A 60,948-nucleotide genomic window follows, 5' to 3' on the forward strand; every position below is an offset into this window, starting at 1 on the left:
GGGTGGGAGAAGGGCTGGGGAGGATCTACATCCCAAAAAACACCCAGGAACCCTCTGGTTTTCCAAGGATTCCCCCTCTCCGTGCTCTCCTCTCCCTCCCAAACACTCACAGCACCCCCACGGGGTCTGGCACCATTTCCCCAACCCTAAAATGGGAATTTTGTGGTCGGGAGGGATCAGTTTGGACAAAGCTGTGCTGGGAAACTGCAGCCTCCCCGCCCTGGGGCTCCCTCCTCTCCACCCGTGTCCTGCCAGGACTTGAACCAAAGCCTTTCTTGGGATGAACCTGGAGTTTGGGGACACGGGGATGTCCCTGAGGTCTCCTGAGGGAGCTGATGGTCCCTGACCCCTCAGCCCTCCCTGGCTGTCCTCAGTGTCCTTCTCTGGTGGCCCTGGAGAGCTCTGCCAGCCCAGGGGTTCCCCAAGCCCAATGGGAAAACAGAGCAATGGAAAGAGAGAAAAACCCCTTTGAATTCCCTGGGATGAATTCCAGGAATGAGCCAGGGGGGCTCCTTCCTCTCCACCCGTGTCCTGCCAGGACTTGAACCAAAGCCTTTCTTGGGATGAACCTGGAGTTTGGGGACACGGGGATGTCCCGGTCTCCTGAGGGAGCTGATGGTCCCCCAGCCCTCCTGGCTGTCCTCAGTGTCCTTCTCTGGTGGCCCTGGAGAGCTCTGCCAGCCCAGGGGTTCCCCAAGCCCAATGGGAAAACAGAGCAATGGAAAGAGAGAAAAACCCCTCTGAATTGCCAGCAATGACCCCTCTGCCTCTCTCTCTCCCAAAGACATCCCGGTGTCGCTGCCTGTCCAGTGCACGGAGGATGTGGGGACAGGGGACGGGCAAAGGTCACCTGAGAGCCGCCAAAGCCACCCAGGAGCTCCTACATCCTCCACGGCCCACATGGAGGGCTCTGCCTGTGCCATGGGACAGCTCCGGGCCACCAAGAGGCTCCCCCCGAGCCCTGGGCATGGCGCAGGAGCCGCAGGAGCCGCAGGTCCTGGCAGCACCGAGGGGGAGAAGGGGGAAGCGCCCGCCCGCAGGAGAACCTGGATCCTCCCGGTGCCCTGGGAAGGAGGGAGAGCTCCCTGCAGCCCTGGGGAGCTGGAGACACTAAACCCAGGGGCTGGGGGCCCCTTCCCAAACCTTCTGGATCTCTACAAAGCCCCTGAAGTGCTTGAGAGGGAAGAGGCTCCCGGGGATGTGGCTCTGGTGGAGATCCGAGGGCCTGTGAAGGTAACGGGGGGGAATTCAGGCCATGGCATCAGGGACCCTTCACCCTCCTCTCCACCAGCCCTGGACACATGGGAAGTGTGGCAGAGTGGGGTTATTTCCTTAAAAAGTCTCTGGGCACCCAACTTTCTGGTTCCCAGGGGATTTGGGCACGGGAAAGCCCCTGAGGTCCGTCTGTCCAGCCAGGACATCCCTCCCGTGACCCTCACGGAGGCTTTGGGGATCCCTTGGAGGAGTCAGCTGGGGGGAAAATTCTCCCAACCTCCTTTGAATCTTCCAGTTAAACAGCTCTAAAGCATTTCCTTCATTCTCTCTGATCTCCATACCCCAAAGCACATTTCCAAATAATTCCAAACAATTCCTGTCATTCTGAAAGGATTCATAAGGACCTCCCTGAGCTCTGGCCCCTCCTGGTGAACCTTCACCCCAGTCCTGGCCTTCCTACCCAGGGTCCCTGGGAGGCCAAACCCATTTTCTTTCATTCCTTTTCTTAAATGAAGCCCTTAAAAATTCTTTAATGGCTTCAGGGGCTGGATATTCCTGGGGATATCTCTGATTTTGGGCAGGATTTGGGAGGGAGTTTTTGAAGGAGAAGGGGGAAGTGGAGCTGTGTCTGTCTGGGGCCCATCAGATGACAATGGCATAGGGACAGGTGACAAATGTGCTCCAGTTTGCTGCTCAAAGCCAATTTTCCTGCTGGTTTGGCCCATGGGAAGCGCTGGGGGAGGCTTGGGAGCCACACAGACATGGGATTGTCCAGCGGGATGTACAGAGGATGGAGCGAGGGGCAGCTCGAGCTCCCCCAAACTCCAGCCCAGCCCTTTTGGGTGGGATCAGGCTCTGGGGGCTGGCCCAGGGCGCTCCTGGGGGTTTCTCTGTCCCAAAATCCCCCTTTTCCTCACAGACCTGCTGGACTCCGGGCTGGGTGCTGGAGGAGGGGACGCTCAGCCCCAGCGCTGAGGCTGCCCCGGGCTGTGAGCTGTGCCAGGAGCTTCTCCCCTCGGAGGCAGCGGGACACGCGGAATATCTGAGCCACCTTCTGCTCCACCTGGAGTAGGACTCGTCCTCCCAGTGGGAAATCCATGGATCTGCACCCTGAGCCCGGGACAGACTCTGGACATTTCCATGGAAAGACTCTGGACATTTCCCATTTCCATGGGACAGACTCTGGACATTTCCATGGAAAGACTCTGGACATTTCCATGGAAAGTCTCTGGACATTTCCCATTTCCATGGGACAGACTCTGGACATTTCCACGGGACAGACTCTGGACATTTCCACGGGACAGACTCTGGACATTTCCATGGAAAGACTCTGGACATTTCCACAGGACAGACTCTGGACATTTCCATGGAAAGACTCTGGACATTTCCCATTTCCATGGGACAGACTCTGGACATTTCCACGGGACAGACTCTGGACATTTCCCATTTCCATGGGACAGACTCTGGACATTTCCCATTTCCATGGAACAGTTCTGGACATTCTGGACATTTCCCATTTCCATGGAGCAGACTCAGGACATTTCCCATTTCCATGGAACAGGCTCTGGACATTTCCACAGGACAGACTCTGGACATTTCCATGGGACAAACTCTGGACATTTCCATGGAAAGACTCTGGACATTTCCATGGAACAGGCTTTGGACATTTCCACAGGACAGACTCTGGACATTCTGGACATTTCCCATTTCCATGGAACAGGCTCTGGACATTTCCCATCTCCATGGAACAGACTCTGGACATTTCCCATTTCCATGGAACAGGCTCTGGACATTTCCACAGGACAGACTCTGGACATTCTGGACATTTCCCATTTCCATGGAACAGGCTCTGGACATTTCCCATCTCCATGGAACAGACTCTGGACATTTCCCATTTCCACGGGACAGACTCTGGACATTTCCAGGTTGGACTCAATGGCCTCAGGGGCTCCTCCAGCCCTGGGGCTGATGATGATTCTGGGCTGCTGCTGCTGGTTTGGACTGGGAGCAGTTTCCACGTTCCCCATCCGTCTCCATTCTCCTGGGAATGTGGTCCCAGCTTTGGATCACCCTGGATGTGTTCTGTTATTGATCCCTGTGGATATTGAAGCTGATCCCATCCCGGGGTCTGGAGGTGTGAGGGGGAGGGAGCTGCAACTCCTGGGAAAAGGGAATTCCTCAAAATTTGCCTTTGAGTGGAAATGAATCTTCCATAAACACTTAGGGATGCTTGGGAAGGCACGTTGGCTTTTTCTGGGAGTTTGGAAGGTTGGGTGGGACAATCTCAAGGTTTTTGGGGTCACTAAGAATTATTTTAATTCATGAATAGGAATTTGAGTATTTTATAGCATTTCCATCAGTAATATCCAATTCCCAAAGGAATTCACTGCAACACTGAGGAAATTGAGGCACAAAGCATCAGTTCCCAATCCCTCTTTTCCTTTGGAAAAATCTCATCTTAGGCTTTTCTATTTTGCAAGTTTCTCCCAAAGTGGATTTGGCATCTCCAGTTTGAGGAAACTTGTGTTGAAATGAAGAGCCAGGTTCTCCTCTAATTCCAGGGATTGGGAAGAATTGGAATCTTCAGCTGAAACACCTCCTCTTTGGCAGCCAGAAAAGCCAGGAGTGAAGTTTCTTCCCCAAAACAGAGCCACGTTAATGGATTTATTAATGACAAACTTCTGTGCGTCCCCAGGGTCCCTGGAACCATTTTCCAAGAGAAATCCCACAACTTTTCTTTCAACAGCAGCTTTGACCTTGGATTCTCCATCCAGGTGGATCTTGGAGCTGCTTCCAGCCCTGCGTAGAACCAGGGCCTTTATTTCACTGAAAATGGGTTTTCTTGGGGTTTTCTCAGGGTTTTCTCGGGGTTTTCTCTGGGTTTTCTCGGGGTTTTCTCCACACCACAATGGACTTTCCCACCAACATCTCCTGCTCCAAGTTTCCTCCTGTGGCTCCTCAAATTAATTTGGATTATTTGATGATTATTTGAGGGTTTTATGCTCGTCTTAGGGGAGAAACCCTCATTTCCCAGGCGAATCCCTGGAAGCTGCAGCCCCAAAGTTGGAGCAAGGACCCCACCAATTTATTCCCATGGATTGGAGCTGGCCAGGAGGGGAGGGATCCATCCTCACCCAGGAAATGGAATTCCCAAAGCAGGAGCACAGATGGTTTTTATCAGACTCAAAGCTCCTGGTGTGGGGCTGGTGCAGCTCCAAAATGCCCAAAATGCTGTGGAAAATCCCCCTGGGAGCCTTTGGTCTGAGGGAATTTTGGGCCCAGGAGGGGCAGCAGTGAAAGCTCCACCAGCCCAGCCTCCCTCAAGGACATTTTTAGTGTGGGGGCAATTAATCCCCCCCTTCCAGATGTTCCCCAGGGATCTGGAACTTCCCTTTTGGATCTGCAGGGCAGGAAGGTGCCCTGGCTCCGAAATAACTTTAATTGCAGGGTGCTGGTGGGGCCGTGGGTGGGCTGTGGCTGCTGGGGCCAGCCTGGGCTCCAGGTGGGTGGGAGCTGTTTTGGAGCTGGGTCAGGGCAGGTTCCCGGCAGGAGAAGTTGGGAAATCAGGAGTGGGTGAAGCTGTGCCAGGAGAACTCAGGGGAAGGGAGCCCCACTCTTGTTCTCCAAGCAGGGATGGAGATGGTGATGGTGCTCCTGGGGAAACCACAGCAGCAAAAACGCAGCTGGAAATGGGATTTTGGGTGGAAAATGCTCCTTTTTGGAGGTTTCTAATTCAGGGTTTAGGCTGTGGGAGGGGGAAGGGGCTGCCCAGGTGCTGACATCGAGCCCTGGGCACGAATCTGTGCCCAAACAGCCCCAAATTCCAACGTCCAACTCCTTTGGGGCCACATTTTCAGAAGAAATGAGGCTGGGGCAGGCTGGGGTTTCATCCCTCTCATGGGAGAGTGAGGAAAAAGGGAAATTTCCTGCCCAGGAATAGAATTTCTCTAAGGAAAAACTCTCTGGCTGCTGTGGTTGCCCCAAATCTTCTGGGAGCTGCTGGAAATGAGGGATGAGGTGGGAGAACCATCTGCAGCAGGAGCCCATCTGTGCCACCAGCGAGGATGGGAAGTCATTAATGCCTCTGTTAATTAATAACTGCCCCTCGATTTCATCCCTCGCTAGGGGAAGGGAAATGTTCCGTGATCCTGCTGTGTTTGGACACGAGGAGGCAGAAACTGGAAATTGGATTAAAAAAAATGAATCTCCAAGGGAAGTCAGAGACTTCCAGGTGGTGTTTTGGGAGGAGTTGGAGGTGACAGCTCAACCCTCCCCAGTTTCTGAACCTTCCCTGCTGGGCCAAGGGGAATTTTGGGGAGCAAAAAAGGGCCAAGGGGATTTTTGGGGAGCAAAGGGCTGGGTTTGGCCTCAGCTGGGGGAAAAGGGGGGTGGGAGGGGGCCAGGAGGGGACATGGGGGTCTCAGGGGGAGGTTGTGGGGATGGGGAGATTCCTGAGGGGACGGGAGTGAGCTGGGGGGGGGCGTCAGGATGGGTCTGGGGGCGTCAGGATGGGTCTGGGGGCGTCAGGATGGATCTGGGGGGCTGAGGATGGTGCTGGGGGTACCAGGATGCTGCTGGGGGGGGTCGGGATGACCCTGGGCCGGGGGTTCTGGATGGTGCTGGGGGGATCAGGATGGTGCTGGGGGTTCAGGATGGTGCTGGGGGGGTCAGGATGGTGTTGGGGGGGGTCAGGATGACCCTGGGCCGGGGGTTCAGGATGGTGCTGGGGGGGTCAGGATGGTGTTGGGGGGGGTCAGGATGACCCTGGGCCGGGGGTTCTGGATGGTGCTGGGGGGGTCAGGATGGTGTTGAAGGTGATGCTGGGGAGGGGAACTGGGGGTGAAGCTGGGGAGGGTCTGGGGGGTCTGAGGGGATTTGGGGGTGACATTGGAGAGGATCTGAGGGGGAGGCTTGAGGGGATCAAGGAACGATGAGAAGCAGAGCCAGGATGGTGCTGGGGGGGTCAGGATGATCCTGGGGGGGGGGATCAGGATGGTGCTGGGGGTGTCAGGATGGTGCTGGGGGTGTCAGGATGATCCTGGGGGGGGGGGGTCAGGATGGCGCTGGGGGTACCAGGATGGTACCAGGAGGTACCAGGGTGGGCAGTGGCTCGGGAGGGGGCACTGAGATGCCGGAGGGGCCGGGGTGATGCTGGGGGGGTGGGGTGAGGGGGCAGTCGGGGTGATGAGAGCGGGGCCGATCAGGGCGATCCTGGGGCGCTGCTGCGGGCACCGGGGGGGGGGGGGGGCAATGCCGGGGGGGGGGCGCTGAGTGCTGAAGGGAATGGGGGCGATCGGGGGGGGCTGGGGGTCAGCCGAGGGCAGGCGCTGGAGGGGGAATGCGGCTGATGCTGGGGGGCACCAGGAGGGTCCTGGGCACGGTTCGGAAGGGTCAGAGCGGGGCTGGGGAGGGAATCGGGGCTGGGGGCCGCAGGAAACCCGCGGGCATCGCCCCTCCCGGCCCTGCCTTCTCCTCCTCCTCCTCCTCCTCCTCCTCCTCCTCCTCCTCCTCCTCCTCCTGCTGCTGCTGCTGCCGCCGGCCTGGGCGGGGTTTGGCCCCGGCACCGGCGATGCTGGAGCCGGTGTGAGCGGCACCGGCCCCCCCTGGCCCCCGCCCCGGGGGGGTGCCCGGGCCCAGCCATGCCCGCCGGCAGCAACGAGCCCGATGGCATCCTCAGCTACCAGGTGGGGCCGGCGGGCGGGGGGTGCCCGGTGCCCCCGGGCCGGCCGGAGGATGCTCCGTGCCCGCTTCACTGCGGCATTTCCGACCGAGGGGGGGGAGAGGGGAGGATTCTGCAATAGGAGCGCGGAGCGGGGTGAAGGGCACCGGCGGGGGGGGGGGGAGGTGTCCGTGAATTGGGGTGCCGGGGGTGGGGGGTCCGGCCTCGCAAAGGGGGGGGGGGGGGGGGGCTCGAGGTGGGTGCAGGAGGGGGGGGGAAGGGCACCTGCGTGGGGCTGCTGGGGGGTCCTCGCCGGGCCCCCCCCCCCCCCCCGGCTCCTCCTCTGCATCTGCCTGTGCCCCCCCTCCCTCCTGCCCCCCTCCCCCGAGCGGCTCTTGGGAGAGGAGACAAAGGCCACTGTCCCCGCGGAGCCCCGCCGAGCCCCGGCACTGTCCCCCCGTCACTGTCCCCCATCACTGCCCCCTATCACTGCCACCCTGCACTGTCCCCCCCCATCACTGTCCCCCCCGGTCACTGTCCCCCTGTCACTGTCCCCCCGTCACTGTCCCCTATCACTGCCACCCTGCACTGTCCCCCCCCATCACTGTCCCCCCCGGTCACTGTCCCCCATCACTGCCCCCTAACACTGCCACCCTGCACTGTCCCCCCCCATCACTGTCCCCCCCGGTCACTGTCCCCCATCACTGCCCCCTAACACTGCCACCCTGCACTGTCCCCCCCCATCACTGTCCCCCCCATCCCCCAGTCACTGTCCCCCCGTCACTGTCCCCTATCACTGCCACCCTGCACTGTCCCCCCCCATCACTGTCCCCCCCGGTCACTGTCCCCCTGTCATAGCCACCCGTCATTGTCCCCCTGTCATTGTCCCCCCAATACTGCCACCCTGCACTGTCCCCTGTCACTGGCCCCGTGTCCCCCCCTGTCACTGTCCCCCTGTCACTGTCCCCCTGTCACAGCCCCACAGTTTGGGGGGCTCAGGGGTTGTGTCTGTGCCTGGGCAGGAGGGGACAGGGGACACCAGGGCTGTGCCCCCCTTGGGCTGTGCCCCCTTGGGCTGTGCCCCCCTTGGGCTGTGCCCCCCTTTCAGCGTCTCCTTGTCCCTGTCCCCCCTGCCCCCCCCCCCCCTCCCCCCCAGGACTGTCCGGAGCTGCTCTGGGTGGGAATTAATTAATGAGAGGTTGGGAATTAACGAATCTGCCCGGAAATCACTGCATGAATGGAGTCTCTGTCCCCCCTGCCCTGTGACCATGGTGTCCTGGGGGTGTCCTGGCTGTGACCAGAGGGTCCCTTCCCAGCCCCGTTTTGGGGGTACAGGGACCCCTCCCCTCCCCCAGTCGCAGCCAGGGGGGTCCCTGGGGTGACACGGCCCAGGGGACCCCAGGGTTTTGTCCCGGGGGATGGAGAGGGGTCGGGAGGGGTCTCTCTGCCACCTCAGCAGCCTCCAGGTCCCCCCTGTTACCCTCATCCCATCAGAACAGTGGGTCAGTTATTAATTAATTATTAATTATTAATTGCACCTTGGGCCAGGCGAGTGACATCAATCCTGCCAGCGCTGCTGGTGGCTGCTCCTGGTGTGCCCTGGGCTGGGGGCCAGGGGGGCTCGGGGCTGGTCCTGAGCCTCTGTTTGGGGCTTTTCCTCATCCTCAATTACCCCAAAACATCCCCAGAGCAGGAGATTTTCATTCCTAACCTGAGGAGTTGCAGGGAGCCAGGGAAACTGAGGCAGGACCCCCAAAGATCCCTGTGGGGGACACAAAATCCCAACAAAATATGAATTTAGAGAGGGAGAGAGGACACACAGGAGGAGGCAGAGACTGGAAAATGGGATGAAAAAAGGGCATTTCCAAGGAAGCCAGAGACTTCCAAGGGGTGTTTTGGGAAGAGTTGGAGGTGACAGCTCAACCCTCCCCAATTTCTGAACTTTCCCTGCTGGGCCAAGGGGATTTTGGGGGAGCAAAAAAGGGCAAAGGGGATTTTTGGGGAGCAAAGGGCCGGGTTTGGCCTCATCTGGGAGCAAAGGGGGATGGGAGGTGGTGGAGGAGGCCAGGAGGGGACATGGGGTGGGAATTTGTGGGGTTTGGGAGATTTCCCAAAGGGATGTGACATGGAGGGGGATGGAAATGGCTTTTCCTGCCTCGCTCCAGCCATTCCTGATTTCATTCCTAGTAGCAACAATTCCTTTCAGTCCCCCCAGAAAACAACTTCCAGGCAGCCAAACTGAGGTTTTTTCCTTAGAAAACAGCAAATTGAAGCAACTCTGGCTGATCTGAGACTCCAGGGTGAGCGATGCCAAGCTCAGCACCCCCCTTGCAGCCCAGTTTGGATGATTTGGTGCTTGCCAGGCTGTTGGCAGTGGAGGAGGATGGAGAGGCAAGGCTGGTGCCCATCCAGGCATCCTGGGATAACCCCTGCTTTGGAGCCATCCCCCTTCCTGCTCCATCCCACCCCAAACCCACAGCTCCACAGCCATAAATCCTCATCCCCCTGAATGTCCTTGGGGGAACAGCCCCTCCCAGTCTGCCGCTCCAGGATATGAAATAAAACTGGAATCTCCAAGGTAAAAAAGAGGGAAGATTAATTTCTGACTCCAACATTTATAGATTTTCAAAAGTGACAGTGGATTGGAGGATGACAGTGCCACCTCTCCAATGACACTGGACAAACCAACAGCCCATCAAGTATCTCCTCCTCCATAAAAGAATCCAAAGCAATTAATTATTTACATAAAGTCCATAAGAAAGTCCATTGCAAAAAATATAAATATCAGAAGGCTTAAAAGAACTTAAAAAACCAGAACAACACTGAGTGGCCTGACTGGGACTGGGGCAGTTTGGAGGGGCAGCATTTCCCTCACTGTGATTTTGGGGATGTGTCCAGGGAAGGGCCGTGGGATGTCAGAGCATCCCACCGGTGCCACCTGCCCCTCCTAAAGCTCCTGGAGCCTCAATCCTGGTTAATAACCCTCAGTGGGGCTCCGAGCTTGGTCCCGGCGGGATTTTCCCAGCCCAGCCCTCGGTGTCACCTTCCCCGGCCGCGTCATTTGACACCCGGGTCACCTTTCCGGGCAGGTGACCTCTGCCGGGAGCTCATTGACGCAAACGACTCTGGAGGATGGAGATGCCGGATTCGCTCAGCTCGGGGAGCCAGGCAGAGCTGGAGAGGGAGGAGAGGAGAAATGGGGCTTGTCCGGAGCCTCTGCCCCGCGGCAGGACAGGCTCTGGCTGATGGGGATCCCCCAAGGGATGGGGCTTGTGCCAAAGCGAGACCTTTCTGGAATTCCCTGATTTTCTGCAGGAAATTTGGATGGAAACAGCCCTGCCCATGATGTTTCTTTTCCTGACAGTTTGTACCTCACTTTTTTTATCTTGACTTTTTTTTTTTCATCAAATAATTAAACCATATATCTCTACATTATCCAAATCACTTATCATCAATACTTTGAACTAATCTTCCTCTACATTTCCTATTATTGAAAAAAACCCATCAACCACCATCATCATTCCACAACCACCCCCAAAGACATAGAATTAACCCCAGAACTAACCTCCCCCCCCAAAAAAAAACCCCAAACATAAATACAAACCATGATGATAAATCATCAATCAATCACCCACCAAATTTTACGTCCTTGTAGCTTATAGAAAGCATGGCACTTATATCAGCTCTGGCTGATGAGGATCCCCCAAGGGATGGGGCTTGTGCCAAAGCGAGACCTTCCAGGAATTCCCTGATTTTCTGCAGGAAATTTCGATGGAAACCAGCCCTGCCCATGATGTTTCTTTTCCTGACAGTTTGTACCTCGCTTGTTCTTTGGGAGTTTGGGTTTAAAATCCACCCAAATGCTGATTGTCCTTCCCCTGGCAGGATATTTTCACCCCGTTCTGCAGAATTTTCCATAAACCAGAGCTGGATTCTTCCCTTCCACTGGGTTTTCTGAGTGTGCAGAGTTGTGGGGAGTGTAAATAATCCTGGGTTGGCACCCTGGATTCTGATCCCGTCCCTTTTTGTCTCTGGAGCTGAGGGACACAAGGTGCCACCTTGTCCTGAGGGAATCTGACCCCTGATCCATCTGGAGTCCCCCAAAACCGGGGACTGACATGGGGATGAAGGAATGGCCCGGATGGGAAGGGACCCACGAGGTCACAGCAGTGGCAACGTGACCCTCTCTGGGAGAATCCCAGGGGCTCTGCTGGGGCTGTGCTCCCCCTGATGGAGGGAAAACTCCTCCAAATCCTGCTGGAGCTTCCCTGGCGTGCAGGAGGGGAGGTTTGACAAAATGTCTTTTTGGGGAGAAAGAGGCTTGAATTGAGGGAGGATTGAATCTGCCCCTCCCAAATCCCTGTTCACTCCCGCTGCCACAGCTGTGCTCAAATTTGCCATTTTATTAAAATTCCCATTTTAAATTGTGATTTATCGAGCCCTTTCACCCTGTGCCTTTTCCAGGGTTGGGTTTAGTCCCTTTTGGTGGCTCTGGAGGGTGCTGGGAAGGGCAGGAGGGTGGTGATGGGTGTCACTGGAGCGAGGACAGAAGAGCCACTGGCACAGGAAAATCTGGCTGCTGGGCAACGTGGGGAGGGCAGGTCCAGAGGCAGGCAGAGGAAGTGTCATTCTGGTTTGATGTGTGGAGGAGTGGGTTAGCTGGTGTAAAGGTTTCACCTAAGAGGCTGGGGGAGAACAGGGCCAGGGAGACGAGTAGGGAGAGTATTAGTACGACACCTAGAATGTCTTTAGTGGTGCAGTATGGGTGGAAGGGGATTTTGTCGCAGTCTGAGGGTTATTTGAGCCTGTTTTGTGGAGGAAGGTGAGATGGACGAGTGTGAGGCCTACGATGATGAATGGGAGGAGGAAATGGAGGGCAAAGAATTGAGTTAGTGTGGGGTTATTGACAGAGAACCCACCTCAGGCTCATTTGACTAGTGTTTGTCCAATGTAGGGGATTGGACAAGGGAGTGACAGTGAACTCTGGAATTGGTGCTCAGGCACCAGCAATCATTCCCAGCAGGAATGTTTGCTCCTCTTCCTCATCGAACTCACCAGTGCCTGGGAGGGAGCCGAAGGTTTTCCATGCGTTGGTTAAAGCAGGAATTTGGGGGGAGCAGATTCCCTGAGAGTTGTTCCAGCTGAAATCATAATCCATTATTTATTCTCCATTTTCCAATCACCTCACGGCATCATTATCAATACAAGGGCAGCGTCTGCCTGGTGGAGTTGGAAACTTTCCCTACAGATTCCAGCTGTGGTTGCTCTGAGCTGGTTGCCCAGGCATGGGGGAGCTCTTGCTCCTGGAATTTCATCCAGCAGCCCCTCCAGTTCCCCCAGTTCCCTCAGGATTTTGCTCCTTTTCCACCTTCACTTTCAGGATCTGAAACCTGGGTGTGGTTTTTGTTGTTTGAATCATTTTCGGTCACCGCGATGGCATCAAGGCAAGGTTGGACCTCACCCACTCAATTATCCCAAATTTTCCCCTTGAGCCTTTAAATGAGGAATAATTGGGCAACTGATGGAAAATATGGGTTATAGGGCATTGCAGGGTGTTTGTTTGCACAGATTTTTATGGGATTTTGGTTTTCTTGGGGGCACAAGGAGAGGGGAGGTGAGCAATGGTGATTCCTTCCTTTAGTATTTGAAGCATAAAAGAATCATGGAATGGTTTGGGTTGGAAAACCATTGGACCATCCTGCTCCACCCCTCTGCCATGGACAGGGATACTTCCCATGAGCCCAGGTTGCTCAGAAATCTCAATTAAAAAATGGGAGATGCTGTCTTCCAAAGAGAACTTGCACCAAGGGGAGCCTGAGGCTCTGCAGGACCTTGAAGGATTTTGGAGGTCATTGGTGGCCACGTCCTGTGGCCAAGAGCCCCCCAGGGAGTCCTTCAGGAGCCACCCTGAGACCAAAAGTGGCTCTTTTCCCCCAGCTTGGAAATCCCTGTGTATTTTTTCCTTTTTTTAAGAAATCAAGCACAAAAACAAAGCAGGGGGTTGAGTACTTTTAGGTCCGAAATGCCCAAATTTGGGTCTGAAGTCCCTCTCCCCCTACGGTAACCCTTTCAGACTCCCATTGTGTACATAGATGGGTTTATTTGGGATTGGGAAAAGAACCTTCCACAAGTCCTTGTTTTTTGGGCTGTGCCTGGAGGAGAAGCCATGATCCTCGTGGAATGGTGGATGGACAGGGAGCTCCACAGACCCATCCCCACGTTTTCCCTTCTTGTCCTCTTTAGAGACATGATGAGGAGGCCGTGATTGACCAGGGCAGGACGAGCAATGTGGTCAACATCCACTATGAGAAGGAGGAGCTGGAAGGTGAGATCCTGCAGGGATCCTGCTGAGATCCTGGTGAGATCCTGCTGGGTTCCTGCTGAGATCCTGTGGGGATCCTGCTGAGAACTTGCTGGGATCCTGCTGGGATCCTGCTGGGATCCTGCTGAGATCCTGCTGGAATCCCACTGAGATCCCGCTGAGATCCCACTGAAATCCTGCTGAGATCCTGCTGGAATCCCACTGAGATCCCGCTGAGATCCTGTGGGGATCCTGCTGAGAACTTGCTGAGATCCTGCTGAGATCCTGCTGGGATCCTGCTGAGATCCTGCTGAGATCCTGCTGGAATCCCACTGAGATCCCGCTGAGATCCCACTGAAATCCTGCTGAGATCCTGCTGGGATCCTGCTGAGAACTTGCTGAGATCCTGCTGGGATTCTGCTGAGATCCTGCTGAGATCCTGCTGGGATTCTGCTGGAGGAGCCACCAGGCCCTGGGAAAAAGTCCCTGCAATGTCCCTTGCCTGGTGTCACATCAAGAGCAGCAAAACCTGTTGTGGTTCTTGATAAACAACAAATTATTGCTTTATTTTTTAACACAATGGCTTTTAAAGCCCTGCTGGAGGCCCGGTGTGAAATATCCATGGGGTTGGATAATTCCCATCTGCTTTTCCCACAGCAGCTGCTCTTGGCTTGGAGAGGGCAGGAGAATCATTTGATGTGGTGCAGATTCCCTGTTTTCCTCCTGGAGTTCATTGTCATGGGGCTCCTTTGAGCTTTCCTTGTCACCTTCTGCCATAAAAAGATTTCAAAACTATAATTATTGTATTATCTCTTGCTTAATGAGCAAATCTGAGGGGTGGTGGTGGTGGTGTTGTCCAGCCCAAGCTGGAATTCGAGAAGGGTTTTGGTGCTTTCAGGGCACATTTAGGTGACCCCAAACCATCCCTTGGTGGGAAGCTTGAGTAAAACAGGCTTGGAAAAAAGGGCAAGTCTGGCAAAGTCAGGGATCCGCTGAAATTTACATTAAGGGAAATCACTGTGGGATTTTTGGGGTGCCCTTTGTGGGGCCTTGCTGAACCTTGCGGGTCCCTGAGGAGCTGCCCTGACTCTGTGGCTTCCTCCTGGGGTGGCTGTGCTGGCTGAGCCACCAGTCATTGCCACCACCCTGTTCTGCCAGGCCACCGGACCCTGTACGTGGGCGTGCGGATGCCACTGGTGCGCCAGAGCCACCGGCACCACCGCGCCCACAGCCAGAAGCACCGGAAACGGGAGCGGGAGAAGGACGCGGTGCCCGCCGAGCAGGGATACCACTGTGAGTCCTCCTGGGGTGCCCACCATGCCACTGCCCAGCCAGGTCCCTGGGGACACTCTGTGGGGCTGTTTTACTGAGGAAAAGGGGCTTTTTTTAAAACAAGACTCCCCTTTTCCCAAAATTTTTTCTTGTTTTAGAGTTAAGTAAAATTAAAAAAAAAAAAAATCTATGATGGATTTAGGGATCCTGGTGTAAAACTGGAGGTGTGGGGAAGGAAAGCAGGCCATCCTTATGGAGCTTGGGATGGAGGCTCCACTTTGCCCTGTGAGAGCCCAGAGGGAGCTGTGGGAGAGGGGCCAGCCCAGCGTTTATGGCTGGACTGGTCCCAGTGTGATGCCGCTGGAATGTGAGCGTGCCAGGATGGATCCAGGCTCAGTAATGGGATGGGGAATCTCCTTCTGTCCCCAGACACCCCATCCCAGCGGGTCCAGTTCATCCTGGGCACGGAGGAGGACGAGCAGCACGTTCCTCATGACTTGTTCACGGAGCTGGATGAGATCTGCGTGAAGGAGGGGGAAGATGCCGAGTGGAAGGAGACGGCCAGGTAAATAAATCCCTGGGATTTGGGAATGGCAGGAAGCTGTGTCGGGAGGGGTTTAGGTTGGATACTGGGAAAAGGCTCTTCCCCTGCTGGAACAGCTCCCCAGGGAATGGTCACAGCCCCGAGGCTGCCAGAGCTCCAGGAGTGTTTGGACAAAGCTCTCTGGGACTGGGGGGGATTTTGGGGTGTCTGGGCAGGGCCAGGGATTGGACTTGATGATCTTTGAGGGTCTCTTCCCACTTAGGAGATTCCATGGTTCTAGAGGACAGGGAATGCTTGGTTTGGGGATTAGTGGGATTTTCGGGGTTCTCCTGGGCCAGAAGTTGGACTTGATGGTCTTCTTGGGTCCCTTCCAATTCCAGAGACTCCATGATCCTGTGATCCTCATAGGTCCCTTCCACCTCTGGAATTGATTCCATGTTTCCAGAGGCCAGGGACAGCTCTAAGTGGGATTGTTGGGGTGTCCTGCACAGGGGTTGCAGTTTATGATCCTCGTGGATCCCTTCCAGCTGAGGATATTCCAGCATTCTGTGATCCCTGCTGCCAGCTGCAGTGGCAGAGGAGTTCTCTCGGACATGGAACTTTCCCAGCTGCAGGAACATCCTCCAGCCACTCCACGCTTTTATCCGAGGGGCTGCAGGGCTGGAGCCCTTTTCTCTCTGACTGATCCCACCCCAAATCCACAGGTGGCTGAAATTCGAGGAGGACGTGGAGGATGGGGGCGAGCGCTGGAGCAAACCCTACGTGGCCACGCTGTCCCTGCACAGCCTCTTCGAGCTGCGCAGCTGCATCATCAACGGCACCGTGCTGCTGGACGTGCGCGCCACCAGCGTCGAGGACATCGCCGGTACCGGGGGGGGGGAAATCCTGCCCTGTGCTCGGGGCTCCCAGCTGGCCTGATGGGGCTCTGTCTTGGTTTGGAAAGACAGGTGCCTGCTAAGGAAGGCAGGAGCCTCCCCTGAAATGGAGAATGTAATATACTTTCCCTCCGAATTGCTATAAAATTTAAATTAAGGGGCTCTCAGGCAACAAATATGGGAGCAGGAAACAACAGTTCCTTAACAGAGAAGAAAATAAAAGGATAAAATAAACAATGCAGGAAACTAAAAGAACACTGACAGAGTCAGAACCCAACCTGACACCCTGTGGGTCAGGGTGTTGGTATCAGTCCAGTTGGAATTGTGGCTGCAGCCCTCCTGCAGTGTCAGGGGTGGTTCTGCTGGAGCAGGGATCCTGTAGGAAAGGGTGGAATCTTCCTCTGAGGATCCAGTGGAAGAGGCGGCTGCTGCTCTGGGAATCCAGTGGAGAAGCTGTGCTGGTGTCCCAGAATCTCCAGATTATATCTGGGTAGGAATGTTTGAAATCTCAGATTATATCCGAGTAGGAATGTTTGAAATCTCAGATTGTATCCAGGTAGGAATGCTTGGCTCCTCCCTCTGGGCTCACATCTCCCAATGGGATGCTGCAGTTCTTATCAGCCATGCAGGGACATTCCATAGCTGTTATCAGCAAATGTCCCCTCCCAAGGAAGGAGTGATTGTGCAAGAGATAAGGAAAACTGCCCACTTGACAAAAGACAACTGCCACGCAGATGGTGATAGAATACATCCTGCCTTGCAATCTAGAACTGGTTCCTAGGATGGGAGTGGGGTCCGGGTGTGCAGCTCTTGCTGGCAGTGTGGGGTCCTTTGGAAAGTGATTTTTGGGTTAGACAGAGACTGGAGCAAAGCTGTGCAGCAAAAAAGAGAATATTCTGCAGTAAAAAGGAGAATATTCTGCAGCAAAAAGAAGAATATTCTGCAGTAAAAGGGAGAATATCCTGTAGTAAAGGGAGAATATTCTGTAGTAAAAGGAGAATATTCCGTAGTAAAAAGGAGAATATTTTGTAGTAAAAGGGAGAATGTTCTGCAGGAAAAGGGAGAATATTCTGTATAAAAGGAGAATATTCTACAGTAAAAAGGAGAATATTCTCCCTTTTACTGCAATACTTTACTTTACTTTTTACTTTACTTTTCTCAGTAAAAAGGAGAATATTCTGCAGCAAAAAAGGAGAATGTCCTGCACATTTTTGAGTATTTCAGGACCTGGCTGTTTGGCTCTCCCTAAGAGCTGACCCTTGTTCAATAACGACTCACTCCAAGCCATTTCCTCGCATGACTGATTTAATTCTCCCTCCACACTCCGGGGTTCAGGGCTTTAGGGGCAGAGTAGCTGTGGCAGGGCAGGACCATGCTCTGACCTGGTGTCCCTGTCCTCCCAGACCTGATCCTGGCCCAGCAGGAGCCCTCGCCGGAGTTCGACGAGCGCACACGGGCCAAGGTCCGGGAGGTGCTGCTGAAGAAGCACCACCACCAGAACGAGAGGAAGAGGAACAACCTCCTGCCCATTGTGCGCTCCTTTGCTGATGTCAGCAAGAAACAGGACCTGCACCTGCTGGAGAAGCCAGGTGAGGTTCTGCGGGGTTTGGGGCTGGGTGAGGTTCTGTGGGGTTTGGAAACAGATGAGGTCCTGCAGGGCTTGGAGCAAGGTGAGGTTCTGCAGGGCTTGGGGCCATGGGAGGTTCTGTGGGGTTTGGGGCCATGGGAGGTTCTGTGGGGTTTGGGGCCATGGGAGGTTCTGTGGGGTTTGGGGACAGGTGAGGTTCTGCATGGTTGGAGGAAGCTGATGTTCTGTGTGGCTTGGAGCCAGGTGAGGTTCTGTGGGGTTTGGAGCCAGGTGAGGTTCTGCAGGGGTCTTGGAGGCAGGTGAGGTCCTGCAGGGCTAGGAGCCAGGTGAGGTTCTGTGGGGTCTGGGGACAGGTGAGGATCTGCAGTGTATGGAACAAGGTGGGGTCCTGCAGTGTATGGAACCAGGTGAGGTTCTGCATGGTTTGGAGCCAGGTGAGGTTCTGCAGGGCTTAGAAGCAGGTGAGGTCCTGCAGGACATGGGGCCAGGTGAAGTTCTGCAGAGCCTGGGGCCAGGTGAAGTTCTGTGTGGTTTGGAACCAGATGAGGTCCTGCAGGGCTTGGGGCCAGGTGAGGTTCTGTGGGGTTTGAATCAGGTGAGTTCTGTTGGGTTTGGAGCCAGGTGAGATCCTGCATGGTTTGGAGCCAGGTGAGGTTCTGCGGGGGTTGGAGCCAGGTGAGCTTCTGTGGGGTTTGGGGCCAGGTGAGGTTCTGCAGGGTATAGAACCAGGTGAGGTCCTTCAGGGCTTGGAGCCTGGTGAGGTTTTTGCCAGGTTTTAGCACCAGCTGGACGTTTCTGCCAGGCTTTTACACAAAGGGAAGGTTTCTGCAGGGATTTGGTACCAGGTGAGGGTTCTGCCAGTTTTCAGCACCAGGTGAGGGTTTCTGGAGGAGATTGTCACGGGGTGAAGGTTTCTGTCAGATCTGGCACCAGCTGAAGGTTTCTATTAGAGTTTGGCACCAAGTGACGCTTTCTCCAGGAATTTGCACTGGGTGAAGTTTTCTCCTGGGGCTTTAGCACCAGGTGAGGTCTTCTGCCTCTCCTTAGCCTGAGGTGAAAGTTTCTCCAGGGATTTGACACCAGCTGAGGGTTTCTCCAGGCTTTGGCACCAGATGGGGTTTTCTGGGTGACTTTGTCCCCATTAGACTTGTTCTGGCAAATAACAAACACCCCAACTCCTCCTTTCCTCCCTTTCTGAGTGTCTTTCTCTTCCCTCCCAGCCCAAACCCTCACCCCTCACCCTTCTCCCACCACTGCAGAAGCTAAAAATGGGGTGACCCCTGAGACCAGTGCCATGGACCTGAGCAAGGTGAGACCCCTGCACCACTCCCACACCTCCAGGGGGTTGAGAGGGACCTTGGGGGGCCCTGAGGGTTTCGTTTTTGGGGGATTCCCTGAGAATGGCTGGTCCTGCCCAGGCGGAGCTGCACTTCATGAAGAAGATCCCCAGCGGAGCGGAGGCATCCAACGTGCTGGTGGGAGAGCTGGATTTCCTCCACCAGCCCCTCGTGGCCTTTGTCCGCCTGACCCCGGCCGTGCTCCTGTCGGGAATGACAGAAGTTCCCATCCCAACAAGGTCAGAAGGAGAAACACAAAGTTTTTATTTAAAATAATCCCAAACCCACCTGAAATCGCCCCACGATTTGGGGCCCAAGGGAACAAGTGGGAGCTGCATGTTTCTCCCATGCTGCTCCTCACCTTCCTCCCTTCCCTGCTGGATCTTTGAAACCTATGCACCAATTTCAATGAAATTGACCCTAAAATGAGATTTGTGATTGGTTTTGGTGAGCAATTCAACCCATGGGGGAGGAGGGGAACCAACGGGTTTCCCCTTGAGGTCCCTTGGGTTTCCCTGGGTGCTCTTGGAGTGAAGCCACATTCTCCTCTCTCAGTTTGGTTTTCCTTGTTCAGGTTCCTCTTTGTTCTGCTGGGGCCAGGAGGAAAAGCCCATCAGTACCACGAGATCGGCAGGTCCATGGCCACCACCATGACGGATGAGGTGTGATGAGATAAGGGGGATCTCGGGGTCACTTCTGGGGTTCTTCACCATTGCCTGTCCCTGGAGCAGTGAGGAAGAGGATTTGCTGTCCCAGCCCTTCATTTACACCCCAAACCAGGCAGATTTACATCACCCCAAATCCCGGGGGCTGAAATCCCCTCTGGGTGCATCCCACATCCCATCCTTCCCTATGGGGTACCCAGGACATGGTCCCCAGGGGTGGCATCGCCCAGGCCAGAAGAGCTTCACAGAATCACAGAATCATGAGGTTGGAAGAGACCTCTAAGATCATCAAGTCCAGCCTATACCTGAACACCTCAACTAGACTATAGCACCATGTCCAGTCTTTTTAAACGGGTGTCAGCACAGAAAGTCTAAAATCCTCAGCATCCAGAGCTCCAACATCTGCTTTTTGGGCCACCCCAATCTCAGCCCCTCACTTCTCCCTCCAGTGCCATCCCAAGCTCCATCCCTGCCTTTCTGCCTGCTGGTTTTTGGCAGAAAAGTGATATTACACACTTCTAATCAACTGCACAGCCATGATCTCAGTGCTACCAAAATCACTGCAGTGATTCCAAAATCAATCAATTTTGGAAGCCTTTTCCACGGCCTCAGGTCAAAATGCAGTGCTCTCCTGGGAGCCAGAGTGTGTCACAGAATCACAGAATCACAGAATAATGAGGTTGGAAGAGCCCTCTGAGGTCATCGAGTCCAACCTATGCCCTAGCACCTCAACCAGACTATAGCACCAAGTGCCATGTCCTGTCTTTTTTTAAACACATCCAGAGATGGTGATTCCACCACCTCCCTGGGAAGAGCATTCCAGTGCTTTATTATTCTTTCAGTGAAAAACTTTTTCCTAATATCCAACCTATCCCTTCCCTGATGTAGCTTGAGGCTGTGTCCTCTGGTTCTGTCAGTGCTGCCCAGTGGAAGAGAGCGACCCCATCTGTCTCCAGCCTCCCTTCAGGAATTTGTAGAGAGCAATAAGGTCACCTCTAAGAGGGCAATAAGGTCACTCTAAGGCAATAAGGTCACCTCTAAGTGACCCCTAACTTCTCCCCTTTAAGCCAATGCCTCCAGTGTGGCCATGGGGAGCAGTGCTGAAATCCCACCTGGGATTCATCCTGCACCTCATCCTCCTCACACCCAGGGCTGGCACCATCCCAGGGGTGGCATTGCCAGGGTGGTAGAACTTCTCAAAGCCATGAGGGACGGTGCCCTCATGGAGGAGATGATTACAAACACCGCAATGCCCAGATTCTTCCTGTGGGGGAACATTTCCAGCTGGAGTTTTGGGGAAGATGATCCTGCCATAGCCAAAGGGGAGCTGCCCAGGTGAGGACACCTGGGGTGGGTTGTGCTCTCACATGGGGGTCTCCTCTCTGGGCAGGTTTTCCACGACGTTGCCTACAAAGCCAAGGACCGGGCTGACCTCGTGGCTGGCATTGATGAGTTCCTGGATCAGGTCACGGTGTTGCCTCCAGGAGAGTGGGACCCATCCATCCGAATCGAGCCCCCCAAAAACGTCCCCTCCCAGGTGGGTGCGGCAAGGGGGACGGGCAGCACAGCACCCCGAATTCTGCTAAACTCAGAATTCCCAGTTTGGCACAGCCACACCCAGGCCAGGAGCACAACAAGCTGGTGGTTGATAAAATACCTGAAAAATACCAGTTTTGAGCTGAATTCCGTGCTCACAGGAAAAGAGGAAGATGCCAGGAGCTCTGGATGAGAGTTCTTCCCACAGCAAACCAGAGAAACACAGCGGTCCTGAACTGGAGCGGACTGGGAGGTGGGAGCTCTCCTGGTTTGGGGCCTTCTTCTGTTTCGCCCCCAAAATCTGAGCAGGCACCTTCCCTTCCAGCAGCTTCCGGGGTCACCTGGTTCAGTGAAAGGGCTCCACGTGTCCACCTTGGGCTGAGCAGGGGGGACATCTGGGAAGCTGGGAGATATGGGCAGGGGGGAGCTTTGAACAGTGAGGAGGTCCGGGAAGGTGGGAGATCTGGGCAGGGAGGAGAATGGGAAGGTGGGAGATCTGGGCAGGGAGGAGAATGGGAAGATGGGAGATCTGGGCAGGGAGGAGAATGGGAAGGTGGCTGAGCCCCAGCATCAGCACACCGGGGTTTCCTGGATTTGGGGCAGGGGCAAACACCTCCAGGTGAAGGCATTTTCTGCCCAAAGGAAACCAAAAGTGCTCTCCAAGAGAACAGCCTGGTGTTCCCTCCCTCCCTGCAGGCTCTTTGGGGGTCTGGTCCTGGACGTGAAGCGCAAGGCGCCGTGGTTCTGGAGTGACTTCAGGGACGGTCTGAGCCTGCAGTGCCTGGCGTCCTTCCTGTTCCTTTACTGTGCCTGCATGTCCCCCGTCATCACCTTCGGGGGCCTGCTGGGGGAGGCAACCCACGGCCACATTGTGAGCTCCTCTCTCTGTAGGGAGCGTGGGGAGGGGGAGATGCCCCAGAAGGTCCCCCCTGGACTGGTGGGAAGTGTCCCTGCTCGAGGGGAGTGTTTGGAGCCCAACCAGCCCCTGCCAACCCAACCCGCTGGTCCCTTCCAACCCAACCCGCTCCGTAACCTTGGAAATCTCTTCCCTGCTGTGAACTTCCTTTGGGTTTTTTGGGGGGTTTTTATCCCTAATGATTGATTTTCTCCCTGCTCCCTCTCTTCCCTGCCAGAGTGCCATGGAGTCACTGCTGGGAGCGTCCATGACGGGCGTGGTTTATTCTCTCTTTGCTGGCCAACCCCTCACCATCCTCGGCAGCACTGGACCCGTCCTGGTCTTTGAGAAGATTCTCTACAAATTCTGCAAGTGAGATGTTTGGATTCTATTCTTCTGGGGAAAAGATTTTTTTATTTTTTTGGGCAGGGAGAAGATGTTTTTCTTCTCATTTTCTTGTGGGAACTGTCAGATTTAAGTTGTTTGCTGGGTCACAGAGGTCTCCTGCTGCTGCTGTTGCACAGGAAGGGTGAGAGTCCTTGGGCTTGGGGGTCATTTGGGGTTTTTTGCTTGGGGTCATTTCGAGATTTTAGGGTTGTAATGAAGCAGTGGGAGGAGGAGGAACCAGAGGCTCTGGATGGATGCCCAAGAAAGGTGAGACAAGTCCCTGTGGTTTGGGAATGAGGGAGGGTTTGTTTCCCACTGAGTACAAAACTTTTAAACTTGGTTTTTGCTGGAAGAAGAAATAGATTTTGCCCAAATATCCATGTAGTTTAAAATTGGAATACTTTGCATTTTGGTGATTTTATTGAACAAGGATGAGCTTTTCCTGGGAAATAGTTCTTTTCTATGACAGTCCTTTCATCTTGGTGACTTTGGTGTGGGATGAAGCTCCCTCACCAGAACTGAACTTCTCATTCACCCCCAGGCTGACTGTGGGTGACTGGGGCGAACCCAGCTGGTTTTGGTGTCGGGGCTCTGGGGGACACAACCTCAATCAGCCTTCAAGGCATTAAGACAACATTAATTAATGCTAATTAAACACTTGGCTTCTCCGCCCACACCCTGCCACCTCAAGGACATGGAAACCCCAATTACCACCTGCAACCTCCACACCCTCCCCCATTGCTCCTAATTTTCTCTGGAGGAAGGCTCGGCTCCGAGGCCTGTGCTGGCCTCTCCCCCAGGAGATTTTGTGCTTTTCCAGGGAATACACGCTCTCCTACCTGTCCCTGCGGACGTGCATCGGGCTCTGGACCGCGTTCTTCTGCGTGGTGCTGGTGGCCACGGACGCCAGCTGCCTGGTGTGCTACATCACCCGCTTCACCGAGGAGGCCTTCGCCTCCCTCATCTGCATCATCTTCATCTACGAGGCCCTGGAGAAGCTGAGCCACCTGCGGGAGACCTTCCCCGTGCACATGCATAGCAAGCTGGACCTCCTCACCATCTATTAGTGGGTGTTCTCCTCCTCCCCCCAGCAGGTTCCTCTGGGCTCGTCCTGGTGCTGTTCCCTCAGCCCTGTCCTGGTTTCCCCCTCCAGCTGTAAGTGTGAGCCCCCAGCTCATCCCAGCAATGAGACCCTGCGGATCTGGAGGAGCAGCGGGGTCAACGTGTCGGGAATCACCTGGGGAAACCTCACAGTGACCGTAAGTGCCCTGGGCCACCACCTCCTCAGGGAGGCCAGGTGCCAAAGCCACCCTTTTCAGGTGACTTTGGGCTTCAAAGTGCTCTGAGAAGTCCCTGCTTAAATCTCATGAGTACTTTTAGCCTGCTTGGTCCTGGGAAGGAGAGTCCAGGGGTGCCCAGCCCACCTGAACCAGCCTACCTGGTCCAGCCCACCTGATCCAGCTCCCCTGGTCCAGCCCACCTTGCTCAGCCCACCTGGTCCAGCTCCCCTGGTCCAGCTCACTTTGTCCCCAACCTCAGGGACAAAAACTGTCCCCCTCAGCCGGGCTGTGGGACCTGGATCAAGGTTAAGGGAGTGCTTTGATTCCTGGAGCATTTCAAGGACTGAAGTTCCTGCTTCTTGAAGGCAGTGATTGGCTCCCTTAATTGGTTCCTAATGACTCCAGGCCCTGCTGTCTGTAGGGTCTTGCATAAATTTTCATGTCTGAGCATCCCCACAGGGATTGTCCCTGGAAGCAGAGCCCAGGTGTGGGACGGGAACTCTTTGGGACATCTCCAGCCCCTTTTGGCCTTGTCCTGAGAGCCCCAACTGCAAAGGGACAATTTGTCTCTTTTTCCATCCCATGGTTGTCCCAGCGCTCCTTCCCTGGTCCCTCTTTATCCACAAATTTCCAGCTTTTCCTTCCCCCGCAGTGTTTTCCTCAGCCATGGTGGAGCAGAGGATGTGCCATGGGTCCATGGTGTCCCACCACATCCTGCCTCTGCTCCCCTCTGTGTAATTCCAGCTCTGTGTGTCACTTGTTCAGATGTTGCTGCCCATATTTGCATTATATAAATATCGAAATATTTATATTTATATATAAATTAGCCACATATTCATGTTATTATATTATAATATAATAATATATCTATATATCTCTATTTTTATATATAAATATTTATACTTGTATATAAAATAGTCACATTTATATTATTATATTCTAATATAATAATATTTATATTTATATAAGTATATTTATTTTATATGAATATTTACATATTTATAATATACAGATATATTTATAATATATTGACATATTCATATTAATAACTTCTATGGCAGCTGCAGGGTCACAGATCTTGCACTGAGACCCTCAACCCCCCTCCGTTATCCCGGTTTTCCTCTGTGTCCTGATGCTCTGTTTCCCCAGGAATGTCGCTCCTTGCATGGGGAGTTCCACGGACCTGCCTGTGGACACAACGGCCCCTACGCGCCCAACGTCCTCTTCTGGTGCTGCATCCTCTTCTTCTCCACCTTTGTCCTGTCGAGTTTGTTGAAGAAGTTTAAAACCAGCCGTTACTTCCCAACCAGAGTAGGTAGAAGGTGGTGGCCCGGGACAGATTCCATGCTCCTTTCCCAAAATGCCATTCCTGGAGCACTGAAGGATTGGCCACCGCTCAGTCACAGGCAGGGAAATGCTGACCTTGGATGTCCCTCCCTCGTTTCCATGAGTGCAGAGAGGTTGTGCCATTCCCCACCTGCCTCTCGACCTGTTCCAGAGTGATGTTTTTTGGCTCAGGCAGTGGGAAATCAGCTCTTCCAAAGTTATTTATTTCTCTTCCCCTTCTGAGCATCATTTTCTGGAGTGGCATTCGAATGAGGAGTTGCCATGGAAAAACAGGAATGAATGATGCCTCAGTGCCTTATTCCCATTTTACCCAGAAGCGTGGCACCTTTCCTCATTTTTTGGTATTTTTGCTAATGTCTGAATTAAAATTTGAATTTTCCCCCTAATTAAACTCTTTCTACTGTCCCACACCAGATCCCCAGATCTCCAACATGGCAGCAACATCCACCCAAGGGAATTGGCTGCATGTCCTTGGAATGGAGGGATTTTAGGGATTAACCAGTCCCAACTCTGTGGGGGTCCCCAGGTTTCCCACCTCGTGTCCTGGCCCCTCTCAGCCCCGGTTTCTCACCCCAGGTCCGATCCACAGTGAGTGACTTTGCTGTGTTCCTCACCATTGTCATCATGGTGCTCATTGACCTCGGGATCGGGATCCCGTCCCCCAAGCTCCACGTCCCCCACGTGTTCAAGGTAACGGGGTTGGGGATTGGTGGAGAGGGCTTTTGGTACCTCAGGTGCCACCAGGCGATGTCAGGGCAGGGCTGGAGGAGATGCTGGTGGTGGAACCATCTCTTCTGCGACATCCAAGAGCACCGATCCCCCCTGGAAATCAGGGTACAGCCCCAAAACCAGACACTGGACAGGAGAACCATCTCCAGCAGGGCAGGGCTGGGCTGGAGGAGCTGCTGCTGGTGTGAGTGTCTCCTCCTCGACATCCAAGTCATCAATTCCTTCCTGTCTTTTGGGAAGACAGCCCCAAATCCAGGGGAGAGGGGACTCTGGGACAGACGACACTGGCACTTTGAAGCCCCCTGGGAGAGGGTGACACAAAGGGAAATGGGAAATGCTTGGACACAGGCATGGAGGAGAACAGAGGCCAGGGAAGGGTTTGGGCTGGGATCTGATCCCGCCCTGTGTTGCAGCCCACCAGGGATGACCGTGGGTGGCTCATCAACCCCATTGGGCCCAACCCGTGGTGGACGGTGTTGGCCGCGCTCATCCCGGCCCTGCTCTGCACCATCCTCATCTTCATGGACCAGCAGATCACGGCCGTCATCGTCAACAGGAAGGAGCACAGGCTCAAGGTGAGGGGCTGCAGGGGGTCACCCCCTCCCCACCCCACTCTGTGGGGCTGGGACAAGCTCCTGTCCCAGAGGCTTTGGGAAGATTTGGGATAACCCCAGGCTGTGGGCAGGAGCTCTCCTGGACACAGGGAGGGGATGGCAACTTTTGGGAGCAGCAAGTGAATGCTGGAGTGTAGAAGGGTGGTGTTTTTTCAAATGTCAGTGGCAGCTGGGAAAGGGATCGCAATGAGCTCTAGGGATCACTCAGAGCCATGTCCTACCTGCAAGTGGTGGGAATTTCTTTATGAATGAAAAAAATAGTACATTTAAAAATTATTTCTGAGAAGCAGAGATGGTACAAACCCTCCAGACCCACTTTGTCTGATTCTTCTGGATTTTCATGCAAGACATCAAATCCATGTTTGGTTCCAGTTCTTATTTCAAACCTTATATAAATTTTCCAGTTGCCTTGTGCTTGGGCAGGGTTTGAGCCCCACCTGTGGTGTTGTCCTGGTCCCTGAGGAGTGCTCCTGTTCCACTTTTGCTCCCCAGAAAGGCTGCGGGTACCACCTGGACCTGTTCATGGTGGCCGTGATGCTGGGGGTGTGCTCGGTGATGGGGCTGCCCTGGTTCGTGGCCGCCACCGTCCTGTCCATCACCCACGTCAACAGCCTCAAGGTGGAGTCCGACTGCTCCGCGCCGGGCGAGCAGCCCAAGTTCCTGGGGATCCGGGAGCAGAGGGTCACTGGCCTGATGATCTTCGTGCTCATGGGCTGCTCCGTTTTCTTCACCTCCGTGCTCAAGGTGAGAGTGGGATGGAAACCCCCTGGTGACCCACAGGAGTTTGGGAGGGGATGTGAAATTAGGGCCTCTCTCCCACAGGAGGTGATGCCAAGGGCAGGATGGGAGCCAGCCTTGGTGACTTCCCAGCCCTTCAGACCCAGCTTGGGGTGCTCAAGCCAAGTAAACAGGACAAATCCCTTAATTTGGGGTTGTCCTCCACACCCTCTGTAGTGAGAGGGACCCTGGCTGGATCCCAAAGCTCGACCATCCCTGCCCTTCCCAGCTGGATTGGAGAGAAAATAGACCAAAGGTTCATGGCTTGAGATAAGGACAGTGACAGATCCCTCATCAATCATGATCATGGGAAAACAGGCTGGAATTGGGGATATTAATTGAATTTATTTCTGACAAAATCACAGCATCGTGAGAATTGAAACCAAACCTTAAAAACTCCCCTTCCCTTCCCTTCCCTTCCCTTCCCTTCCCTTCCCTTCCCTTCCCTTCCCTTCCCTTCCCTTCCCTTCCCAAGTTGAACCCAGCTCTGTCTCTCTGCTCCCAGAGAAAAGAAAACAGGAACACCAAACTTGTCCAAGCACAGGATCCCACTGATTCCAACTTTCCTTTTTCTCCAGAATTTATTTCATTTTTCAGCCTCCTCTCCTTCCTGAGGGCTCAAGGCAGCTTTTCCTGCTCGGCCACTGCCCACCCCAGGCTGGCAGGCAGAAATGGGGGTTTCAGTCAGGCCATCCCATGTTGTGAGGAGCCAAAGCCCTTCCTCACTGGTCCCTCCCAGGGGACACAGTCCTCCAGAAACTTCTCCAGGATCTCCTCCAACCCGAGTCCATTCCCATGGCAGACAGCTCTCCCCAAACTGCTCCATCCTGGAGCCAGCTGGAGCTGGCTCTACCAGACGTGGAAGAAACTTCCAGCAGCCTCTCACGGAGGCCATCCCTGCTCCCCAGACATGGCCACGCAAACTCAACACATCCGCCCCCGCTTTGGGTTAGAATTTAGCACTTTCAGACAAGCAGGACTTTATTGGCTTCAATTCACTCCCCCAAGAGCCTCAGGAGAGCCATTCCCAGGAGCTGAACCCTCAGAGTTCCCCCCACAGGCTTCCCTGCCTGTTCTCACCAAACAATCCCAGCTCCAGGCTCAAAGGAGACACAACCCAGGCTCAAAGCAGACCCAGTCCCATCTCAAGGCTCAAAGCAGACCCATTCCTACCTCCAGGCTCAGAGGAGACACAATCCCACCTCCAGGTTCAAACCAGACCCATTTCCATCTCCAGGTTCAAAGGAGATGTCACTTCCATGCATTCCCACAAGAGTTTTTCGAGATCATTTTTTACCCCCACAGGAGGTCTCAGATATATGAAATGTGGTCCTGATGTGTCGTGAACGGCGGAAGAAATGCCTCACACAATATGCATGAACAGCAAATCCCAAAGTTTATTGATAGCTCACACATATTTATATTGGTGTTAATGAAGCTTATACATATTGCAAAAGCTGAGCTCATTATTGGTTAAAGCACACTTAGATCAACCACACCTACTTCTATGCTCTAATGATTATTTTGTTTCTATGTTTACATTCTTATAGCTTCTCTACCTAGGCTATCTTCATTTTCTGGCAAGCGATTTTCTCCCCCATCTTCCCGTTTCAGCGAAGGTCACCATGACCTCTGTCAGTGATTGGACACTGGTTGCATAATCCCCAGCTTGTTTCCCCTATCCTTATCCAACGGTATCACATCGAAGTGGCCTTTCTCAGCTAGCCAATTATCCACAAAGCTCTCCACACTGATGGATGAAATCCCCTCTTTGTCTCCCAGCCTCTCTGGAAAAGAGAATTATTCTGATGGAATGAATCAAAAGATCAGCCTGACACAGAGAACAAAATCTGTGCTGGATAAAATCCAGCAGGGGAAAGTTGGGAATCTTCAGGCAGCACCTGAGAAAGGAGTGGCGGGAGAGAGTGGCAATGCTGCAAATGAAGTAGAAAGCCATTAACTGTTGCAATTTTTTCCCCAGTTTATCCCGATGCCAGTCCTTTATGGGGTCTTTCTGTACATGGGGGTCTCGTCACTCCGAGGAATCCAGGTACGGCTGCTCCAGGGAATTTCCCCTCCTGAAGGCCTTGGGATGGGAAAAATGTCTCTGAGAGCAGGAAATTCAAATGGTTTTTGTCAGGGACTGATGGGTGCGGGCTCAGGAAGTTTTTAGGGCTGGGAGGGCCAGTTCAGCACTGGGAGGGCCAGTTCAGCACTGGGAGAACCCCAGTTCAGTACTGGGAGGATCCAGTTCAGCACTGGGAGGGCCAGTTCAGTACTGGGAGGATCCAGTTCAGCACTGGGAGGATCCAGTTCAGCACTGGGAGGGCCCAGTTCAGCACTGGGAGAGCCCAGTTCAGCACTGGGAGGGCCCAGTTCAGCGCTGGGAGGGCCCAGTTCAGCGCTGGGAGGGCCCAGTTCAGCGCTGGGAGGGCCCAGTTCAGCGCTGGGCGGGCCCAGTTCAGTGCTGAGAGAGTCCTGTTCAGTGCTGGGGGAGGCAGTTCAGCAGTGGGAGGATCCAGTTCAGCACTGGGAGAGCCCAGTTCAGTACTGGGAGGATCCAGTTTGGCACTGGGAGGGGCAGTTCAGCACTGGGAGGGGCAGTTCAGCACTGGGAGAGTCCAGTTCAGTACTGGGAGGACCCAGTTCAGCGCTGGGAGAGCCCAGTTCAGCGCTGGGAGAGCCCAGTTCAGCACTGGGAGGGCCCAGTTCAGCACTGGGAGAGTCCAGTTCAGTACTGGGAGAGCCCAGTTCAGTGCTGAGAGAGTCCCGTTCAGTGCTGGGGTAGGCAGTTCAGCACTGGGAGGACCCAGTTCAGCACTGGGAGAGCCCAGTTCAGCACTCTGTTTCAGGCTTTAGGACAGGTTGGTGTTTGGTGATGGGAATTGGCAGAATTCATGTGAAGGGAAGGAAATTCTACTGGTGGGAATCCTCGCTGGGGGATTCCCTGAGCCAAGACATGCTGACCAGAGAAAACCCTGGAATCATTTGGAATTTGGTGGGCAAAGCCAGGTGGATTTTGGACGGAGTGAAGGGAAAGCAGGTGCTGGTCCCAGGAGGAACAGAAGGGGATCCTGGATCTCTCCTTGCTTCCAAAATCTCCACATCTCACTGCAGGAGCTGTGGCAGTGTGTTAGAATAACTTCTTTGAGCGAGGTCTAATGTGCTCTAGGGGGCTTGTAACACACTTAAGATAGCTTAGCTACTTTTGGAGGCATAAAAATCAGCAGGATGGCTTCTGTTGGAGTGTTGGAAACAAAAAAAGTTTAATAAAAGGCAAAATAACAAACAGAAAAACTGAGCTAAGTGTTAGATGTTCTTGCTCTTGGTAAAAACACTTTACAAAAGCAGTTAGTTTCTTTGTTCACGTCTTTTTCTAGTTAATTGTTTAGGCGAGATTTTTAGATCTTGTCTAATTAGCTATCCTTAATTTTGAAGTGAAATCTCTTAAGTCTTATGAAGTGTCTTTTAACTTAATTAAAGAGAGAAATTTCTAAGCTTCTGTCTTGGTTTGGAAAGACAGGTGCCTGCTAAGGAAGGCAGGAGCCTCTCCTGAAATGGAGAATATAAACCCTCCCCACCCCTCTGAATTGCTATAAAATTTAAATTAAGGGGCTCTCAGGCAAAAAATATGGGAGCAGGAAACAACAGTTCCTTAACAGAGAAGAAAATAAAAGGATAAAATAAACAATGCAGGAAACCAAAACAGCACTGACAGAGTCAGAACCCAACCTGACACCCTGTGGGTCAGGGTGTTGGTATCAGTCCCATTGGAATTGTGGCTCAGCCCTCCTGCAGTGTCAGGGGTGGTTCTGCTGGAGCAGGGATCCTGTAGGAAAGGGTGGAGTCTTCCTCCAAAGATCCAGTGGAAGAAGAGGCAGCTGCTGCTCCTCTGGGAATCCAGTGGAGAAGCTGTGCTGGTGTTCCAGAATCTCCAGATCATATCTGGGTAGGAATGTTTGAAATCTCAGATTCTATCCAGGTAGGAATGCTTGGCTCCTCCCTCTGGGCTCACATCTCCCAATGGGATGCTGTAGCTCTTATCAGCCATGCAGGGACATTCCATAGCTGTTATCAGCAGATGTCCCCTCCCGAGGGAGAAGTGACTGTGGAAGAGATAAGGAAAACTGCCCACTTGACAAAAGACAACTGCCATAGAAATGGTGACAGAATACATCTTGCCTTGCAATCTGGAACAGCTTCTTTCTTTTTCAAGAGACAAAAGACAGTTTTGTCACTCCCTCAACAAGAAGCACACTCCCACAGCAGTGCTCCCTTTTCCCTGCAGTTCTTTGACCGCCTGAAGCTGTTCTGGATGCCGGCCAAGCACCAGCCCGACTTCATCTACCTGCGCCACGTGCCCCTGCGCAAGGTGCACCTGTTCACCCTCATCCAGCTGCTCTGCCTCGTGCTGCTCTGGGCCATCAAAGCTTCCCGCGCCGCCATCATCTTCCCCATGATGGTGAGGGATGGCGTTCCCAGTGTTCCCAGTATCCTCGGTGTTCCCGGTGTTTCCATTGTCCCCAGCGTTCCCTGGTGTTCCCAGTGTTCCTGGTGTTCTCAGTATCCCTGGTGTTCCCGGCGTTCCCAGTATCCCCAGTGTTCCCAATGTTCCCAGCCTTCCCAGTATTCCCAGTATCCCAGTGTTCCCAGTGTTCCCAGTATCCTCAGTGCTCCCAGTGTTCCCAATGTCCCTGATGTTCCCAGTGTTCCCAGTATTCCTGGTGTTCCCAGTATTCCCAGTATCCCAGTGTTCCTGATAATCCTGGTCTTCCCAGTATCCCAGTGTTCCCAGTGTTCCCAATATTCCCAGTGTTCCCAATGTTCCCAGTGTCCCTGGTGTTCCCAGTATTCCTGTATTCCCAGTGTTCCCGGTGTTCCCAATGTCCCAGTGTTCCCAGTATTCCCAGTATTCCCATTATTCCCATTATTCCCAGTGTTCCCGGCGTTCCCAGTGTTCCTGGTATTCCCAGTACTCCCGGTATTCCCAGTATTCCCGGTATTCCCAGTGTTCCTGGTGTTCCCAGTATTTCCATTATTCCCAGTATTCCCATTATTCCCAGTGTTCCCAGTATTCCCAGTATTCCCGGTATTCCCAGTGTTCCTGGTGTTCCCAGTATTTCCATTATTCCCAGTATTCCCATTATTCCCAGTGTTCCCAGTGTTCCCAATGTTCCCGGTGTCCCTGGTGTTCCCAGTGTTCCCAGTATTCGAGGTATCCCCGGTCTTCCCAGTGTTCCTGGTATTCCCAGTATCCCTGGTGTTCCCAGTGTTCCTGGTGTTCCTGGTATTCCTGGTATTCCCAGTGCTCCCAGTGTTCCCATTATTCCCAGTGCTCACAGCGTTCCCACTGTTCCCAGTATCCCAGTATTCTCGGTGTCCCCGGTGTTCCCAGTGTTCCCAGTGTTCCCAGTGTTCCTGGTGTCCCAGTATTCCCAGTATTCCCACTGTTCCTGGTGCTCCCAGTGCTCCTCACTGCCCCAGGTGCTCACTGCTCTGGAGGGATGGAAGCACCATCTCCGGCCTCACCCATCTCCCCTTTCCTTCCTGAAGGTTTTGGCTCTTGTTTTTGTCCGGAAAGTGATGGATTTCTGCTTCTCCAAGCGGGAGCTCAGCTTCCTGGATGACCTCATGCCAGAAAGCAAGAAGAAGAAGTTGGACGATGCCAAAAATGAAGCCAAAGAAGAGGAGGTAATGCCAGGAGCTGGGAATCTCCTTGTGGTATTTTCACGGTCTCCTGTGACTGGGAGGAATGAATGAATCTGACTCCATGTTCTTAGAAAGCTAATTTATTGTTTTATGATCTATATTATATAAAAGAATGCTATACTAAAGCTACACTAAAGAATAGGGAAAGGATACAGACAGAAGGCTAAAAGATAATAACGAAAATCTCATGACTCCTTCCAGAGTCCCGACACAGCTTGGCTGCGATTGGCCAACGAGTAAAAACAATTCACATGAAACCAATGAAATCATCACCTGTTGGTAAACAATGTCCAAACCACATTCCAAAGCAGCAAAACACAGGAGAAACAAATGAGATAATATTGTTTTCCTTTTTCTCTGAGGCTTCTCAGCTTCCCAGGAGAAGAATCCTGGGCAAGGGGATTTTTCCAGAAAATATGACAGTGGCATTTCCTCTGGGCTGTGAGATTCCCTGTTCCTGCCACAGCTCATCCTTAGATCATGGAATTGTGGGGCCATGGAATGGCTTGGGTGGGAATGGACATTAAAGCCCAGCCAGTGCCACCCCTGCCCTGGGCAGGGACATCTCCCACTTATCCCAGGGTGCTTCAGGCTCATCCAGCCTGGCCTTGGGCCCTGCCAGGCTGGGGAAGGGATGGGGAATCCACAGCTCCTCAGGGCAGCAGCTGTTGGGAACATCAGAACTGAGACAAACGGATCTCATAGCCTGGATCCCACATTCTGAACTTTTTTCCCTAAATTCTGAGAGAATTTCACACTGGAACAGAGGCATGGTTATAATTTTAAAATGAGCCTTAAAATAAAAATAATTACTATATTTCTGTGAGGGTTTGCTCCCAGCAGTGTCACTAACCCCAAACACACCCACAGGGGAAGGTCTTTACCTGCTGCTAAAGGTGCTGTGGGTCAGAGGAGAGGGCACCCTGCCAGGTTTTTACTGGAATTTCATTTTTCCCCTCTTGGATCAAGGAGAGAGAACTTGACTCGTCTCTTTTCAGGAGTCCCAGAAAATGATGGAAGCAGCTGCTGCGAATTCTGTTCAGCTGAAGCTGGGCAAGACCAGCAGGGTGGACACCCCAAAGCCCAGCAGTGACAGGTAAAGACCCCCCAGGTGAGGATCCCTGGCAGGATCAGTGGGAAGTGTCTGGCTCAGGTTTCTCCACCTGCAGATTTATCCCCAGTCATCTTAGTGGGAAAATCCCTATTAACTGGCAATTTCGGAGGTGATGGCAGAGCTCTGACCCCACACAGTGGCTGCATAATTCCTGTTTTATCGCAAAACTACATCACCAGTGGCTTTCTGGGATCTGGAGACCCTCGTGCTCCCACCTGAGAGGTCACAGGGGAAAACACAAAACACCAGCTGTGGGTCTGCAGCTCCAGGCCTTGATTCCCAAAATTCCTCATCCAGCCAAACCATCCCCACCAGCTGAGCTCCGGTTTTCCAGGCCCTGCTGTTCCTCTGGCTGCTGCCAATGCTCCTGGTGGGATCAGACCCATCCTCACGGAAAACCATCTGGAACATTCCTTTCAGGGCTGATCCTTCCGAGATCAACATTTCGGACGAGATGTCCAAGACCACGGTGTGGAAGGCTCTGACCATGAACACAGAGACGCTCTGAAGCCGGGAGGAAGGAGGTAAAGGCTCAGCTGTGGCGTGGCCCTTTGGGGACAGCACAGGCCCATGGACCCCTGGGCTCTGGCCAGTGCTGCTGGGCAAGGGGCACGCTCCTGGGAGCAGGCAGCACGACCATGGCCACCAGCAGCAGGACCATGGCCACCAGCTCCTCTCTGCTGGGAAGTGAGGGAGCTGCACCTGGAATCCTGGGATCCTCCATCCTGAGAGGCTTTGAGGGGCTGGGAGCATCTCCAGAGCTAGGAGTGGAGCTGGAGGAGGGCTGGAGCAGCAGGAGGAGGGTCTGGAGAGCTCCTGAGGGAGCTGGGAAAGGGGCTTAGCCTGGAGAGAAGGGCTCAGGGAGAACCTTGTGGCTCTGCACAACTCCCTGAGAGGAAGGAACAGCCTGGGGGATTCGGTATCTGCTCGCAGGGAACAGGGACAGGTTGACCAGGGAAGGTTCAGGTTGGATTCTGGGGAAAACTCCTTCATGGAAAGGTTGTCCAGGACCTGACACAGCTGCCTGTGGAGGCAGGAGTGTAGTCATCATCCCTGGAAGAGTTCCAAGAACTTGGATGTGGCACCTGGGGACATGGCCAGTGATGAACACGGCTCCCAGGGAACAGGGACAGGAGGAGAGGGAGCAGCCTCAGGTTGACCAGGGAAGGTTCAGGTTGGATACTGGGGAAGATTCCTTTATGGAAAGGCTGACACAGCTGCCGAGGGCAGGGGTGGAGCCATCATCCCTGGAAGAGCTCCATAAACTTGGATGTGGCACCTGGGGTCATGGCTAGTTGTCAACATGTGGGTTGACAGTTGGATTTGTTGATCTCAAACACCTTTTCCAACCTGAACAATTCCACAGATCTCTGATTCTGGTTCTTCCACTGATGACACCCCCCATTTCCCCTTTTTCGCCCCACGCCCACGTTTAGACGCCTCGACGCCGCCGTCGAGGAGCAGGAGTGTGACTCAGGGATGTGCCAAGGCAGACACGGAGGAGCGGCTCGTTTCCCAGCCGAGGGGTCCCACAAAGCCATGCAGAGTTTCCCGTTCCCCAGGCTGCTGCGTCCCGGGGGTCCGTGTTGTCCAGCCTCGTGTGTCCTCGTGTGCGTGTGTTGTGCAGTGGTGGAGGCTCCGCTACCGCTACCGCTTCCCATCAGTTCTATTTTTTTAATCTCGAATTCTTCCTCTCCTTCCTCTTTTTTTTTTTTCTTTTTTTTTTTTTTTTCCAAATATAAACTCTGAATGTACAAAACCATTCCCTGCTCGATCTGGCGCCTTCTCCTTCCTCACAGCTGGGGTTTCGGGCTGGTTTGGGATCCTCCTTTGGGTAACTTCTGTCTCATACTGGTACAAGAGGGGTGCTCTCCATGGTAGAACAGCCTTGGGAGGATCTCAGAAATTGGGAGGAACCACCCCTGAGCACTCAGGATAACAGAAAGGAAAAGCTCCCTATGCTCCATTTTCCCATCTCTTTTGAGGGTTCTTTTTGGGCTCTGCCACCAGCCTGAGAGCAGTAAAATCCAGAAATGTCCCTTTTTAGTCAGCTCCAAAATGACCATAAGGGAAGCTTAAAAATAAAATCCCTGGTGGTGTTGAGTTTGTGAGGGTCTCCAGGATGAGGTGAGAGATGAGAATCTGACTCCATGTTCTCAGAAGGCTGATGTATTATTTTATATAATTATATTATATTAAAGAATGCTATACTAGAGCTATACTAAAGAAAGAGAGAGGATACAGACAGAAGGCTTAACAAGAATGATGATGAAAGCTCGTGACTGACTCCTCAGAGTCCAACACAGCTGATGGTGATTGGTCATTAAGTAAAAACAATTCACACAGAACCAATCAAACAACGACCAGTTGGTAGACAATGTCCAGACCACATTCCAAAGCAGCCAAACACAGGAGAAGCAATCAGATAATTATTACTTACAATTTTCTCTGAGGCTTCTCAGCTTCCCAGGAGAAGAAATCCTGGTGAAAGGATTTTTCAGAAAATATGGCAGTGACACTGGTGGTGGGAGCAGCCAGGTGAGCTGTGGAGCTCTGCACCCCCAGAACCCCACCCTTGTTCCTTCCCTTCCTGTCACCTCCCTGGGCTCTGGTTTTTCCTTCACCCCATCCTTGCAAAGCCTTTTGGAGCTGGCAGGGAAGTGGGAAGTGCCTTTTCCTCCTCCTTTTCCTGCTGTTTCACAGGGAGAGGCTGGGAATCGGTGAAGGTCCTGAAGCTCTCCCCACACTTTGGGGGTTTGGGGGGCTCTGGTGTCCCCCTGGGACGTGTGGCTGAGTCTGGGGGCTGTGGAGCTGGGAAGGGAGGATGTTCCAGAGGAAAAGGTGCTCCCACAGCCCCCAGGAGGCTTGGAACACCCTCCAGCCTCCTGGAACACGCAGCTGGGACAGGGGCACCACCACTCCTGCTCATCCCACCCATCCAGGAGCCTTTTACTGCATGGAACCAGTCCAGGAGGACAAGGGCTGGGGAAAAGAAGGTGGGGAATTGCTCTGTGAGATGGAGGTGCCACCTCCCCAGGCAGGGCAAAACTCCATCAGGTTTGCTGCATGGGGATTTGGGAAGTGGAGTTTCACTGCTGCCAGCCTGGGGTGGGCAGTGGCCAAGCAGGAAAAGCTGCCTTGGGCCTTCAGGAGGGAGAGGGGGCTGAAAAATGAAGTAAATTCTGGAGAAAGGGAAAGTTGGGATCGGTTGGGATTAGTGGGATCCTCTGCTTGGACAAGTTTGGTTTTGCTGTTTTCTTTTTCTCTCTGGGCTGGGCTCAGCTTCGGAAGGAAGGAAGGAAGGAAGGAAGGAAGGAAGGAAGGAAGGAAGGAAGGAAGGAAGGAAGGAAGGAAGGAAGGAAGGAAGGAAGGAAGGAAGGAAGGAAGGAAGGAAGGAAGGAAGGAAGGAAGGAAGGAAGGAAGGAAGGAAGGAAGGCTGAATATTTTGGGAGGATTTGATGTTTCCTTGTGCAGGGGAAAACAACACAGAGGGAAAACCTTCCAGAAATGGTTCCTGGAGCTGCTTTAGGGATAAACCCAAAATATCTTTGGAATGACCCAGAAAGTGAAATCTGACATCAATCCCCTCCCACTCCCCCCCGGGCCCTTCCAGACTATTCCCAAAAGGAAATCCATGGGAATGGGGACGACAAAGGCTGTAACCAGGGAATAAATCAAACAGGGAATAAATGAGGTGCTGACACTTTCTTTGTGTTGTTTTTGTGCTCTCTGTGAAAATTCTGGAGTTGTTTCTCTTTCTGAGAGGCAGAAATAATTTTATTTATTTTATCCTAAGGGAATTTGGGAACGCTCTGGGCTGGAAATAAAATCAAGGGGGGGAAGTTTTAATTAAAAAAAAAATTAATTTATTTAATTTTTAGAATTATATTATTTTAATATTAATATATTTTTAATTTTAAAACTATTTAATTTAAAAATTATTTTACTTTTGCATTTTTTTTCAAATAATTTTTAAACTACTCTGTTTTAAAAGTATTTTCTAATTATTATACTTTTATTTTTTCTGAATTATTTTATCTTAAAACGATTCTATTTTAAAAATTATTCTGTTTTTTAATTATATATTTAAAAATTTAATTTAATTTAATTTATTTCTCAGTGGGAGTAGCTGTGTCACACATGTCCCCTGTGCCAACCCTGGCTGTGCTGGGACTCCAGGAATGCCCTGGAGAGGTGAAATTCCCCATCCAGAGCTGTTGCCTCTGATGCCTTTCTGGCCCTTTTTTGGGCCCACTTGTCCTGTAATTAATTAGAACTAAATTAACTCTAAAGAGATTCTTTGGATCCAGGTTAAACTGGAGTGATTTAACACCAAAAAGGGAATTACTGCAGGGTTTTTCTTAAATTTCTTTTGGCCCTGGTCAGTGGCGTCAGGTGGGCACACCCTGGTTATCCCTTTTATCCAAAACTTGAGGAATTGAGGGAAAATGAGGCACGAAGTAGGGAGTGAGAGGCTCAGAATCCCCCGGGACTGTGTGGGATCCCAGTGGGACCCTTGGAAAGGCTGGAGAAAACCCAAAACTTGAGGAATTGAGGGAAAATGAGGCACCAAGATGGGAGTGAGAGGCTCAGAATCCCCCAGGACTGTGTGGGATCCCAGTGGGATGCTTGGAGACACCAGGAACGAGCTGCAGGAGTGAGCGAAGGTTTTATTGGCATTTGGAGAAAACCATGGGGAGAAGGAAGCCAGAGGGAAATCCAGGCTGGAGAGATGGCTGATCCATGGGGGCAGAGCTCAGGAGGAGCTCCCAGGAACCATGGGCTGGGTCCAGGAGCTGGGAATCCTTCCCTGGAGCTCCCAGGGACCAGGGGCTGGGTCCAGCAGCAGCAGGAGAAGGATTCACCCATCATCTGCAGCTCCCAGGGACCACAGGCTGGGTCTGGGATCTATGGGTGATGGGTGAATCCTTCCGTGGAGCTCCCAGGGACCCGGGGCTGGGTCCAGGAGCTGCAGGTGATGGGTGAATCCTTCTGTGGAGCTCCCAGGGACCCGGGGCTGGGTCCAGGAGCTGCAGGTGATGGGTGAATCCTTCTGTGGAGCTCCTGATCCTGGCAGACGAGGAGAGGCCCAACCTTCCTCATGTGGATGTGGCTGGAAAGTTGCTGGATTTGCTGTTAATGCCTGGATTTTCTGTTAATTGTACCTTAAAAACAAACCCCAAAGAGCTTCAGGGGGTGGAAACTCCTGCTAAAATCAGGAGCTGGGAACGGGCAGGGAGGGTTCCCTCGCTCAGGGAGGAGCTGCCCCTTGGGAATGGCTGGAACAGAAATGTCAGTGATCCCAGGAGGGTAAGGCTGGAATGAGGAGGAAAATGTGAGGACAAATCACAGGGAGGATGAAACAGCCCCTTCCCATCCCAGAGTTCCAATCACACCACAAATGCCTCCATTTTCCTGACCTTATTACAAGAAACCAGAGGATCTCTGGGAGCTGTTGGGCAGCAGGAAAAGGGAGTCCAACCCTGCCTTGGCACCAGATCCATGGATTTCATGGAATCATGGAATGGTTTGGGTTGGGAGGGACCTCAAAGCTCATCCCACCCCACCCACTGCCATGGGAGGACACCTTCCACTGTCCCAGGGTGCTCCAACCTGGCCCTGGGCACTTCCAGGGATCCAGGGGCAGCCCCAGCTGCTCTGGGAAATCCATTCCAGCCCTCCCCACCCTCACAGGGAGGAATTCCTTCCCAATCTCCCATCCATCCCTGCCCTCTGGCAGTGGAAGCCATTCCCTGTGTCCTGGCACTGCTCCAGTTCCCTCTCACGCTCTCCATGAGGATCAGGACTGGGGAGGTGGGTGGTTGTTTCCCAGCACAATCCCACCCCTCTCCCTGCTCCCAGCACCTCTTTGTGTTGATGAGCCAATGCACGAAGTCCTTGGCCTTCATCCTGTCCAGGTACCGCGTGAAGTCGCTCGTGAAGGTCCCCTCCGAGTGTCGCTTGATGTGGGACAGGAAGCTCTGGGAGTTCTGGGGTCCCAACAGCTTCCATCTGCTCAGGGTGGGAGGGGAAGGGAGGAAAATGGGGTTGAATGGACAGCCCAGCAGGATCCTGCCCCAGGGGATGGCCAGGGTGGGGCTGTGCCCTCCAAACCCTGTCCCTGTGAGATCATCCCCAAAAAGACAGAATAGGGCAGAGAGGAGAAGGGAGGAGAAGGGAGGAAAATGGGGTTGAATGGACAGCCCAGCAGGATCCTGCCCCAGGGGATGGCCAGGGTGGGGATGTGCCCTCCAAACCCTGTCCCTGTGAGGATCACCCCCCAGAAAAGAAGGAATAGGGCAGAGGAATAAATCTGCAATATTTAATATGATTCCTACAAATCAAACGCACAATTCTTGTTTCAGTTTCTGGAGGTTTGCCAAGCCTGGCATGGATTCCCTGGCATCCAATAAACACATCCAGTGTTCTGTCCCAAATCATCCCCCTCTTTCCTGCTGGTGGATCCCAACCTTCACCCTGGTCCCTGCCTCCCCCATCAGAGCAGGAACGTGGGGCTGCTCCAAGGTTTGCACCATCCTCTGCAGCTCCAGGGCGACTTTGGGATTCACCACAGAGGGTTCCCACAGGACAGGTGCCACGGGAGCACCAGCACAAATGGGGCTCAGCCCAGCCTGGCTGGCCTGGGGCAGGGTGTCTCTGCTCTGACCCAGGCAGGAAATCCTGGGATTCCCTACAGGGAATGTCCCTGCCAGGAACTGCTGTGTGAAATTCCTGCTGCAGCTCCTCAGCCAGGCAGATCCCACTCGTGATCCCAGCCTGGTGTGGCTGCCCCAGTCCAGACCCGAAATTGGGGATGTTCCCTGTGATTTTGGGGATGTTTCCTGTGATTTTGGGGATTTGGGGGTGAAATGATGGCCCCGTGAGGGGCTGCAGTTCTGGATCCCCATGAGACATCCAGGCTTAGCCCAGGAGCCCTGGGAGCTGGGAGGGAATTTGTTTGGATCCATACAAAATAAATAGGAACATACAAAATGGATACATAAACAGGATCCATACAAAATAAATGGGAACATACAAGATAGATACATAAATAGGATCCATACAAAATAAATGGGAACATACAAGATGGATACATAAATAGGATCCATACAAAATAAATGGGAACATACAAGATGGATACATAAACGGGTTCCGTTCCATACAAAATAAACTGGAGTAGGGAGAGCTGGGACAGCCCCAGGAGTGGAGAGGGATGAGCTGCTGCCACAGCCCTGCTCCACCCAGCCCCATACCTGGACAGCTCCTGCAGGTCCTTGGGAGCCACCTGCCCTCCGGCTGGGATGAGCACGGCGAGCACCAGCCCGGACAGGTACAGCCACTGCACCATCTGGGCTCCTGGGGAGGCAGAAACCCAGGGAATCTGCTGGCTGCAATTCCCACCCCAAGCCCTGATCCCACCCAGCCCCTGCCCGGGGTGTGGGCAGGATTGGGGTGGGTGTGTGTGACAAACCCACCCTCACCCTTCCCTTGGGCACATGGCACGCAGAACAGCACCCAAGGATAAAATTGGCAATGAGCTTTATCCCAAACCTCCCTCTTCTGTCTGGGGGTGACATTTCTATCCTGGAATTATCACCACAGTGCTGGAGAACTCCCACTGCTTGGAAAAGTGCATTCCAGATGAGCAGGTTTACTCATATTTTACATTCCTTATTTTTGCTGGACACCTCAGAAATTCTGCAGGAATAAAATGCCACCTCCCACCCTTTATTTGCCAAAACCCAGACTTCTGTTGCCCATCACCAAATGCTTTCTTCACCTGGTTAGATTCTTTTGGAGGTTGGGAGAACAGAGGGAGGGAGAGGCACCTACCTTGGGGATTGAGCTGCTCCCTCCACACCAGATCCGATTTTCCTCCTTCGAGCCGGTTCTGGCTGAACTCTTCTCCTCCCTGGTGCTTTTAAACTCGTCTGGAGGATGCCCAGAGCTGACAGGTGGGTCACAGGTATCCTGCTTTTCCTCAGATGGGTCACTGTGAATCATTACAGCTTTTCTGGAGTGGGGCTGCTGCAGACAATGTTGTTACTGGTGGATTTTCCAACTGACGCCTTCAATGAAGTTTTTTTTTAAATTGTTGTTGCTGTTTTTCTTATATTTTCTTTTTTTTCTCCCCACTTTTTGGACCAAAGCAGTGACCTGTGGGTTTCCTCCTCTCAGGTGAGGTGGCCCCTTGCTGGCACAGCGTGTCCTGCATGGATTTATCTGCCCACGGGCTCTCCTTTCCAGCACCTTCACTGGAGAAAAGAAACAAGAAGGAATAAAGAGCAAAGGCACGAACCAATGATTTGTGTCTCCAAACACTTCCTGCCGTGTGAAATTCCTGTTGCAGCTCCTCAGCCAGGCAGATGCCACTCGTGATCCCAGCCTGGTGTGGCTGCCCCAGTCCAGACCTGGAACTGGGGATGTTCCCTGTGATTTTGGGGACGTTCCCTGTGATTTTGGGGATTTGGGGGTGAAAGGAGGCCCCATGAGGGGCTGCAGTTCTGGATCCCTGTGAGACATCCAGGCTCAGCCCAGGAGCCCTGGGAACACCTGGAACTCATTGGTTCAGAGTTTTCCAGGGTGTCCCATAGGAACTGGGCTCGTTTGTTTCAAATCCTTGAATCCAGTGAAGGAAAGAGGAAAAAGGAGAAGGGGAAAACTGAGGGCAACCCTAAAGAGCTGGATCTGAGCCTGGAGGAGGGTGGGGGCTCCCAGGTGGGCCCAGGGCAGAGCCCTCAGCTCCCTGAAGAGCTTCTCCCCACCTTGCAGCCAGGTGGGCTCCTGGGGGCTCTGCATTCCCAGTGTGGATGGCAAGAGGTGTTTCCAGGGCAGGTTTGGGATCTCTGGGGCATTTCCAGGCAAGGAAGAATGTCCAGGGTTTGGTGTTTGGGGGTCTGAATGTGCCTTTTCTCCCAGGCAGTGGGAGACAACAGCCAGCCCTGGGGAGCTGGGCCTTGTTTCTCCCACCAGCAGTGATGGGGGCTCCAGGTGCAGATTTCTCTCTTTTTTTTTCCTCTTTCTCCAGAGCTTTCTGTGCTCTCCCCCCCTCGGGACCTTTCTGCTCGTGCCTGGGTAATTATAGTCATTCCACCACGGAGAGTTCTGTAATTACTGCCACTGTCAAAATAAGGTCGATGTTTGGGGGACGCTCATCCTGATGAGCCTTTAATGAGGGCCACTCGCGGCCTTTGGAGGGAGCCTGACATCCCCCGAGGGAGGGAGGGGGACATTAATTAGCTGGATCTGGGGAGGAGAGGGCCAGCTCTGCCGCCTGTCACTCGGGTGGGATGTTTGTTATTAATGCCACCAAATTAGCTCACGATGTCACCGTTTGCGATGTCCCCCGGCCCGGGAGGCCGCGGTGCTGCCTGCGGAGGTGGCAGCTCGGGGAGGGCAGATTCAGCTCAGCCGATGCTCCTCGTGTGGTTTTCTCACCGTGGATCCCAGGGCTGGAGTGGCCTCGGGAAATGTCCCATGGGACCCTCTCCCCACAGCCCCCGGGTGATTTCCTGCAGCCCTTTGGGACGCGGTGCTTCCCCATTCCAAGCAGAGCCAGTCACGCTCTCTTTTCCAGCTGGATGGAGCTGCTGGTGGCTCTCCTGGGCTGGAGGAGCCCAACAGGCAGGACCCTGAGCTTTGCGATCCTGCAGAGCTGAATCCATCCCGGTTCAGGACTTTGAGAGGTTTTATGGACACCAGGTGGCAGCGTTTGTCTGTCTGTCCTTCCCTGCCATCCGTCCTCTGCCCATCCTTCCTCCCCTGCTCTTCACCATCCTCCTCCCCTCCTCCTCCCTTCGAGGCTCCCAGAACTCCCGTCCTGCCCCTCCAAGGACCGCGGCGATTCCTCTTTTTTGGGGGGCAGCTTGGGGTGACATCCTGATGACATCACAGTGACATCACGGTGATGTCACAGCCGAGTTGGGATGTTTTGAGGTCAAACTCTGGCTCTGGGAGCATCCCTGGAGAAGCAGCTTTGAGGCTATCAGAGCATCCTGTTCTGATGGAGCAGGGACCAAAAAGCTGATGAGGGAAAGCTCCCGGAGTGTGTCCAGACACCACATCCATCAACTCTCATTCATTCCCCATCCAGCCCTTTTCCTATTTTTCCCCAGGAGCTCTCATGAGGGTGAGCTGATCTCCAGGAGTGGGGAGAGGCAGGAGGAGCCAGGGCTGCTCCCATGGGGATGGTGGGACATGGTCCTGCTGGGACTGTCTGAAATCAGGCTGGGAACACGATGACTTTGTCATGGAAGCACAGACGATTTGGGTTAGAAGGGACCTTAAATCCAGTTCCACATCCCTGCCATGTGCAGGGAAGTTCATGTTTAAACCTGCTCTTAAATTTAACCCAGATTGCTGGAGTGGGGACAAACCAGGAGATACTTCATTTTGAGGGGATTTGCAGCTAACAGGAAAGAATAAAGACTTTGGCTTTCCCTTGGCTCCTCTGAGAGGCCTTTGCTGCCCACAGAGCCCAGCCCAGGCTCTAACCCAGGGCAGGGACTGGAGAACGTCCCCATCTGTCCCCCAGCCGTGGTTCTGAGCCCAGGGCCCGGGAATCAGCACTTTTCACCCCCACTTTCCTCTTGAAGGAGTTTGTGGCCTCCTCCTCCTCCCCACCACAGCTGGAGGTGCCCCAGTGGCCAAGGCAAATCTGGCAAAGAAAAACCTCCCTGGGTCACTGGTTCCACCTGGAACCTCCCCTGTGACGCCGAGGGCCTGGGTTTGCTCTCAGCATTTTTTGGGCTGGTTTTTTCTGTTTTGCTTTGCAGGTGTTGAAGAGCCAAGGGAGGGGCCACTGCAGAGCGAAACTCTGTGTTCTCACCGGGTATTTTCGGTGAAGCCCTTTCTCTGAAGGGCTGGGGATTATTTCCTCTCCCCTTTGTGCCTGGCTTTTGGCAGGAAACATCTCGGAGTTGATGTCCCACAGGCTTGGTGCCAGGGAGGAGCAGTGGGGTGGGATGGGAAGCTGAGCTGGTGCCAAGAGTGGGACCTGATGGGTTGAGCTGTGAGGAGTCAAAACTTGGGCCCTCTCCAAAACCCAGCTCAGGCTGATCCCTGTGGTGGATCCCCATTTCTGATGGATTTATGACTCCTCTCACATTGCCTGCTGACAAACTGGGTGAGGTCCCTCTTATCCCCAGCTGCCAGCACTCTTCTGTCCCCAGGCACCTTCCCTGAGCTCCCACTGTCCGTGATCCCTGGGACACAGAGCCACTGGGGGCCAAGGACAGGCTTTGCCCATAGGAAACTTGGATGTGAGCCTGGAGAGTTGGAAGTGGTTTCCTCAGTGGGAGTTGAGCAGAAACCAGTTTGAACCCATTGCTGGGCTGGGAGATGGGTGAGAAAATGGGATTTGCAGGTGAAACTCTTCGGGGTGGAGCATGGGGCTCTCACCTCTGGGATTTGGACACCTGTGGGTCCCCAGTCATGGTGGCACCTCTGCTGGTGTCCCTGCTCCTCCTCATCACTGGGAGCTGCTCTTTGGGGTCACCTGGAGGTCAGGCTGGAGGCTCAGCCCTCTCACCCGGCTGAACTGGTGCGCTTCACCTCTTCTGGCTGAACCTTGGTGGGTGGAGCAGGGCGTGGGACACACCTGGCTGAGCCCATGGTGCCTGAAACACCTGGGGTCTGAGCCCTCCTTGGCTGCTCCTTCTGACCCCTGTTTCTCCCTGGTGGGTTCTCCTGCTCTCTGGAGCTCCCCAGTGACCCCTGTTTCTCCCTGCTGGGTTCTCCTGCTCTCTGGAGCTCCTCAGTGACCCCTGTTTCTCCCTGCTGGGTTCTCCTGCTCTCTGGAGCTCCCCAGTGACCCCTGTTTCCCCCTGCTGGGTTCTCCTGCTCTCTGGAGCTCCCCAGTGACCCCTGTTTCTCCCTGCTGGGTTCTCCTGCTCTCTGGAGCTCCCCAGTGACCCCTGTTTCTCCCTGCTGGGTTCTCCTGCTCTCTGGAGCTCCCCAGTGACCCCTGTTTCTCCCTGCTGGGTTCTCCTGCTCTCTGGAGTTCCCCAGTGACCCCTGTTTCTCCCTGCTGGGTTCTCCTGCTCTCTGGAGCTCCCCAGTGACCCCCGTTTCTCCCTGGCCTTCCCTGGTCCTCCTGGGTGCCCCTCCTGCTCCCTGACCCTCCTGGGTGTCCCCAGCACCATTCCCTGCAGTGAAAGGTGGTTTCCATTTCCTTTATGGAGGAAAGACTTTTTTTTGGGTACTCTCAGAGGTTTTTGGGGAACCCCTGGGTGCTCTGAGCAGCCTCAGGCCCTCAGGGCCCAGCACCAGTGCTTGCTGGTTCATACTGGGACCCCACAGGAGCTGAACTGGGGCAGCTCTGGGCATCACCGGCTCTGAGCTCTGGTTTTGGGTCGCTGAGGGAGGGTTTGGAGGGCTTGGATGTTTTCGGGTGGCTGAGGGAGGGTTTGGGAGGATGTGGGATGGTTTTGGATGGCTGCTGATGGTTTGGGGAGGGTGTGGAATGTTTTTGGGTGGCTGTGAGATGGTTTTGGGAGACTGTGAATGGTTTGGGGAGGCTGTGGGGTGGTTTGGGGCAGGGGTGGGGTGTTTTTGGGTGGCTGTGGGATGGTTTGGGAAACAGAGGTTTTTGGGAAGTTATGGGATGGATTTGGGTGGCTGAGGGAGGATATGGGGAGGGTGTGGATGGTTTGGAGAGGCTGTGGGATAGTTTGGATAGCTGTGGATGGTTTGGGAGACTGAGGTTTTTGGGAGCTTGTGGAGTCGTTTTGGGTGGCTGTGGGATGTTTTTAGGAGGCTGTGGGATGGTTTGGGGAGGCTGTGGATGGTTTGGGGAGGTTATGGGATGGATTTGGGAGGCTGAGGGAGGATTTGGGGAGGGTGTGGGTGGTGTGGGAAGGGTGTGGAATGTTTTGGGGTGTCTGTGGGATGGTTTGGGGAGGCTGTGGGATGGTTTGGATGGCTGTGGCTGGTTTGGGAAACGGAGGTTTTTGGGAGGGTGTGGAGTGGTTTTAGGTGGCTGTGGGATGTTTTTAGGAGGCTGTGAGATGTTTTTAGGAGGCTGTGGGATGGTTTGAGGAGGCTGTGGAATGTTTTTGGGTGGCTGTGGGATTGTTTTGGATGGCTCAGGGATAGTTTTGGGCGGCTGAGGGATGGTTTGGGGGGGCTGTGGATGTTTTTAGGAGGTTATGGGATGGTTTTGGGTGGCTGTGGATGGTTTGGGGAGGCTGTGGATGTTTTTAGGAAGTTATGGGATGGTTTGGGGAGGCTGTGGATGGTTTTGTAAAGTTATGGGATGGTTTTGGGTGGCAGAGGGATGGTTTGGGAAGCTGTGAGATGTTTTTGGGTGGCTGTGGATGGTTTGAGGAGGCTGTAGGATGGTTTTGGATGGTTCAGGGATTTTTTGGGTGTCTGTGGGATGGTTTGAGGAGGCTGTGGGATGGTTTTGGGTGGTTGTGGATGGTTTTGGGTGGCTGTGGATGTTTTCAGGAGGTTATGGGATGGTTTTGGGTGGCTGTAGGATGGTTTTGGGTGGCTGTGGATGTTTTTAGGAGGTTATGGGATGGTTTTGGGTGGCTGTGGGATGGTTTGGGGAGCTGTGGGATGGTTTGACCCTGCACCTGGGTGGTTACACACTGCAGCCTCACAACGGCTGATCTTGGGGCAGGGTGGGGTTAATTTCCCCTCTTTATCTGACACTGTAGTAGTTGATGGTTTATCCTGGTTAAAGGTTTATTTCTGCTAAATATCCCTCTGGCTTTGAATGTGGAAAAACATCAGGGTTTTGTTTCCCTGACTCTTCTTCCTACCCATAATTCTGTGGAAATCTTAGACACCCTCCCGAGGCAACTTCCCCTCGCGCACGAGCCAAAAACCTTCAGTGGAGTCTGCAGCAAATGTGGCCAAGGTTTTAATCCCCCTCTCCTGCAGGCTTGGGGATGATCAAACAACCCAAATACTCCTAACTCTGAAAAAAAACCCCTATTAGAGCCCTTTTTTGGCTGTTTGCAGTGCTTTTAGCCGGGCATCAATCACCAGTAACGGCTGATGAAACCTGATGGGGCCGTAAATCTGCCCTGCTTTGAATTCAAATGCAGCAATTAATCCCGGGGGGGTGTGGCTGCAATTAGATGACAAATTGTGCCTCCAGATTCACTTGCCTGCTTGGACAGCAGCCGCCCGTGTTTGCTCAGCCGCCGAGGCTTGGCTGCAGCTCCTGCTCTCCCCGGGGATGGGAACGGGCCCCGGGAGCTGCAGCTGCACCACGAGGACCCTTCAGCCTCAGCTCCTTCGCCTGGAGATGGGAAGTTTGGCTCTTTGGCTGCCTTGGATTGTCTGAGCCCTCCTGTTCCCGAGGTGAATCATCCAGGCTGGGAGAAAACCTCCGAGAGCATCAGCAGCATTAACCAGGCCCCCAAGGGCCACATTCCTGTGGGTTTTGGACACTTCCAGGGGTGATGACTCCAGCACTGCCCCAGTGCCAGGGCTGGACAACCTTACAGTGAGGAAATTTCCCAACCTAAACTTCCCCAGGCACTTTATTCTTGTCCCTGTTCCCTGGGAGCAGAGCCTGAGCCTGTCCTGGCTGTCCCCTCCTGTCAGGGGTTGTGCAGAGCCAGAAAGTCGCCCCTGAGCCTCCTTTTCTCCAGGCTGAGTCCCCCAGGTCCCTCAGGAGCTCCCCAGACCCTTCCCTGGTGCTCCAGCCCTTCCCCAGCCCCATTCCTGGCTCTAGACTCACTCCAGCCCCTCGGGGTCTTTCTTCTGGCCCCAGCCTGAGCCCAGAGGTTCAGAGGTTTCAGATCGGGGCTGCATTTGCTCAGGGTGCAGGATTCATCCTGACCATCCTCAGACGTCAGGCAGGAGGATTTGGGACCCCCAGCTGGGGCAGGAGCAGCCTCCACCAGAGACGCCCCTGGCAGTGCCTGGTTTGGCCCCTTTGGGCTGGCTTTGAGACCAGAACTGGTCCTAAATAGCGCCAGCCTGAGCTGAAGGAGCCCAGTGCTGGATTTGCTGCTGGATCTCACTCCCGCCCATCCCGGGATGGCTCATCCAGGGATGGTCTGGGGTCGTGCCCGGGGTGGGGGGTGTTCCCTGCTCTGGTTAACTCTCAGGTTGATGGTTGTTAATGTGCAGGATTGTGACCGTGTTCACAGGGGTTTTCGGATTTGGGAAGAGACGAGGATCTGACTCCATGTTTCAGAAAGCTTGATTTATTATTTTATGAGATATATTACATTAAAACTATACTAAAAGAATAGAAGAAAAGGTTCTCATCGAAGGCTGGGCTAAGAATAGAAAAGAATGAATAACAAAGGCTCTGTCTCGGACCATCTGTCCAAGCCAGCTGGGCTGTGATTGGCCATTAATTAGAAACAAACACGTGAGCCCAATCCCAGATGCACCTGTTGCATTCCACAGCAGCAGATAACCATTGGTTACGTTTTGTTCCTGAGGCCTCTCAGCTTCTCAGGAGGAAAAAATCCTAAGGAAAAGATTTTTCATGAAAAGATGTCTGTGACATAGGATGTCTCTGCTTCAGCCCATGTGGCCGAAGAACGAGTCCGGACTCTTCACTTTTCGGTCTTGAGGTTGTTATTAATTCTTATCTATAAAATTTTCTTTCTGCCCAGCCGAGATCTGCTCAGCAGGGCAGCCACAGGCACTCTGACCGCCCCTGAGGTGGTGGTGTCCTTTTATACTACAAACTACGTATAACATATTGACACTTATTTCCCAATACCTATCACCCATGTTAGACAGTGCACTTCTACTCTAAACCAATCCCAAAGTGCCACCATCACAGCAGAAAATGGAGACCAAGGAGAAGAAGGAGAAGAAGGACAGGACATGCCCACATTCCTCCATCTTGCCTCCTGAACCCCCATTCTAAAAACCCCAAAATTCTACATTTTCACCCTGTGACAAATTCACTCTCATTCTACTCAAACTCTTGTGGCTTGTAACTCCTCACACAGAGCTGGGAATTGTTTCCAGCCCTTGGGGTGGTGTTAGTTTTTTATACTAAAAGCTATGTGTACAATATTTACACTTAATTCCCAATACCCATCACCTGTGTTAGACAGTGCACTTCTGCTCTAAACCAATCCCAAAGTGCCAGCATCACAGCAGAAAATGGAGACCAAGAAGGAGAAGAAGAAGAAAGGCTGGACACGCCCAAGTTCCTCCATCTTGTCCCCACAACCCCCACACCAAAAATCCTAAAATCTCCATTTTCGCCCTGTGATCATTTTATTATTACACCATTCAAACCTCTGTGACTTTCAGGTCCTCATACAAAGCTGGCAACTTGCTCCAGGGGTCAAAATGAAACCCGCAGGTGTTCTGGGCTGCGTGCCAGGGTCTCCGAGCCCCCGGCAGCTCTGGACACCCAGAGGGATGTGCTGAGTTCTGACATTAACCACACCTTGCTCTGCTGCACCCGGGGCTCAGGGTGGCTGCTGCACAGAGGGCAGTTCTCAGGTTCACTCCTGTTTCCATGGAAAGAAAGGAGCACTTGGGGGTTGGATGGTGCAGGAGCGATGAGCAAAGCCCAGCACGGCTCTGCTGCTGCAGAGAGAGAGAGCCCAGCTCTGCCGAGCCCAGCTCTGCAGCTGAGCTCAAAATCCAAACACAATGTGGCAAAAATCCAGGGCAAAGCCGCGGAGATGCGAGCCCTGATGTCAGCAGTGGGATAAGGTTGTGTTTGCACACCCAACACGCTTTTATCCACTGATTAACTGTTCCTACAGGGCTCCTTTGCGAAACACACTGGCAGTTTCTGTTCCAAGAGATAAGAAAACAAGCTCAGTTTTATATCCCTTCCCCGTGAGGGTGATAACAGAATTTCAGAATTCCTGTGGACTCTGATCTCCAAACGGGGGGCTCCTGGTGAGGAAACAATTGGCTGTTGGGATAAGTAGCTTAAAAAATAAGGAATTAAAATAAAAAGAATGGAGAAAGGGCTCATTTTCTTTGGCTGCATGGCAGGGAACCAACTGCCCCGTCCCCAGAGAAACCAGCTCCTGGGCAGGAGGGAAAAATCCCCAATGGTAAAAGCTGAAAGATTTGCTGGGGAAGAGGAATCGATTTATTTTTTTTCTTTCTGACTTTTTTAGAAAAGGCTCATTGTGTTGGACACTTAAGTTTGTTTTCATCCCCATTTGTAATCCTGGCTGCACAAGAGGGCTTTATCCCAACCTGCAGCTGCACCTTGCTTTGGGCACAGGAGCTCCCGTGGCCTTTGCCAAGCAGGATTAATGTCAAGTGGCAGAGCCGGGCCTGGATCCTGGAGGCCTCGTGCCAGGGGATTTATTTGGTTTATTTTGCGGGTTCGTGGTGATTTTACAGGGTTTTTTTCTGCCATGGATCAGGTCCCAGTTCTCCTGAGTGGCTCTGTGCAGGGAGAGGGCCCTCGAGGTCTTGTCCTCCTTTTCCTGCCCATCCTGGGGCTGGATGGAGGCACTGAGCTTGGAGAGCTCCTGTTCTGGAGGAACTCAGCCCAAAGCCTGGCTGGAGCAGCTGGGGCAGCTCCAACACCTCACCCCAGGGCTGCAGTTTAACAAAGCTGAGTTTAATCCCCTCCTTGCCTGCTGGGTTCTTGCTTTCTCCAGCCTGGGAAACCCTCTCAGCTCCAGAGCTGACCTTTCCCAACAAAGCCCCTTTGTCAGGCCAAGCTGAGGCCTGCAGGGCACCTTTATCTTCCCTTCTTATTACCCTTGATTTTTATTGATGCCATCCCCAGCAGCCCTCAGAGGAGCCGCCTGGACTTTGTTTGGAGGGTGATTAAGAACAAACAGATCTTGGAAAGCTGAGGCAAAACCTTGAGCAAGAGGAAACTTGGCAGCGGGAAGAGCCGCGCCGCCGGCAGCGCCAATGGAGTCCCCAGGGAGGAACCTCCATTTCCATGGGGTGCTGAGGCTGAGCTCTGGGAAGGGTGGGTGGAAACAACAGAGGGGTTTTCCCTCAGCTGGGCTGTTTTGGGGAGGGTTTTCCTGGCCTCCTCTCCTTTCCCCATGGCAATCCCAGCAGAGGGCAGCAGGAGTTGCCCTCGGCACCCTTGGCTCTCCCAGGGGCGCTGCTCCAGAGCACCCAGGGCAGGGGGACACCTGTCCCCTCCTGGTCCCTGCCTTGGGACACCTGCTAAAAACTCCCAGCTGTTCTGGCTTGAAGGCTGAAGGGGCTGAAGGAGTTGGAACTTATTAGAGTTGAGTTGGGATTTAGTAAAACTAAGTTGGGACTCATTAAAGTTGTTGGGATTTATTAAAGAAGTGTTTTTTGGGCTGTAGGAGTTGGGACTTATTAAAGTTGGGAGTTATTAAAGAGGTTATTACTGGGGGGCTGTGAGAGGTGTTTAGTGGGAACAGAAGCACCTTTGGAGCTCCTCTTGCCCTTCCTGCTCTCTGGACATCTCTGGCCCTTTGCCTCCTCGATGTCCTGGGCATTTTTTGGGCAGCTCTCACCTTTCCATGAATTATGAACACACCGGGGTCTCAGTGTACTGTGGGGACCAGGCAGGGCACTGGTGGCACTGGCAGCACTGGGGGGTGCCCAGCCTGACCCCCAAATCCCCGTGAACTGAGCCAGGGAGCCAAACACAAATTGCAGGAGGTGCTGCTCAGGCGGAGGCCACGTTCCTGGCCGGGGTGACAACAGGAAGGGTGGCTGCTGTCCTTGGTGGCCTGGGAGCTGTTTCCTGGCTCCTAACGAGGGATCTCATGGCACAACAGGCTGGGCAGAGGCTGAGTAGGAGGAGGAAGGCTCTGGAGGAGGTGGGTGCTGGCACAGCCTGTGCCATGACTAATGCCAACACCCAGGCCGGGCTCTGCTCCTGGGGCACAGCTCGCTCCTCTCTGGTGGCATTTCAACGCTGGGAATGCTCTGGAAATGTCAGTATTTGCAGGAATAAAGTTTCCTGGTGTGGAGCCTTGATCTCTGTTCTGGGTTCTGTTCTGTGTTCTTTATTCTGAGTTCTGGGTTCTGTTCTGTATTCTGGGTTCTGTTCTGTATTCTGGGTTCTCTCCTCTGGCTCAGCTCCTTCGTGGTGCTCCTGAGTTGCTCTCTGCTTGCTCAGGGCTCTCCAGAGCAGCCCTGGAATTCTCCTGCAGCAGGGAGGTGCTCCCTGGGACTTCCCAGCTGGGATTCAAGCCCCTCTGCGATGCTTTTCTCCCTCTCTGGGATTTCCTGCGTTGTTTTCTCCTCATCTTCCCAGCGAGCTGAGCTGAGCTGAGCTTCCAGGTGAAACCAGGCTCTGCTCTCCAGGACCTGAGGATTCAAGGGAAACGTTCAGGGATGCACAATAATTTGAGCTGGGAGCAGGGTGGAAGGGTTGTGCCCCAGATGTGGAGCTCTGTCCCTGCTCCCTCCTGGACAGAGCTGGGCCTCATCCTCTGCAAGGAGCAAAAACAAAGAAGCTCCTGCATCCCACAGAAAAATCCTTAACTGAGCCATTTCCACTGAATTTTTCTTCTTCTCATGGCCCTGGTTCCTCCCCTGTCCAGAAAACTTGGGGTTCAGGGAATTTAAATTATCTGGTGGAGATCTTCATTAATTAGACTTAAATAGACCTGAAATCCCTTTGATGTATTAAAAATGTGAAGTTTCCAGACTGCTGCAACCTGTGAAAATCCTGGGCTTGTCCTCCCTCCAGGCAAAAAAAATTCCAGTTTTTAAAGTTGAGCAGTGATTACCTGAGGATGGAAAAGGTACTCAGGAGTGAGGAATTACCTGTGAAATCTTCTTAGAGCAGAGCAGCTGCTTGTGGGCACGTCCAGGGAATAACCCTTAATTAGAGCAAAACCACCCAGGAATGGTAATGAGGTGCCTTTGGAGTGGTTTCACATGGTAAGAAACATTTAAATTAGGGTAAGATAAGCTGGTAATAAAGTGTAACTCACCTTTTTATACCCCAAACGATGGTGGAGAGGTGTGGAATGGAATGGAATGGAATGGAAATGAAACTCCTGTTTTAGGGAGAAGCAGGAAAACCAGCACAGCACTGCAGGTAAGTCAGTGTGAACACAGCAGGTTTGTACCTGGCCTTGCTGTTTCTGCTGAAATAAAGGTGAATTTTTCCATGAAAAGCCAATTTCTGCTCAGGGAGTGAGTGGGGCACTGCTGTCTCCCAGCCTTCCAATCTAATTAAAAATGAGTCTGAAGGAGCTGGAATGTTGGAGAAGTAGTAATAATAAATTCTCCATTGGTTTTCAAGTGCTGCTGTTCCCATTCCTGGACAGGTGAGGACAGGTGGGAGGCCCTCAGTCCTTTCCCAACCCTGCCCTGGGCCCTGCCCTGGCCAGGTGAGGTCACAGGGTTTGCTGGATGCCAAAATTGAGTCTGGATTGAATTCACCTCCCTGCCCGGATCAAATCCTCAGGGCCCAGGGGAGCTGGGGGGGAAGGAGCCCTGGGCTCTGCTCCTGAGGGGTCCTGCTGGGCTCAGCTGCTCCTGCCCTGCTCTGGGGTGCCACTGACCCCAAATCCCCCCGGCAGCGCCCGAGCTGGGCTCAGGGCTGGGCCCTGGGTGCTTTTAGTGCTGACACAGAGCTGGAGCTGCAGGAGCCTCTGATTCATCCCGGGAGGGCTCACACCCAACCCGAGCTCCTTCCCCTGCTGTTGATCACCTGGAGGGACTGGGGGGGCTGGGCACACCTGGGGGGAGCTGTGGTGGTCCCCAGTTCCCACTGGGGCTACCCCATCCCTGCTGTGCTGTGGGGATGGATGGGGTTCAGAGCTCCAGAACCAGGGGGATGGCCAAGATTCCCAGTTTGGGGGGGCTGAGTGCACCCTTTGGGTGCATCCCTGGGTTCTGGGGTGCAGGGGAAGCACACTGGGGGGCTGCAGGTTTTGGGGGGTCTGCCCTGCCCCAGCCCCTGAGAGGGGGTCTCTGGGATCTGCTTTAATCTCCCCAGGGCCAGTGTTCTTCTCATCCCCCATGGGAAGGTGGCCGAATATCCCTCAAAAGGGGAAACTGAGGTGTGGGGGATCCTCAGCCCATCCCTGAGGACACTTGGGGGGTTACAGGGTTTAATTTCCTGCCCTGCTGCTGACCCAAAGGGCTCTTCTACCTCCCTTCCTCCTCCTGCTTGTCCCCAACCCCTTCTTGGGACAGCTGGGGGAGTGACAGTGCTGTCCCCAGGCTCAGCCAGGACTGCAGGTCCAGGAGTGCCAAAATCCAGGTGGGGCTGCCCATTCCTCCCCGGCCAGGGCTGCAGGAGCCTCCGGGTGGGATGGAGCTGAACCTGGGACGGGGGAGTGCCCAGGGCAGAGCCTCCTCCCACTTGGGGGGGTCCGTGGGGGGAACCTCCCCTGGGCAGCAGGAGGAGGGGCTGGAGCTGGGGAGGGGGCTGGGGTGGGTGTCCCTGTCCTGGTGTCCTTGTGCCACTGTCCTGGTGTCCCTGGGACACCGGGACAGGGACGCTAGGACAGGCACAGAAGTCCTAGTGTCCCGGTCCCAGTGTCCCCTGTGCTGGTGCTCCTGTCCCTGTCCCGGTGTCCCTGTCCTGCCGTCCCTGTGCCTGTCCTGGTGTCCCTGTGCCGGGAGCTGCTCTGGCAGAGGGTTGTGGTAGAACTGGAAGAGCAGGGCCAGAGCAGAAGGTCAGGTGAAGGTGTGGGTTTGGCACAGCTGAGGGGCTGGGGAGTTGTGGGTCACTTTTTGAGGGCACCCACGGAGCTGTCTGGGAGAACTGGTACAGCTGGAGTCAAACCGGCCGTGTGGGAAGGGTTGGAAGCACTGCAAGGATGCTCCTGCTCCTTCCAGCCTTGGATGGACTGCAGCTGTCCTGCGCTGCAAGGATTGTTCCTGCTCCTGCCCTGCACTGCAAGGATGCTCCTGCTCCTTCCAGCCTTGGATGGACTGCAGCTGTCCTGCGCTGCAAAGATTGTTCCTGCTCCTGCCCTGCAAGGATGCTCCTGCTCCTTCCAGCCTCAGATGGACTCCCAGCTGCCCTGCACCTTCCCCACTCCAGCACAGGCACCCACTCATCCTTTCCAGGATTCAGGTTTTCCCCTCCCATCCCAGCAGCTCCCACAGGATCCAGGGTCTGAGCCTTGCTATTTCTCTGACCCTTTGGGATGAGTTTGTGTCCAGCTCAATCCATTCTTCCCTCTAAACTTTGAGACTTGAGCTGATTTGCACCCAGGAATTTTTTTTTTAAACTTTCCTTTATTTGCAATAAATAATAAACTATAATACAAAGATCTCAACACAGAATCCAAAATGTCTTGTTCTTTTGGGAATAAAAAGGACTCCCAGCACCAGGAAAGGTGAAAGAGCATCTACGAGCAGCCCCTGGGCTGGGGGTATCTGCACCCCCCTGCCCTAAGCAGTTGTTCCCCTTCCCCCAGGTGTTCCCATCCCTGGGCCAGGTGAGGTCCTGCAGGTGCCCCGGTGTGGGGTGTGGGGCCCTGCCAGGGAGCAGAGCTGGAGCCGAGGGTGCCAGGGCCTGGCTGAGGGGCTTTGTGGCTGTGGGGAAGCTGGAGAAGTTCTAGAGCTCATGCAGGGGTTCTTTACACACACAGAGAGCCCCCGGCCTTCCGGCACCCCCGGGGGCCGGGATGGGAAGGTTTGGATGAAGAGTCAGCAGCTGCAGCTGGGTGTGGTGGTGGCCTGGCTTGGGGCACACACGAGCCCATGGGTGGGCCTTCCTCCCCTCCCTCAGCCTTGCTTTGCCAGCTGCTCCTACGGTGGGGTCAGCTCCATGGACTTCTTCCTCTCCTCCCGCTGCTCCTCCCACTCCTCCTCAGACTCGTAGGTGCCCTTGATGATGGCCACCCTGTCAGACATGTTCATGCAGTAGGGGACCAGGATGTAGAAGTAGAGCAGGGAGGCCAAGCAAGCCCCAAGGATGGGCCCAACCCAGAACACCTGGAAAGCAACAGGGACATGGTGAGAGCAGCTCCTGGGGCTGCTGCTCCAGCTCTGCTCATGGCACCTCCATCCATCATCCATCCATCCATCCATCCATCAATCCCTATCCATCATCCATCCATCCATCATCCATCCATCAATCTCTATCCATCCACCCATCATCCATCCATCCATCCATCCATCCATCCATCCATCCATCCATCCATCCATCCATCCATCCCTGCTCCACATCTCCTGCCATGCAGAGAGGAAAATACCTGTCCCAGACACTTCCTGGGATGAAACCCCCCCAGCCTGTGCTCACTGAGGGCCAAACCTGCTCTGTAAGTCCGGGGCTGAGCTTGCAGGAAGCGCTGGGTGAGAGGAAAGGCCAAGCTGGGCTCTTCCATGGGCTTCCTTCCCCTCAGATGATGCACCGGTGGTGCTCAGAGGGCACCACGGATGATTTCCATGCCTGGAAGTGTCCAAGGCTGGGTTGGATGGGGCTTGGAGCATCCTGGGCTGGTGGAAGGTGTCCCTGCCCATGGCATGGGGTGGGACTGGATGAGTTTTTAGGCTGTTCCCACCCAGCCTACCCTGGGAGGGGTTCATTTCTGTCCCCTGGCTGGCTCTGTGCCCAGGCATTAACTGTTCCTGATGCATCAGGGGGCAAAACCTCCCTCCTTCTCCAGCCCCTTTTAACCCTTCCTGCCTGGGGTGGGCTCTGAAACCCCCACCCCTGCCCTGTCCCCTCATGGCCACCACCTGTCCCTGTCCCCAGTGCCACCAACACCCACCCAGTGCGCGGGGCTGAACCTCCTGGTGACAACGGCGGGCCCGAAGGAGCGTGCAGGGTTCATGGAGCAGCCGGTGAAGTAAATCTGGCGGTATGGAAAGAATCCTGGGTTAAGGAGCAGATCAGAGCCACCCTTTGGGAGCAGGGACTGAGGTGTCCCCTGACGGTGTCTCTGTTCCAGAGAGCTGGAGATGACCCCTCATGACCAAAGACCCCAAAGTCTCCTGTGTTTGCTCCTCCAGAGCAGCTCCCTCAGGACCAAGTGCTCGAGGGCATTTTGGGAAGCTCTGTGCTCGCAGGACCCCCCTGACTCACCCCCACCAGGTGGCCCACGGTGACGGAGAGGCCGATGGACAGCGCGGGGGAGCCGACGCCGCTGCGCCGGTTGTCGGTGGATGCGAAGATGCAGGCGGCCAGCTGGAAGGTGAGGATGATCTCCACCACCAGGGCCTGGCCTGGGGTTATGTTGTTGTTGAGCTGGAACCACGAGAGTGACAATAATTAACCCTCCCAGGGCTTAGCACCACCAGGAGGGCTCCTGGGTGCTTTGCTGCGAGGTTTGGGAGGGTGAAGTTGGAGGAGAAACCCCCAGGGCCCCTGCCCAGTCCCTGCTTGAGCTCCCTGCTCCTTCTCTGAAAGGAATGATCTTTCTTTCTTTGCAATTCTCCAAGATCTCTCTCTCCCCCTTCCCTGGGCTCTCCACATCTCCACTTCCCTGTCTCCACAACACTGTGTTGCTTTCCCACCAAATCCCTTTTCCCTGCATTTCTTTGATCCTTGCAGGCTGTTTTCATCCTGCACTTTGTGGAGCACCTACCCAGGAGGATGAGAAGCAGCTGGAATAGGATGGAGGGAGAGGGTTGGGATGAAGGTCGTGGCCTGGGATGGGCTGTTCTGTCTCAGTGATTCTGCACAAAACCCTGGGGACTCTCAGGGGAACTCGACCCCTCTGGACACGGGAAAGACAAAGTAACCCAACCCATCACAGCTCATTTTTTATCTAAAACTGGCTCGTTTGCGATGTGGAACCTGTGGAATGAGAGGCATTGGAGCTCCTCATCCCAGTGAACTTCTGTGCTGCCCCCAGGCCTGTCCGTGGTTGGAGCAGCAGCCCCACCGCTCTCATTGCAGATGTTCTCCAGCACTGCCCCGAGGGTTTCAGGCCGTGCTTCATTCCTGCTTATCTCAGAGGGTTCTGCTGTTCCCCCTCCTCCCCTGGGAGCAGCCCCCACTGCTCGGGGCCCCTCGACACCGTCCTGCTCCTTCTCCAGCTCCTGCCCACCACTCTCCCCACCCGTCTCCGTTCCCAGCTCCCCCAGGGCTGTGGCTCCAGTGGGCTCCTGCTCCCCCTGCCCATACTGGTCTGACTGGGCTCTGCTCCCTCCCTTCCCCCTGCTGCTGGCACAGCTCCTGTCCCGCGCTAATCTCCAGGTGGAGAGGCTGCACTCAGGAATATCTCAATGGTGCGGGTGACTCACGGGGCCCTCAGGACAGAGGAAGCCCTCATTACAGGAGGGAAAAACATCCCACTCATCACTCGCACAATAAAGCCGTCATGTCTGAGCTCGGCTCCGCTCCCGTCCCATTCCCAGCCCGCCGTGTGTGCGGGACAGAGCGCTGAGGATCCATCCCCACGGATTCTCCTCCCCGTGCCGGTGCCGAGGGGAAGGCGAGGGAAGAGGGGAGATTCTGGGCAGGGACTCACCGCGTTGATGGCCAGGTTGCCACGGGTGTTGGCGGGGGTGACGCCGTAGAGGATCCCGGCGCCGGCGATGGCCCCGACCAGCTGGGCCACCACATAGAGCAGTGTGCGGAGCAGGGAGATCTGGTTGCCCACGAAGAAGGCAATGGTCACGGCGGGGTTGATGTGGGCGCCGCTGATGTGGCCGAAGGCCTGCACCAAGGTGCCGATGGCCAGCCCGAAGGCCAGTGCGATCTGCAGGATGCTGGGCAGCGCCGACGGCCACTTCAGCGCCGAGCCCAGCCCGATGAAGACGAAGATAAGTGTGCAGAGGAACTCCACAAAGACGGCTCGAGCAAAGGCCAGGGTTAGTATTTCCTTCTTCATGGTGGGAGCAGGTGGAGGGCAGCCAGGGAGGAAGAAAGTTTAGGATTGCTCTGTGTCCGGGCTCTGGTGTGTGCAGCCGGGTGTAGGGCCATACCTATCTATATATGCAAGAGCAGCAGGAGCTGTGTTACAGGGTGGTGGGTGGAGCCAGGGGATTAGCCAGTCCTCCCAAATTACCATGTGAACCTGCAAAAGTTTCCACCTGAAAACGTCTTTGGAGCCTCTTGGTGAACCTGTGACTCAGATATTGGTGGTATTTCTCTCCTTTCCCTCTGCAAACAAAGAGCCCCTATAGGGTGTCTCTGTGGTCGTTGAATAACGAGGTTGCATAACGAGGCTGAGCTCCCTCCTCTGCTTTTGGCTTTTACTGCCTCTCGCCAGGCCCTGGGTGTTTCACTAGCACAGGTGTAGTTAATATTTGCTCCCTCCCTCCCTTCCCTGTGCTTGCACACTCCTCCTGTTGGAAAACCCTTGTCGGGCCGGAGGAGCTCTGCTGGGGCCGGGCTCCAGTGCGTTCGATTTCCATGGAACCTTGAAATGGAAAATCAAACACCTGGAACTTCTCCCAGGCTGTGAAGAGAGCTCAGCTCAAGCAAACAAGTGGTTTGCGGTTGTCCAGGGTGCAGGGGAGGGTTTGAGGGAAGCTTTGTCCGTCTGGGGAGCTGTAGATGAGCCGGAGCTTCCTTGAGGTGTGTGGATGGAGAAATGGCATGGAGAGGGCTCCTGGTGCAGAGCCTGGCTGGGAACCTCTGCTCCCTGCCCTTTCTGCTGCTCCTTCCAGAGCACTGGAACAAGTGCTGGAATTGGGGCGTGCAGCTGGGAACGGTGTCTCCTCCCCTGTCTCCCTGTGCCCTTTCCTTTTCTTTCTGCCTTTCCAGCTCTTGCTCAATGAGCAATGATTTTGCTCCTGGGAATGCCAGCACCAAGCCACAGGCTCTGCATGGACACAGGCTGTGTTTACACATCTCCTTTCATGTTCCTGGGGCGCTGCCCTCCATCCCAAACCCATCCTTTGGCAGATGCTTGGCTGGCAGGGAGGGGCAGGGGAGGCTCTTGGGGCTGTGGCCATGGAGCTGGTGGGGACAGAGGTTTTGGGGCGGAAAAGGTCTCGGGTGACACTTAACAAAGAATTCTTGGTTCTCTCATAGCCCTCGCAGCCTTGTGCCAGGATATTTTTTTTTAGATGGGTTTGGGTGCCAGATCTGCTGTCCTTTCTTGGTTGATTCACTTTTCCTCTCCCAAATGATGCCCGGGCTGGTTTTATCCCTGGCTGCCAGGTCCCTCTGCAGGGGCAGCCACGCTGCAGCACTCAGGGAGCAAAGCTCTGCATTGGTAAAAATTGTAAACCAATTGGACATTGGTAAAATCCTCCCTAAATCCAAATAGTTTAACACTGCTGCCTTCTGAGGAGGCTGTCAGGCCTGGGGGGGTAGGGGT

At 54.0% G+C, this 60,948-nt stretch overlaps 3 protein-coding genes across 3 annotated transcripts; 1 reads left to right on the top strand and 2 right to left on the bottom strand.

Annotated features, from left to right (window-relative positions):
• Positions 1 to 6,759: 6,759 nt before the first annotated feature.
• Positions 6,760 to 37,552, top strand: SLC4A8 (solute carrier family 4 member 8). Its single transcript, XM_036399779.2, has 25 exons — positions 6,760 to 6,899; positions 13,118 to 13,199; positions 14,334 to 14,468; positions 14,877 to 15,012; positions 15,696 to 15,856; positions 17,270 to 17,455; positions 18,675 to 18,763; positions 18,873 to 19,030; positions 19,366 to 19,453; positions 20,847 to 20,993; positions 21,154 to 21,245; positions 21,689 to 21,863; positions 22,126 to 22,259; positions 23,095 to 23,340; positions 23,428 to 23,533; positions 24,704 to 24,865; positions 25,478 to 25,591; positions 26,044 to 26,205; positions 26,737 to 26,988; positions 29,003 to 29,071; positions 31,310 to 31,483; positions 32,575 to 32,712; positions 33,729 to 33,826; positions 34,265 to 34,368; positions 35,281 to 37,552. Exons 1-24 carry the CDS (start codon positions 6,855 to 6,857, stop codon positions 34,350 to 34,352), a joined length of 3,237 nt encoding a protein of 1,078 aa, XP_036255672.1. The 5' UTR covers positions 6,760 to 6,854; the 3' UTR covers positions 34,353 to 34,368; positions 35,281 to 37,552.
• A 1,282-nt stretch (positions 37,553 to 38,834) lies between these two features.
• Positions 38,835 to 41,684, bottom strand: LOC118697269 (pro-glucagon-like). Its single transcript, XM_036399816.2, has 4 exons — positions 41,678 to 41,684; positions 41,098 to 41,200; positions 39,710 to 39,856; positions 38,835 to 39,009 (listed from the first exon to the last, which is right to left on the bottom strand). The coding sequence occupies exons 2-4, from the start codon at positions 41,190 to 41,192 to the stop codon at positions 39,000 to 39,002; spliced, it is 252 nt and encodes an 83-aa protein (XP_036255709.1). The 5' UTR covers positions 41,193 to 41,200; positions 41,678 to 41,684; the 3' UTR covers positions 38,835 to 38,999.
• A 14,795-nt stretch (positions 41,685 to 56,479) lies between these two features.
• On the bottom strand, positions 56,480 to 59,691 carry AQP5 (aquaporin 5). The gene is made up of 4 exons (XM_036399805.1): positions 59,149 to 59,691; positions 57,759 to 57,920; positions 57,445 to 57,528; positions 56,480 to 56,665 (listed from the first exon to the last, which is right to left on the bottom strand). The coding sequence occupies exons 1-4, from the start codon at positions 59,509 to 59,511 to the stop codon at positions 56,480 to 56,482; spliced, it is 795 nt and encodes a 264-aa protein (XP_036255698.1). The 5' UTR covers positions 59,512 to 59,691.
• Between the last annotated feature and the right edge of the window lie 1,257 nt (positions 59,692 to 60,948).

Source organism: Molothrus ater, chromosome 30, assembly GCF_012460135.2.
Source record: "Molothrus ater isolate BHLD 08-10-18 breed brown headed cowbird chromosome 30, BPBGC_Mater_1.1, whole genome shotgun sequence".
Classification (NCBI taxonomy): Eukaryota; Metazoa; Chordata; class Aves; order Passeriformes; family Icteridae; genus Molothrus; species Molothrus ater.

Excerpts from the sequence above, each read along its gene's own strand:
- SLC4A8 (XM_036399779.2), top strand. The coding sequence starts at position 6,855 with ATGCCCGCCGGCAGCAACGAGCCCGATGGCATCCTCAGCTACCAG. Across the intron at positions 6,900-13,117 it reads ATGGCATCCTCAGCTACCAG|AGACATGATGAGGAGGCCGT; the intron begins GTGGGGCCGGCG and ends TGTCCTCTTTAG. Across the intron at positions 26,206-26,736 it reads GGAAGGAGCACAGGCTCAAG|AAAGGCTGCGGGTACCACCT; the intron begins GTGAGGGGCTGC and ends TTTGCTCCCCAG.
- LOC118697269 (XM_036399816.2), bottom strand. The coding sequence starts at position 41,192 with ATGGTGCAGTGGCTGTACCTGTCCGGGCTGGTGCTCGCCGTGCTCATC. Across the intron at positions 39,857-41,097 it reads GACCTGCAGGAGCTGTCCAG|ATGGAAGCTGTTGGGACCCC; the intron begins GTATGGGGCTGG and ends CACCCTGAGCAG.
- AQP5 (XM_036399805.1), bottom strand. The coding sequence starts at position 59,511 with ATGAAGAAGGAAATACTAACCCTGGCCTTTGCTCGAGCCGTCTTTGTG. Across the intron at positions 57,921-59,148 it reads GCAACCTGGCCATCAACGCG|CTCAACAACAACATAACCCC; the intron begins GTGAGTCCCTGC and ends TCGTGGTTCCAG. Across the intron at positions 57,529-57,758 it reads CCGTGGGCCACCTGGTGGGG|ATTTACTTCACCGGCTGCTC; the intron begins GTGAGTCAGGGG and ends CCATACCGCCAG.